The following is a 60,948-nucleotide window of genomic DNA, read 5'->3' as shown; positions in this document are numbered from 1 at the left end:
CAAGCCATGAACATTTTCTCTGGATTTACTGCAGAGTTAAAGCCTGGCAGCACTTTGTAGTTTGGCTTTCGCAGAGCAAAGGAGAATATTTCGAATAACTGGATCTTGTCAACATCACAGGAACTTTTTAATTGATAAGGTGATACTATTTACAAACCTGTCATGAGAGGTGAAGGTGCTAACTTATCACACCATTATTAAATGCTGTATTACTTTTGCATAATGTTTATATTTCAGCTTCTCTTGGTTTGTGTGCCTGCACATAATGTCTCAGGCTGGGAAGATGACATATTCCAGCTTTTATTTTCATATCTGGGAAGAGCAGTGAGGATAAATATGGGGTAAGTCTGGAAAGGGAAGGTGAAGGGTCTCTCTGGAAAAGCCAGCAATGGACCATGGCTGTTAGGACAAAAAGGATGTAAAGAAAGTGGATTCTGACTGGATCCATGAGCCCTGACCAAGCCAGTGGCCATCCCTGGCTACTGACTCTTCTGAGAGCCTTGCTCTCCAAATTAGGCACCACAATTAATGTGAAGGAGAAATCACTTGAGCGTGGTTTAATAGGAAACCAACATCATATTTTGGGACAAGGTTATAGAAATCCGTGCAATGCCAACACCTAAAGGAACTGTTTCTGCTGGGGAAATTGCAGGCATAAAAATCCCAGAATGCAGAAAATTTTGAGGGCAGGCTGGATTTTTCAGTCTGGATGTGTTACTATTTACCTTTGTTGTAAGCAGGCTTTGGTCCACAGTGCCTTGGGGCTGCTGAGCCCTGGGACTTGGCTGCCCACACAGCCCTGGGTCCATCCCAGCTGGACCACACGAGCCCCAGCCTTTCTGCTCCATCGCCTCTTTCCTGAATTCAAGTGTCTTGGTGGAACAGAACTCAGGAGATCACAATGTAGAAGGGAATAATTTGTATTCTCCTGATTGGCACTGCCTCAGATCTGCTTTGCTGATTTTTTGACCTCCTGGCCTGATGTCTGTTCTGTATTGCAGTTCTTGATGCAAGAGAGGGCTAAACTTGTATCTGTAGCTTGGACCTACATGGATAGAAGTGTTATCAACACACTGCCTTCAATGCTGATGGCATCTAAAGAAGTCCTGTAGGAAACAGTTGCTCCAGAGGCAAAGTCCTGTTTTTCAGGCTTCTTCAGATCTGCTGCCTTGGCATGGAGCCAGAACCAGGAAATCAAAGTGTTAATTGGGTGAGGGTGAATGATGTCTTCTCTTTCTCATTCAGCTGAGTTTCTGTGTTGAAACTGGTTGTTCTTGACTTCCTGTGGGTTGTCTGGTAGAGGGATGGGGACATAAGTTTCAGTTTGTCTTTTTCTGTGGCTTTTATGCAGGGACACCACCGGAAGGCTAGCTTGAATCCAGAGCGAAACCTGTGAAAGTGACAAAAGCAATTAGATGGTGAAATGATCTTTCTAATTGCGCAGGGAATGAACAAACTCATTACTTGGTTCTATCTGTGAGTGACTATGGAAATGAATATTCCTGCTGAAATCAAAGGAATGAGGTGAAAAGCTAAATGCATGAAAGCATGGAGGGAGGTGCACCAGGGGTTTCTGATCAGATTTCCTGATTTAAGTATTTTAAGTAAACATAAGATCAGTGAAATGGCAGGGAGTTTTGATGTGCTCAGTAGATGGTGCTGGCCGTGCTGGTAACTGCATTTGTGAGACACAGAAAATCTGAGGAAAATATATGCATTTACTCACTGAGAGCTTTAAAAAAAACCCAAAAAAACAAAAACCAACACCAAAATCCTATGATAACTAAATGAGGAAGCTGTCTGCTTTCTGAGAAGGGAGGGGGAGGACATGTTTGTGTGCTTCATGTTAAATACAGTTTGGGTGAATGGGCTGCAAAAATCTTCTTTTGCCAGCTCACTGCAGGGCGGTGTTTGACAAGCAAGTCTCGCAGCATCGCTCTGGAGTTGAACACCGGGCTGCTGCAGTCCAGTGTGCTGATAACCATTTGTTACCTTTGAAGCTCGCAGCGAGCCTGAGGAGGGAGGGCTGGGGAGGTTTTGGGTGCGGGATTTGGCACGGAGCTCCGCGGGCAGCCGGAGCAGCTCCCTGCGCTCTGCATCACGCAGAGCAAGAGGGACATCTCTTGGCACCATGGGGATGTGCTCCTCGCTGTGACACGTCCCGATGGCACCTTCACAGGCACCCCTGGGCTGCTCCAGCCTCCCACCCTGGGGCTGAGCCCAGGGCTGTGCTGGGGGTGCCCTGGGGAGAGCAGGAGGCTGAGCCAGCCCAGCATCGGCTCAGCAGATGCAGTGCAGGGATTGCAGAGCCCTCCCTTGGGAACAGGATGGTCTGCATGTGGAAATGGGTGTGCTGCTCCTGTGCCTGCTGCCTGTGCTTTATTCAGAGACAGAAAATGCTGCGGGCTGGGTTAACGGCTCAGAGGGCACCCATTAGCAGCACAGGGTAAGTTAAGTTGTCTCGTTGGCCTAAGGACTGCAGTTGAAAATCATAGCTGTTCTCACAGCCAAAGATCTGTGCTGTTTTCAGGCTGAGATTTTAGTTTTCTCTGTGCACACGTGCTCACACTGCCTCACCTCTGGTTCAGGCAGCAGTAGATGATGGGGTTGTACATTGTCGAGCTCATGGCAAGGAGGAACACTGCGAGATACACCTGCTGAATGTACTTCTGCTGGTAGATGTCTTCCTTGAAGCTCCCCAGGATGAAGTATATGTGATAGGGCAGCCAGCAGACAGCAAAAATGATCACCACCACCACCATTGTCTTCACAAACTGGGAAACCAAAACCAAGGGGTTATTCCTGGGCTCTGGGGGATTGGGCTTGTTGGGGGCAGTGGGAAGTGCTGGTGTCACTTTGAGCCTGGTTTGCCCTCTCAAAGTGCAGAGTATGGAATGTAGACCTGGACTGCTGTGGCAAAGAAACCAACCCTGGTGATGAAAACTGGGAACAGAGAGGGAGTGCCCTGGCCGTGGAAACTGGGACAGGGAGGGAGTGCCCTGGTGATGGGAACAGGGTGGGGGTAAAAGCAAACCTTTCCCAGAGCACCGAGTTCCTCTGCAGAGGAGCTGCTTGTAGCTGCACCTGGGAGGTGTGCAGGGAAAGGAGATTGCTTCTCTCACACTGGGACTGCTCCACCCTGTCCAGAGTTTCACCCTGGTTTATTCTATGTGGATTCTCTTCACTGTCTGAGGGCTGCTGGCAGCCAGCCTGCTGCTGTGAGCCTTTCTTCCTTGAAGGCTGGCTGGTGCACACAATCACCATTTTTTTCAAACTTGCAGGCTGCTGCCCTTTACCCCAGACCCGAAATATTTTGTTAACCTTTCAAACCCAATCCCACAAGATTTTGTATGGAACACCAGCTCCATTTTGGAACTGGAGCCAGCAGGGCTGGTGTGCTGGGGGCGATGAAGGTCAAGTTTCACTTCTGACCTTTTTTTTGGCATTAACTTGGTGTTGGTAGTGGACTCTGTTCAGGTGGTTGTCTGGAGCCGTGCTGCTCCACAGAGTAACTCCAATAATGCTGTATGCAACAAACATCACCACTAAAGGCAGCAAATAAATCAACACGATCACGGCAATGTGGTACCTGAAAGAGAAGAACAGGCAGTTTTTCACAGTCAGTGTGGCTCTTGGAGAGCTCTTGCACAAACTGTTTTTTGGATATGTATGCTGGCTCCTATTAGTGAAATCACAAAAAAGAAACTTTGCCTATAGTTTTTGTTACAGGCACTTCTGTCAATAGCAAAATATCATCTCTCTTGTGGTGTGATGAGGGGTCCTTGGGCTGAATTCCCTGCTCTTTCAAGACACAGTAACATCACTGATCTTTTAGCAGAGGGTTGCAGTCCAGGGCCGCCTGCACTGAGCTTTGCTATCCCCCTACAGCCAGGGGAGAGAGAGAGAGAGGGTGGTAAAAGTACAAGCCCTTAAATCACAGGTATGGGAAGGGAATAGTCCAGAAATTATAGAGTCACTTGATGAATGCAGCAGTGGCAACAGCGGAAAAAAGCCAGATCAGGGACTGTGAAAGGCATCTGGCTGCTAACAGGGTGCACAGAGATGCAGCCAGTGAGGAAGGGATGTTGCCTGTATTTGTGTAGCTGGCTGTTTTTGTTTGTGTGAGCACACACAGTTAATGTACCACCAACAGGCCACTCAGTCACTGCTCCAGCTGAAAGCACTGGCATCCATCCCCTTAGCTGCATTTTAACCTCAGCCCTTTCTACCTTTCCATGTCACCCCACAAACTTCTGCTGGTCCCTCATGCTGGGGGCTGATTAGTTTGAGCAATCACCATTTATGGGAAGGGAACAACCTGCTCAGTCCCTTACAGCAGCTGTCAAATTAACATAAACAGAGTGAAAAGTAGGATTAGGCAGGAGGGCTCTGGCACACGCTGCTGGCAGTGTCCCCAAAATGCTGGGGGGTGCAAATGGTCTTTCTCAGTCTGACAAGGCTCTGGGGTTATTCCTCACATGAGTGCTTTGCTCTTGAATGGGTGCTGGGGCCTGCAGTGGTGTTTGTTCTTTGGGGTGGCTGCAAATACCAGACTGGTGGCTGCATAAAGAAAAATATTATATTTGTGAGATGTGGCACATTTGTCCCTGCCTGTCTTCCACTTTTTCCTACTGTGCTCAGAGCAGTTCCTCTTTTGTAGGTCTGATGCTGTGTGTGGAGTGCAGCAAAGCCCTTTTAGGGTTCCCATCCAAGGGAGGATGGGAGCCTAAGTTTGAGCACATGTAAAAATAAACTTTTAGTCTTGTATCTTTGCTACTTTGCTGCAAAGTTAACCTGTCACCAGAAGAAAAATCCTCTGTGGTTTTCTTTACTCTGGTTAAATGTCTGTATCCTTTATAGCCAGTATTTTTCAGGCACTGGCAGTCAGTAGTGCATTGTTTGGGGTTTTTAAAATTATTATGATTTTTATTTTTTTATTTCCTTCTGTCATAATTATACACATCTTTCCTACAGAAAAGGATTTTCCTATGTTCTGAAGTCTAGAAATCTTGAAAGATGGGTTTATTCAACTGCAAAGGATTCAGAGGACACACAGTCAACACAGGAGCCCAGCTCTCAATTTTTTTTGTTGTTTTTCTTTGGGTTTCTTAGTATTTCTTTTCCTTGTTATTTGGACTAGTATATGAATGGCTACACATGGCTTTTAATGTTACAGGGACTTCTATAAGCAGCAAAATCTCATCTCTCTGGTGGTGTGATGAGGGGTCCTGGGGCTGCATTCCCTGCTCCTTCAAGACACAGTAACATCACTGATCTTTTAGCAGAGGGTTGCAGTCTCGCAGAGGACACACAAATCAATTAACAAAGTGCATTCAGAGGACACAGAGTCAACACAGGAACCCAGCTCTCTTTTTTTGTTGTTGTTTTTCTTTGGGTTTCTTAATATTTCTTTTCCTTGTTATTTGGACTAGTATATGAATGGCTGCACAAGGCTTTTTCTCCATGGCCTGTGCTGCAGGCATCTGTCCCAACAAAGCCATCACTCAGTAAGATTTCTGGGGAGCAATGTCTCCCACTTCCTTTCTAAGGGAGATACCAAAACCTGCAGGTCTGAGGCTGTTCAGGGAGAGAGAGCTGGTGAGTGATGGATTGTGGTCAGGGGCTGCTGCTCTCCAGCTGGAGATCCCAGAAAAAGGACCTGCCCTGCTATTGCCACACTCAGGACCAGCCTTTCCAGCCCACAGGGGCTTTGTCAGCATGCTGGGGAACTCATCTGAATCCTTTCCGTGCCATGGATGTGGGAGAGATAAACCTCATGCTCTTCATCTGAATGGAATAGTCACCAGTGACTCGGGTATTAGTGGCTATCTGTTCTCCCTCCTCCTCTATCCACAGGAGCCTGGCACACTGCTCCCCAAAAAGTACCAGAGGATACCAAAAAGGAGCCCCCAGGAGGGAGCTTCACCCAGCATGAGAGGCTTGAGCCTGATTTTACTCTTTGCTCTTGGGAACAACTGGCAACCACTGTCTGAACATGCTGCAGCTTGCCCAAAGTGACACAAAGGTCATGGAACTTGGCACACATTAGTGTGAAAATCAGTTAGTTTGGTAATAGCTGAGTTGAGGAGGCATCCAGCTGCCTGCCAGAGATGAAGACTGAGCAGGGAAAATGTCTCACATGCATGGAGCCTTCGCAGCGGGCTTTGGTTTGAAAAATTGTTTGCACTTTGTTAATTGATTTGTTCCTTTTCCTCATTTCTTCCATTGCTACTTTGTATAAATATGATTTGCTTGATTAATTTCTCAAAGGTGCATGGTGTGCTTTGATTAATGAGTAATCCCAGCAGATCCCCTGAATGCAGGGTATGGCCTATTTCATCTGTTTGAACAATCTTGCTTTCAAGCAGGAGGAAATCGCTGTGAGGCTCAGGAACCTTCAGGAGTGCAGATGTGTGCCCAGATAAATATGTCTATAAAACCTTAGGATGTTTGAAACATGCTGCTCTCAGGTTTTATTTTCCTTTTACCCCCACAAAGGGCAGCATAATTTTTAATTAATTATGTGGCTTCTCATCATTTAAGATACCCAGTTTCCTCCTTCCTGATGGAGGAATAAAATCCAGAATCTTTGAAACTAGGATTTACTGATTGTTTAGAGACTTTTTGCACTGGTTTCTCTTAAATTCCCCAAGCCCTGTATGAAGGGTTTCTGGATATTATAACCAGTTTTCAAAGCAGGGGAGGAGGGCAGGTTCAGGATTGCCCTGAACCACGATCACCTGGCAGCTTTTTCCACATCTGGATGGGCTGCCCCAGCCCCACCCTCCTGCTCTCTCCCCCAGCACTCTCCATATCCAGCAGTTTGGAAGTTATTTTCCTGGCTAACTTTAGCCTGAATTGGGAGCTTTGCCGTGTCTCTTACGCCAGCTGGTGCCTGGATCCAACATCATCAGGCCAGACCACGATGCATTTCAGGGTGCCGTTGTCCACGGTGATCTCGGCGTAGAAGCACTGCGGGAAGGCGAGCCCGAATGCCACCAGCCAGATGAGCCCAATGATGACTCTGGTGCTCCCAGCAGACAGCCGGGGCTTGAAGGGGTGAATGATGGCCACGTACCTGCAAGAAACGGGCGTAGTGCTTTCACAGGGAGATTGGCAATCTGTACAACAAACACAGCAAGTGTAAAACCTCACCAGGAGTGAGTGGGCTCTATTAATACAGACATTTTGACAGGTTCCAGGCTGTAAATAATAAGGAAATAAATCCTTTCTGGAGAGAATGATTGCAAGTCTTAGGGCAGAATATATTAAACCCACGTGGATGGATGCTTCTGGTGTGAGGAGGAAGCAGACTTTTATATCCTCTGCATACAGGCTTTGCAAGCATCCCCCTTAAGGAATCTTTCATAGAATCCCAGAATGGTTTGGGGTTGGAAGGCACCTTAAAGATTACCAAGTTCCAATCTCCAGCCATGGGCAGGACACCTTCCACTATCCCAGGCTGCTCCAAGTCCTGTCCAACCTGGCCTTGGACCCTTCCAGGGATGGGGCAGCCACAACTCCTCTAGACACCCTGTGCCAGAGCCCCACCTCCCTCACAGGGGAAGAATTTCTTCCCAATATCCCATCCAACCCTTCACTCCATCAGTGTGAAGCCATTCCCCCCGTCCCGCCACTCCAGGCCCTTATGAAAAGCATTCTTGCTCTTTTATTGAAGTTATTTTTGCCAGTGCCTTACCAAAAAAAGCCCAGCCAAGCATGCTTTTTCTTCCTAATTATGTCCATTTCTGATGCTTCATATTAGCACAAGAGCAGACTGGGCTTTTGAGTACCCTTTACCCTGATTTTTTCCCCACTGATTTTTAGCTGTGGAAAACTCCTGCTCTCTGCCTCTGTCTGTGCCTCTGTCTCTGCCACTTGTGCTTGCAGAGGAGGGAAGGGCTGACCCTTTCATCCCCACCTGCTCAGAGCCCTCAGGCACATCTGACTATTGGATTACTCATGAGCTCTCTGGTTTTAAGTTCCCTGTGTGGAAATGTTTGGTGTTGTAACAAGTACACAATAATTATGCATTTCTTGTCGTGGCTGTCCCTGTGCTTTGTCATAGTTGTAACAAAGGCAAAATAGAGTGGAAAATGCCCATTGCCTCCTGGTTTTCTTAGAAAAAATCTGACAAATTGTGCTGTCTCTTAGCCAGGCTGTTGGTAGGGAGCTCTGCCCAGCTGCTGCTGCAGGACAGGCAGCACAGTGAGCAATCCAGGGCTGCACAGCAGGGCCTTATTTAGCTATAAAATTTCCATGTCACCTCACTTTTCTTCAGATTTCCATAGGCAGTGCTCGAGTCTGCTCATTGAGGAATTCCCTAGTGGATATTCTCCAGAGTGTTTGCCCACAGAAGTGCCTGCAATGGTGAACTGTGGCCCTCAGTGAAGGGCAAGTCCTGGGAATAAATGATGCCAGCCACTGTGCTGTCAGTGCAGCCCGTGCTGCAGACATCAAAGGTGTTACAGGGCTGGCTGAAGCCTTTCCCACACTGCCAGGGGTGCACCCCTGAGGCAAGCTGTGATTTTGGGTGAGCTCCTGCAAGCTGGAAGATTTATCAAATCTGCTGAGATCTCCTGGCCCCTCTCATTGTGTGGCAGCACGGCCTTTGCCCCCCTGCTGCTCGTGCTCCTTGTGCCCTCTCTCAATGCCCCTGTGGCATCCCAGGATGCTGGGACTACAATCTTCCTCTGCTCCTCATGCATGTAGACAAAACAAGCTGAATTTTGGACCTTCTAGTGCACTTTCCAAGCAGGCCACAGGAGACTTTGCTAAGCAGAGAGTGAAACTTGAGCTGATCGATCAGGCTGATTTCTGCCTCCAGAGCTGCAGTGGGAACAGCTGCTCTGGGAATGGGGAGATGGAGTGATCCTAGACCCAGCAGTGAGCAATATCACCAGGGGCTTCTCCATGCCAGACAAAAGTGACTTAGAGCCATCACTTCTCAGCCTCCTTCCTTAAAATAAACCACTTCAGAAGATGTTTTTATAGAAGTTAAACACCGCAGCTGGAGTGGACACAAGTTCTCTTAACAATAAATGGAAGCGTCGAGTTTCCAGGAGACAGTCAGGATCTATTTTAAGGCTAACTAAAGAATAGCTAAATATGGTTTGCAGCGAGGTGCCAAGTTCTCTTTCTGATCTGTGCCATGTAACTAAAGAGATTTTGGCTATATAGGTGCTTTCACCAAAAATCCCTAAGGAACAAGAGTAGGAAGAAATGACAACAGGCTGAAACAGCTTTTAAAAAATATTCTTTGTCAGACAACATGTATAAAATAGCAGCTAACAACAAGCCTTGATTTACAGCCAAGAGCAGCAAAAGAGTATTTGAGTCTTAAAACTCAGCTGCCATTGATTCTGAATAGGGATTTGCTTTCATCTGGACAACTGCAGACTGACAAACACATCCCTCAGCCCTGTCCCCAGCTCCTGCACAGGTTTCAGCGGGCGTTACGCTTGAGAAAAGCCCTTTTCTCTCTCCCAGCCTGTTTATCCGGTGAGATTGGTGTGTGATTGCTTCCTGAGGCTGGGTGTGCCGGGCTGATCCCAGCTGCGACCCCGATGGCTCAGGCAGCAAAGCGTTTTGGATGGCTCCAGAGGGAGCTGCAAGAGCCCCGGTGGATACAGGAACCTGAAGGAAACTGCAAAGTCAGCAGCAGGGTTTGATAAAGGAGTGCTGGTATTTCACTCCTTTATAAAGGAGTGCTGGTATTTAATTCCTTTATAAAGGTGTGCTGGTATTCTGCCGGGTCAGGCTGCCCTAGAGAAATCCTTCACCCTGGGAAGGAAGGAAGGAAGGAAGGAAAATAACCTCCTCTGCCTCTTGCACACAGCATTGCCTTTAAGGGAGGGAAACTCCCACAGGCTTTTCGCCACTTTCTAGTAAAAAAGAGAAACAGCTTCATGCTATTTAACAATGAGCTGTAAACACAGTCAGACTCAGAAATTAAGGCTTAAGTAAAAGTGATTTGGCAGTTGGAAGTGAATTTTATGAAAATACCAAATTGCCCCAGAAGTCAAATGGTATCACTGTAATTACTTCCCTCCATCTCGGAATAATCAATTCTAATGAACCAGGGGAGCATACTCTGCCATTCCTAATCTAATTCCCATTATTTCTGATGGTTTGCTGGACTCACAGCAGGATTAGGGCTGCTGATAGTTTCAGCAGCCTGCAGCATATTCTCCTTTTTCCGGATATATCCATCTCATGGTTTAAAAAAAGAAACCCAACAAAGCCACATGAGAGTTTTCAGGATAACTGGGAAACAATTTATGATCAATAATGTGGGAACAACAAAAATACCAGCCACTTCCACTCGTTACAGATTCGGGTGTGATTCAGACCAGGGATAAAAAACCAGATCACCCCATAATTAGCATCAAACCCCAAAGTCTGGCACTCCTTACACTTTGCTGATAAGGCATCTGACAGAGTGGGGGCCAAACTATTGCAATGATTTTTTTTCAAGACTTACAGGGGATCTTTTTGGACCCCATCTTCTCCATTCACCTCTTACCTCTCTGCAGCCACGGCTGTCATGGAGTAAATGCTCACAAACACTGCAGTGATGGGGAACCAGTTCTGAAACCTGCAGAATTCCTCACCAAAGTACCAGACATTGTGGCTGGCATAGATAAAATTGAAGATGGTGTTGAAAGCGGACATCAGCAGGTCCGAAAGGGCCAAGTTCACGATGAAGTAATTGGTCGCCGTCCTCATCCTCCTGTGAGCCAGAATAATCCAGATGATGGTGGCGTTGCCAAGGATGGATGTGACAACGATGAAGGAGTAGGTGATGGCCCACAGAGCAATCCTCCAGCCTGGCTGGCTGAACTGGGTTGCCCCTGTCCAGTTGCCGCTGTCCTCCAGGGAGCCAGCCTGGGAAATGTTGCTGGCGTTAAAAACGGGAAACACGCCCATGGCTTTTCACTTCTTGCAAGTGCAGAAGAAAATCTTCTGGCATCTGCTCGTTTCCTTGCAGTGGATGCTGGTGTATGAATTTCCACGCATTTAACCAAGTGCTGTTAAAAGGACATCGGGATGAGCTGCCTCATGTCCTCTCCTCCTGTTTTCCAAGTGATGCAATGCAGTTCCAGCAGGAGATGAGCGATGCCAAGGGCCTCCTCCTTCTTCCCTGGCATTTTAACCTATGCTTGAAGAGAAAAAAAACTGAAGAACAACTCTCTTCTTCAAGTTTCTTTTTCCTCTATAAAAGGAAGGAAAAAAAGGGACAGGAAGATGTTTTCCAGGCAGCGGCAAGTGATGTTTTCCTTTAGATTACTTTTAGGGACAAGAGAAAATAAACAGAAGCCAAAAAACACTTCAGTCCAAGTAGAAATTCTTTGTCAGGGCAGCAGTTTTCTAAAGCACCAGGTGTCTGAACCCCCTGAACTGGGACTGAGGATGTTTGCTGTTCTTTCCCTGTGCAACTATTAAGCATGAGGCAGGAGCTCACTGGGATAAAATCTCAACAGGTTTTAAGGGCACTTTGAAAGGAGGTGGAGTCTCTTGCAGGGGAGTACTAAACAACCAATTTGACATCAAATGAAATGTGGCAAAGTGGTGCATGAAGCTTCCCCCTTGCTGCACTCAGTTAGTTTTGAACAACCTCTGCAATGGCCATGCTGCTCTGTCAGGATTTTACAGGCTTAGCGCAAGGGTAGTTACTTCTCCAGGTTTACCAGTCCTGAAATCCTCAAGTTTCCAGGACCCTGCCTGACTTCCCATGAGCTCTCACAACAAGAGAGAAATTATATTTGATGCAATTCAGTAAGATCTTTCCTTTTGGATGGCTGCATCCCCTTTCCCAGGGGAAACTTGGTGTAGGAACTTGGTGATCTCATGCACGCAGAAATTTTGGGTTCTTGTAGGAAGGAGGAACCCCTGAGGCTGCTCAGAGCACAGAGCTCCTGCTTGCTGTCAGCTTAAAGCAAAACAGAAGTGACACTCCAAGGCTGAGATATCCAAGAGTACCTGGCACCCATCCATGCCTGCTCAGCTGGGAGCTGAAGGGGTTTCAGGTATGGAAAGCTGCCTTCAGGATTCAGAGTGCTGGCATGGCAGTAGTTTTCCAGCTCCTGCAGCTTGTGCCAGGTTCTCCTGTAACAGGGCAGTGTTTATCAGCCCAGGATCCTTTGCACCAGCTCAGCCTGGAATCTTTCCTTGCTTCATTAATTTCTGGAGGCAGCCTTGAGTTAACCCATCACCTGAGCAACTCTTTCAAGCAGGTTTTCTCTGTTACAATATTGCCCAGGTGTTTCCTCCAAAGAAATCAACACCTGCAGCCCTGCATGTAATGTCTCCTCCTCTTCCCTGCAGGCAATCCCTCTCACTTCCCTCCCCACAAAGTGAAAAGGTACACTTGTGCACATCTTCCAGAGTGCATTGCAAAGTTCTTCCAGCTGCTTCTTCAAAGGCTTACACCTCATTAAACAGCTTAGGCACCTTCCACCTTCTGTACACAGTTCAGGAGGGCTGTTCATGACTTGCAATACCAATTCAACAGCTAATAGTGTTCTTCAATTTTTTTTTTAATATGCTGTCTGAAATCCCTGCAAATTTGAAGGAGAATAGGAACAAAACTTTCCACATTTCACCGGGAGTGCACTAAAGTGCTTTATCATTTAAAGTAGAATGGAAGCAAGTGCTTAGAAAAAGGGCTGCACTTATTGACCCTTCAGTGGGGAAGCTGTAACCTCCCTCGGCTGACTTTGAAGACATTCAGGGTGCTCAGGTTTCTTAGGAACCTCCTTGTGAACCATCTGCCCCAGTCCCTGATCTGTTACTCAGGTGATAATGGAAGAGCAGCCTTTGGTCAATATTTCATCGTACGAGTCAGGAGGGACTTGCCTTCCTGTATCCACACCCACTCCTTTTATTCCTTTCTGGTTGTGCATTGACAAGGTTATCATCCTGGAGCCTGGCCAGATTTAGTGTGTGCTATCAGCCTTTTGACCTGAAAACTGGAGCAAGCTTTGACACAGTCTGGCTCCAGATTCCTCAGGGAAGTCACATTTGCCTGAGACAGTGGGTAAAACCTGCCTCACCAGTGGTTTTGGAGTTACACCAGAGAAAGGGACTACCTGAGAGCAGGGGGTTTGGGTTTGGCTGGTTTCACTGTTGTTTTTATTATGGGCAGGACTCTCAAGGCCAAACGTTACTGTGCTGAATCACCAATCTCAGGTCTGAGCAAAGGGTGAGATGCAAACAAAAGCTGTGGGTCTGCAAGGTCAGGAAGGGTGATTGAGGGGTGTTTTGTGCTTTGGAAACATAATACAAGGTGATACAGGCAGTAGAGGCTTTAATTGTGTTGCAAGTTGGACTCTGCTTTTGGAGGAAGAACCTTTGTCCAGGGAGCAGCTCTGAGAGCAGGACATGAGGACCACGAGCATCCCCCTGGGTGGGGCAAAGTGCAGCTGCCCTGCAGCTTCCTCAGCCAGACCTGGGCTGGAAGGAAGCAGCAAAATTGCCTCTGGTAGCGCTGAAAAGCTTTGGGTCTTTCTGGCATGGTTTGGTGCAGGGCTAGCCGTAGTTCAATTCTTTCTGCAGAGCTCCTAAAGCCCTGGGGCAAATGCTCTGCAGTCCATGACTCTTGGTGTCTTCAGGACAACCCCTGGCAATGAGTGAGGAAATGTGGAAGTTACTGATCCTTAATATGAACAAAACCACTGCTAGTTGTGCTGCTGGATGGTGCCAGGAGCAGATGCTGTAATGAACAATCTGCCAGGCTCTTTGCTGGAAAACTGCAGCCCTGTGCTGCACTGGGCTCAGGGGGAGAGAACACAATTACAGTGGACCCTTAGGCAGCCTCGCAGCGCCTTCCCACGGCCGCATTTCTGTCCCGGCTGTTTCAGTGGCTATGGCAGAGGTGTCTGGGATTTGGAGCAGCCAGTGTCTGGGATCTGCCTGATTCCCGATGGAGCAGCCAGGTCTATTTCCCCTGCGGGGCTGCTCCCGACCGAGCGGCCGAGCACTGAAAATCCAGAGCGAGCAGCTACAGAGAGTAAATAAAATCCTCAGGCTGCCTGAAAGAGGCTTTGTCCTCCCAGCACGGAGTCAGAAGGGCCCTTGCTCTGCCCCCACAGCAATGTTTGCATCCCACCAGCCAGGGCCCTTGCTGCCGGCACAAAACGCAGAGCGCACAACGAGCGCGGTCCTCTGAGAGGGACACGCTGCAAGAAAGGGTCTGAAAAACAACACAGCAAATAGACAACACAGCAAATCAACAACACAGCAAATCTGATCTTCCCTTTTCCCAAACCCGCAGCTGCAGCAGAATAGCTGTGCGGAGACACGGCGAGCATCAGGAGCCTAAACCCAAGGGTCGGTTTGTCTGCTGAGACAGACAAAAGATAACCGAGATCTGTTTGCCGAGGGAATTGAAAAGAAAAAAACAAAAAAAAAGAAAAAAAAAAAAGAAAAAAAAAGAAAAAAAAGGCGAGGAGGAGGAAAGAAGAGAAAGAGGAAAGCCGCGGCTCTCCAGGCGAGGGAATTGAAAAAAAAAAAAAAAAAAGAAAAAAAAAAAAAGAAAAAAAAAAGAAAAAAAAGGCGAGGAGGAGGAAAGAAGAGAAAGAGGAAAGCCGCGGCTCTCCAGGCGCTCCCGCGTTTCGCGGTCGGTGCGTGCCGCTCCCGGGGCCGCTCCCGGGCCGGAAGCGCGGGCGGGCCCGCCCGGCGGGGCGGCCCCGGGCCGGGAAGGGGCGGAGGGCGGCAGGTGCCGCGGGAGGATGGCGGCGGGCGACCCGGAGCAGGCGCGCTACTGCGGGCGGCTCTCGTACCTGTGCCTCAAGCTCAGCCTCATCACCTACTCCACCACCTTCTGGGTGAGCGGGGCCCGCCGCCCTGCTGCCGGGGCTGGCTGGGTGGTTCCGTGGGTGTTTTCGTGGGTGTTTTCGTGGGTGTCGCACCCCGGGCCGTGGGTGCAGCGCCCCGTCCTCGCCCAGGCACCGGCAGACCGGTTTCGGCGGATGGGTTGGAAGTTTGGCGGGTGGAGATGCTCAGGTGCGTGTCGGAGGTGGGCGAGCAGAGCCCTTGCCCTGCAGTGTCACTCCTCGGTGTGTTGCGGTGGGTTTGTCCTGTGTGAGCCCCGCAGGGTTTGGAGCTGCAGGTGGGTGGGTGTTGCTCTCCTTGTCCCAGGTGATGGGTGCGGGCTGTGACCGCTGAGTTCTGACATGTGGTGAATCCCCAGCAGGCACCCCCCGGGCTGGAAGGAGCCCTTGGGGCCCTTTGCAAGTGCTCTTTGTAATCTTTGGGATTTTTAAAGGTGCTTTTTTCAGGTCCTGGGATACTGAGGAGATGCTGGCTTCAGGTGGTGCTGATGTCAGAGGTGCTCAGGCAGGGATTTTTCTGCCTGGCTTTTTCACTTGAAACGCTGCTTCAGTTCTAGTTTGGCTGGTCTGGTTTTGTCTGCCAAGGTTTTTACCAGTTGGGAGCATAAGGCTTTTGCTTTGCTGCATGGGAGAAGAGGCTCAGATCCACCGGGGTTGATAGTGAGTGTCAGATTCACCCTGTGATTTAATGAACGAAGACTGAAATGCAAAGTGTTTGGGTGTAATTCAGGCTTTTTGGGATCTCGGATATCTTTTGTCTGTCTTAGCAGACAAACCAACCCTTGGGTTTAGGCTCCTGATGCTCCCTGTGTTCCTGCACAGCTGTGAGTTTGGGAAAAGGGAAAATCAGATTTTTTGCTGTGTTGTCTATTTGCTGTGTTGTTTTTCAGACCCTTTCTTGCAGCACGTCCTTCGCAGGGACCGTGCTCGTTGTGCGCTCTGCGTTTTGTGCCGGCAGCAAGGGCCCTGGCTGGTGGGATGCAAACATTGCTGTGGGGGCAGAGCAAGGGCCCTTCTGACTCCGTGCTGGGAGGACAAAGCCTCTTTCAGGCAGCCTGAGGATTTTATTTACTCTCTGTAGCTGCTCGCTCTGGATTTTCAATGCTCTGCCCTCGTTTATAAACGAGAGCTTCCATTTGTTGGCCGGGGAGATGGTTTGCTGGGGGAGGATGGGGGCTGGCAGGGGGGAGGGCAGGATGGGGGATGGCAGGGGGTTGTTTTGGGAAGGAAGGGTGGGGGATGACAGGGGGTTGCTTTGGGAAGGCAGGATGGGGGATGGCAGGAGATTTTTGGGCAGCATCCTGCGGGCGCCGGGGCCGCGCCGTGCCAGGCGTGTGGGCTTCGCCCGCGGGATTTTCTTTTGTTGCAGCTTAGCCAAGCAGATCTCATCGGCTGTAAATGTCAGTTCCCTTCTCAGCACTCTTCTTCTTGCTGAGTTTGGTGGTTTGTTTTTTTTGTTTTTAATCAGTGTGAATGGAAGCAAAGCTTGGCTTGCTTGAATGTTGGGTGGTTCGTGGTGTTCTGCTGCTGCTTGGGGCTTTGTCCCGCTGGATGCTGAGTTCATTCGGTTCCCTCCTTGCTCTTGCAGTTCCTCTGGTACCTTCTGAGTGGTGAAGTCCCAGGTTTGAGTCCCCAGGATGGATTTAAACCCTCAGGAACTAAATACCAGTCTTCTCCAAAGCAGAAAGGAAATTAAAGCATTGCTGGGTGGGTCGGGGTGGGGGGGATATTTGCTGCAGGCCTTGTGGTCTTCCCCTGTCTCCCAGGGCTGTTTTAAAAACTGGCTGTCACTGTAACTTTCCCAGACACCTCTGGAAAAGGTGAGTGGGGCTGGAATGTAATCTGGGGTGAATGGGGCTGTAATGTAATTTTCTTGCCCAGCTGAAACAAAATCCAGCATTTTAAACAGAAGGTGCTATTGTTGAGCTTTATTTAGGAGAAGGAACTGTAAATACAGGGTTAAAGCTTCTGCTAATAAATAAATTCTTCTGCTTTCTCTTGGGAAAGCAGCTTCTGTGTGTGTGTGTGTGTGTGTAAAAGCCCCAGAGAAATCCCCTGGTGTTTGCTGGTGGATGCTCAGTCGCTGTGAGTCAGGGCAGTTGATTTTTCCTGTGTACACAGCTGGAATTGCCAAGCTGGGAGCTGCTGTGGGGGATGCAGGATGCAAACAGCCCCCGTGCCCTGGCAGGGGTTGTGTTCCCACCCCCAGGCACGACAAAGGAGAGCACAGGCAGGAGAAGAGACTGGGCTGGGCTGGCTGCTGGCTTAGCACATCTGCTTGCATGAGGAAATGGTGTTGGTTTGACCGTGTTAAAGGTGGAAAAGAATTTTATTAAATGCTTAAGAAAATAGAAGAGGGTGTGGGAGCACAAGTGGAAGTGAAAAGGGATGGGGATATGTGTATATGAAGATGCTATATGCATTTATGTATCTTAAGTTCTTAAAGCAGGAAGTATCTTGTATTTTACTTACAGGCACCTTTTAGTTAAAACCCCCCTGAAATTTAATGCTTTGATAAGAAAACTTTGATGAGAAAAAAGATTTCAGTAAAAAGTTCTAGTCCTGAAACAACACTCTTCTGAAATTCTGATAATCCCTATAAAACTTTTAATACCTGTGGTTTACATCCAGTGTTTCTTTCTTTACTTTTTAAACAAGGGATCTGCCAGGCAAGAGTTATTGCTGTTAATGGCACTTCAGTGTTTGCAGGAGAATCTGGTTTTGGGGCTGCTCTCAATTTGTTCTAATTTCAAGTTGCTTTTTAAATAGCTTCAGTGTATTTCCTTTTTGTGGGTGAACCCTTCTGAGAATTTTCTCTTTCAATGACAAACTGGTGGTATTCCCTACATACTGTCCTTTGGTGTCATTATTCATTTCCATAGAAAATCAAGAACTTCCAGTAAGTTGCTATTTATTTTAAGATATCCCATAATTAAAAAAGTATTTCAGCTGTTTGGCTCATGAACTCGTAACTCACATCGTGTGTCCCTCTAGCCCTTTGTGATATTCTGTGTCATATCCAAAATTAAGAAGTGAGATTAAAAATTAAGAAGTGTAATTAAGAAGCCCTGGTGTGCAGAGAGCAGACTCGTGTTTCCTGTGGAAATGTCAGGTCAGGAAAGGGGGGTGTTGTGTATCAGGTTGCCAGAATGATTGATTTGGGTCTGGTCTCTTCCCTGCTGATGTGTCTGGCTGTTGGAGTCGGCAGCAAAGTTTTTCCACTGCAATTTTTGTAATTAAGTATTGTGGGCTATTTTTAATTTTAATTAATTCAGCGTAATTCAAAGTGATTTGCAGCACACCATAGTTTTAATATCAAATTATTTAGACTTAACTAATTATTTTGACTGAAATAACTTTACCTTGTTAAATGAAATATGTCCCATCCTATTTCACTTGTCAGCTTTATCTGGTAGTTGCTCAAGGAAGTGATATAATTTCAAACTTGGTTGTTTGTTTTTTTCTTTTAGTTTTTAATCTGGTGCCTTTCTCCTGCTGGCAGCAGGAGTGGAGGTATAGGAATTATCTGACTGTATTTACTGAGCCCAAATACAGCAGGAGTTGATATGAAGGGACAGGTAGGCTGTTTGCAGACCAGCCTGGGTTATGTTAGAGGCACACATATATTTCTGTGTATTGGTACACACAGAGGGAAGGACAGACAGACACACAGAGGAGGGCCATTAATGCCATGGCAGTTGCTCATATATGTAATGTATGTGATCTCAGATGGGTAATAAATTACATTTCAGCCAGTGATGTATGTTTTGATTAGTTTAACTTCCAGAATGCTAAAACATGATGAAATATATTTTTGAAGTGAACAGGCTTCATATTTTTTTCCAACTCAGCTCTTTTCCTGCTTTAGTCTTTGAGGGTTTTTTTAATTTTTTGTTTTATCCAAACTTCTGCTTTGGATGTTTCATTGTTTATAATGAATCCTGAAGTGAGCAGTGACAGGTTCCTGTGTACTCACAGCCTGTCATCTCCGTGTTTACTGGCAGAAACAATAACTTGTTATTTGTGTTAAATAATCTGTTTTTCTTCCAGGTGATTGGAGCCCTCGTCCTCGCCGTTGGGATTTATGCAGAAATTGAAAGACAGAAGTACAAAACTCTAGAAAGTGCCTTTCTAGCCCCAGCAATTATTTTAATACTTTTGGGCATTGTAATGTTCCTGGTATCCTTTGTGGGTGTACTGGCTTCTCTGAGAGACAATTTATGCCTTCTGCAAGCAGTAAGTGTTGGAATTCTTATTCCTAGTTTCTAAGGCTTGTTGCTTTTGCTTTCCACTGTCCTCTGAATTCACATCCAGAACCATGTCTGCACTGAAAAATATTTTAACGGGGTTACTTTTAAAAAAGTTTCAATTAAACCTGAATTTAGTGGCTCGCTCCCTCAGGGAGCAGCAGCACTGGGTCTTGCCAGCGACAGGACCAGTGAGGCTCTGAGCCCAGTGCTGGGGAGAGGAGCTTCCCAGCAGTTCAGGTGGTGTGGAAAATAAGCAGGAATATGAGTTATTATCAGCAGTGTGTTTCTTGTGCAGACTCAGCTGCTGACGTGCTGGTTGATGCTGGGTTTCAGCCCAGAGGAAGCAGCTCCAGGGAGCAGCCCTGGCTCAGTGGCCAGGCTCTGTCTGTCCTCCCTGGGCAGTGCAGTGCAGAGGGGAGATGGAGAAATGTGTGTTCAGAGCCAGACCTGGAGCTTGGCCTTTGGGAGAAGGGCCCTGAGGGTGACATGAAAGGCACAAGGTTTTTGCCCCCAGTGTCTCTGAAAAGGTGAATTTTAAGGAAAATTCCTGTGGTTGCAGATGGAAGCTGCATGTGTGACTAATTAAAATTAAAGTGTGCAAACTTCATTTCCACCTGCACAGAATCACACAGAGTTTGGGCTGGAGGGGACCTTTAAAGGCCACCTGGTGTGACCCCCTTGCCATGAGCAGGGTCACCTTCCACCAGATTGCTCAAAACCCAGCCCAGCCTTGTCACATCAGTGCAGTCTAAAAAAATGCTAAATTCATGGTTTGTTATGGAGAGCAAGACCAGAAATGGTCTTGGATTTTGAAATTGTACTGGAATTTCACTGAGAGCCCCTCCTCAGGCTTCTTCCCCGAGTGTGGTGGGGTGTCAGATGCCAGGAGCATTTTCTGTTCCCATCCTGGTAGCAAACCCAGCTGGGTTTGGAACAAAGCAAGTCCCTGATGCCAGCTTCCCAGGCTGATTCCAGATTGAGCAGGAGAAAAGATACCTGTCTGGTGAATTCCTGACACTGAGCACACAGAAGTTAAAGCAGCTCTCAGGGGAGAGCATTACGGATTATTTTCAGACAAGGGATGTTAAAACTTCGCTCCTGATGAGGTTCATTGTTACACAGCAGACCTAAATTCACTCAACACCCGTCTTTTATGCCTGAAGGGTTGAAAAAAAACATTTCATGTACTGGCATGCAGCAGCTCTCTCACAGTGCAATGGATTTTTTCACGTTTTTCACATTTTGCACAGGCTTTGCTGGGCAGTCATGGGTGCACACGTGTTTGTGTGTGAGTGCACTTGTGAGCACGTGTATATACACAGGCAAATAAATGTGGGAAGCAACACGTTAAAAGCTACTAAGCCTGGAATTTTGCTTTGATTTAGCACTGGCAGTGTAGAAGAAGGTGGTTTGGATTGTCTTAAGGTGTGCTGCTTTACCCACTAATTGAAAGCTAACGGGTAAGTACTGGCTTTGTAGCAAGCATAAAACCTGTGGTGTGGTTTGAAGCAGCCCATCAATGTGCTTCTCTGGGGTGCTTGGTGTGGAAAGGAGTGTCTTGGCAGGATAATTTCATCTAATGGTTTTGAGTCCGTTCAGAGCAGAAAAGTAATGTTCTTGCCAACTGGGCAAAACCCAGAATAATTTAAGTGAGGAAAAAAGGCTTTCTCGTGACATTGGCAGTTCCATAATTTTATATTTTCCTTTAAAATGCCACGCTGAAAGCCAAGTCTGTTGGCAATTGAATGCTAGCCTTAAAGGAACTAATTGAAAGAGTAATTGGTGCTGTGTCTAATGAGTCATTTGCACTTGTTTCCCTGCAGTTCATGTACATCCTTGGTATCTGCCTGCTGATCGAGCTGACAGGGGGAGTGGTGGCCCTGATCTTCAGGAACCAGGTGAGCTGCTTGCTCCAGGTGTTGGCAGGGTTGAGCTCTGCTAAATGACAGCTGCTCACGCTGAGCACTCCTTGACAGGGCTCTGCAGACAGATCCAGGCTTTTCAGGGCTCAGCCATGGGGCTTGCCACCCTTCTGGAGGTGAATTCCAGGTTAAGGAGCTTGGGGGAAATCTGGTGGCTACAAATGTGCAATGCAGGCAAAATGAGTTTCCAGCTCTTGGTGGATGACAAAATGCTTTCTTCTGTTTTGCCATCTGGGTCTGACTGCTGATTTGGGACGTTTCCAGGCAGATTTGGAGGCTGTTGTTTTTTAATGGCCCAAATGTTTTGCCTCAGTTAAAGGACAGCTCTTCCCTGCCCACATCCATAAGCAACATAATAAATTTATGTAGGAGACTCCATCACTGACAAGCATCCTATAACTGTATTAAACCCTTGATTTTTTCTGCACAGAAAGCAGCAGACTATTTTATTCAGTTAGAAATGCTTTAAAACAAAAATGTATTCACTATGGCAAGTACTGGATGCCTATGCTTTGATTTATAGCAGGAGAGCTACACTTAGGGACAGCTTTCTTCCCTTATTTTTCGAGGTTAGTGGAGAAGTTTGGGTTGGTGTGGGGAGAACAAGAATGTATTTATGGAAGCTTAGTGTAGTAGCCTCTCTTTGAGGCCTGTTTGTTTTGCATGTGATGTGCATTTTGCCCACTTCTTTCTCTACTTCCTTTTCAAACCTCTAGAGTCTAAATGAGGTTGGACCAGTTAGGAGGGTTCTGTATTATTTCTCATCACTGATATGATAATCCTTTTTGTTCTGGTTAGTTATGGGTGTTGCAGTTTGTAATACTGAGGAGATGAGTGGGTGTATTTCAGGTTTTCTGACGTGTAAGGCTTTAACTTTGTCCATTTCAGCAGCTGGATTGAAAGGAAAGTTGTTACATTCTGGTAGTGATTAGTCCCTGGTTTTGCTGTTTGCTGTGCTGAGATTGTGCTGGATCTTGAAAACTAAATACTCTTTTTTTTTTCCCTTTTCTCTCATCTTCTGAACTTTAAAAAGACTTTGTTGATTTAATTTTAGTATGCCATGCTGAGGAGACACCATTTTATTTCCGCTGTCGCCACACTGCCACATTTCTCAAAACAACCCCTGTAAAACATACAAACACACCTTTTTTTCCACTCCATGTGGAGTAAAGCCCTCTATCTGGCAATTATGGACTCTTTGGAAAATCAAATTAATGGAAAATGCGTGGAAAATGAAATTCCTGGACGGTGGTGACGCAGTCAAGTCTTGTTGCTCGGGGTGTGGTGCAGCCCATGGTGCCAAGATGCAGCAGCCAGCCCCACTGCTCTGTCACCCAGGAGATGTGGGGGTCCCCAGGGACAGAGATCCTGGGATATCCATGTCCCAGGGCTGATGCTGAGAGGTGTCTCACTGCTGGAACTTGCCAGCCCAAAGCCAGCAGTGAGGCTGCTTCCCTAGAGGAGAGCAGATGATTGGTCCCTGTGCTAAAATTTGTTTGTAACAAGTGTTTTGGTTTTTTTCTTTAAAAAAAAAAGGAAAAAAAGCCTTTTCTTTTGTGCTCGTCAGTTACACTTATCACTTTAATCTGCTTTTCTAATTCTGTTCCAGCCCATGTGCCCATTGTGCAACCCATGAATCTTGTTTTCCTTCTGCTTTCTAGACAATCAAATTTTTGAATGATAACATTAGAAGAGGAATTGAGAATTACTATGACGATTTAGACTTCAAGAACATCATGGATTCTGTTCAAAAGCAGGTTTGTTGTTTTTTGGTTTTTTTTTCCCTTGGACTAACTCAGCAACAGCTTTGAGTTTTTCCAGTGGTGTGACAATCAAGCTGGTACTCATGAGGGGGATGAGATCTTGTGTGTCATCTCTTATGGTGTTGCTGCTGAGGTCAGGGCTCATCCAGCACTCCAGCTGGCATTTAAAACCCTCTTTTAAATGCAGAGAGAGAGGGCCAAAATGCAGCTTTTGCCTTGGCAGGTGCAATTCAAATGCTCGAGGTCAGATCCTACAGAGCTGTGGGTTTCTAGTGGCCCCACAGCTGGATTGGGATGAATTCAGCCTGAATTGCAGCCATGATCCTACAGAGCTGTGGGTTTCTAGTGGCCCCACAGCTGGATTGGGATGAATTCAGCCTGAATTGCAGCCATGATCCTACAGAGCTGTGGGTTTTTTGTGGTCCCAGAGCTGGACTGAGGTGAATTCAGCCTGAATTGCAGCCATGATCCTACAGAGCTGTGGGTTTATAGTGGCCTCAGAGTTGTAGTGAGGTGAATTCAGCCTGAATTCCAGCCATGATGCTACAGAGCTGTGGGTTTCTAGTGGCCCCACAGCTGGACTGGGATGAATTCAGCCTGAATTCCAGCCATGGCCTGGCACTCATTGCTTCTGCTGGCTGGTGCAGGAGGTTGAGGAGCATCTTGCTAACAGGAGGCATTGGATAAAGAGAAAAAATAGAGGTGGCATTTAGGCTGCCACATCTTGGGCCCTTGTGTGGCTGCTCCAGGGCATGCACAGAGTCTTTAACAAGGTGGTTATTGGAGGGAAATAGCACTGGAAGAATATCTACCTGTAATTAAAATTCAGAAACTGTGGTGAGCCCAGCTGGGCATTACTTAATGGCATGTGGAGTTGACTCACAGCCTTTTTTTTTTTTTTTTTAAATAAGGCTGATCTGTTGAAATGTTTATTGGGTTATTGAAGAGTTCTGCCATGCAGCTCAGAGGCTGTGGAAGAAGCAAAAAGTGTTCAGCAATGTGATGTCAGGGCCTATGTGATGTCTGTGACCATGCCAAGTAATGGTTATTAAAAAAATTGACTTAGGAAGTGATCCATATATTCTAGGACATCGTTATGGAGATGGCAGCCTGCTTTGAAAAACAAAGTTAGCATGGAAAGTCTGTCAGAAGCAGACCATCCTGAGGAAATTCTGTCATTAGACTTCATAATGCTTTAAATTTTCCATGCACTGCCCAGAACTCTGGCTACATACACATTAGGGATTAAATGAGCTCCTCCTTTCCTCTTCGTTTAAATTATAAAGGGAATATTTATATTAAGTCAGTGTAAACTCAGAGTATTTGTTTGCCAGCTTTCAGTTCTTCTAAATTACACCCACAATGTTTTGGTGAGGTTTATTTATGCCTTAGAGCAACGTTTTTGTTTTTTAGATCCAGTTGGAAATGTGGTTGTAACCCTTAAAACAACTGCAGAGGTAGATTACAGGTCAGGATAGAGTCAGTGTGAAAGCACTGCTTAATGATGTCCAGAGCTGGAAAGATAATTTTTCAGCTCAGAAAAGATGGGAGGTGGAACTTGGCACTGAATACTTTGCTCTGGCACCCTGGGTTACAGTTCAGTGGGTGACAGAGGAGTATTACCTTTATCTTTAATTCTTTTTAGTTGTATTTATCATGTACATTCATACATGCCGTGCTGATAAAATGACAGAATTTTTTTGGTAGCTCAGACTTTTTAAAATTGTTTTATTCTTTCTTTGTTTTCTACTTATTCAAAGAGTTTAAGGAACAAATTTCCTTTTCCTTTTAGAGTCATAGAACCATTTTGGTTGGAGAAGACCTTAAAGATCATTGAGTTTTGTGTCTTTTTTATTATTTTTTTTTTCTCTCCAGTTCAAGTGCTGTGGTGGGGAAGATTATAGAGATTGGTCCCAGAACGTGTACCACAACTGTGCAGCTCCAGGACCTCTGGCTTGTGGGGTGCCCTACACTTGCTGCATCAGGAATAAGGTAAGTCCTGGCATCACTGGTGCTCACTCAAAAACCTGATTTTAGGAAGTCTGGGGTAAGAAGTGAAGGAAAATAGGTCCTTTCCTTCCCTAATGTGTAGATCTGTGGGTCTTGACAGCTTGAGAGGGAGGAAATAAAGGATGAGGTGTGTTGGCTGTGGTCCATTTTACTGGCCCACTTCCCAGCCCCAGAAGGGATGTTGGGAGCTCCACTGATCTCGTGCTCACCCGAACCAGAGCTGCTTAAAACTCAGTTTTGCTGCTGTTTTCCCCAGGGTGTGCTGCTCCAGCTTTGCCAGGACGCCTGGGACCTGATGGTTTCTGTGGGTGGGGGTCAGAGTGGTGTGTTCCACTGCTGTGTGAATTAAAAAGCACACCTTGTCATCCCCAGAATAATCCAAAAATGTGACCTCAGGGTGAGGGCATGCTTGTGGGCACAGGTCTGCCCCAGCCTATCCTTGAAAACTGTAAAATCCTGGAAGGACTGGAGTCTGAAGCAGTTTCTCAGTCTGTGATGAACTGGTCCTAACTGGACCTAACAGCACTGGGAGCAGGCATTGCTTTAAATGCAAATATGTTTTAATTAATTCTGTAATGCACTGCTCTTCATTTGAGGGATGCATGTAATGCTGAATTTGATAAAGAGCTATTCCTCAACTCCTCCAGTACAGGCAGTCCCTGCCTCACTGGGGTTTGGTCTCCAGTCTGATCCTGAGATAAAGAAATTGGCTGTGTGTAAGGGCAGAGCTCGTGGTGGATATCCTGCTGCTGCCTGGTTGGGGCTGCCCTTCCAACATCTGCCTTGAGCATGGCTGTTTAATTAATTAAAATTTTAAAAAAAAGGGAAAATAGATGCATCAGTTGTGTCAGTAATCCTGCTAGGTGTTGCTGAGAAATGTGTATCACAGGAGGGTGTTTGTTACCTGTGCACACACGTTTTTCCTGTGTGGGAATGGGTCTGTTTAAACCTGTGATGAGCTTTGATTTATTCTCAGAAACCAAAGGTGAGCAGCCATGCTTTGGGTCTTAGCTGTTTGAGAGTAAGAACCTGCAGCTGGATGGAGCAGAACAACTCGGGATTTTGCCTTCAGGAAAGGGAAGGCACTGGAATAAAAACTTCTCCAGGGAAAAACAGGGAGTGTATTCACAGACAGCTGGGGAAGGGAGGATTAGGCTGCTTGTATCCCATGAAGTGTTAAGCTCAGGGGAGTTAAAGGAGGGCAGGGAGAAGCCCCAGCTGGGAGTGTGGCTCCTGCAGTGGTGGGGCTGGTGGCTCTGAGCAGGAGATGCTGCTGCTGAGCCGTGTGTGGTGCAGCACAGGAGCACCAGCACCAGGGCTGTGCACGGCTGCCTCGGGAAAAAACAACCAGGAGATGCATCAATCTTACTGTGTTTGACAAATCCTTCCAAATACAGGCTGGTTTCTGTCCTGGAGAGCTGCAGATATGGTTTGTGATTACTCATTGGCTTTGTAGTCATGGAAAACTCCAGCTAATGTTGGTGCCTGGATTCTGATCCTCTGTAAAAGCCTTCTGCTAACACCAGCCAGCTCGTACTGGGGGGGCTCTGAAGGAGCTGTGTTCATGTCAAATCATTTATTAAAGACTTACACTAGTGGAGCAGATAGAAATTAGTCCCAAATGCCTACAATCCTCTGTTTCCAATGCATTTATCTCCCCTGCTCATGCCACAACGTCCTGTTAGCAAATTCTGTGTTTGAGGTTAAAGGATGGGACTGCCCTCCTTGTGGTCATATATTTTGGGAGTGACCACGTGTCAGTCAGTCAGGCTTTAGCCATTCTGGGAACATGAAATCACTCACAGCCAACACAACACGCTGGTGGCTCATGCTGGGATTGACCTCCAAGTGGATTTATTACCTGTGGCTGGCAGATGGGTACCCCACACAGTTTCCCAACAGCCCTGTGGAATGGTCCAAGCTTTTTCTTCTAGGAATGTGCTGAGCCTTGTTTGTCAGACAGTTGTGTGTTCAAGGTGAGAGCACAGCTTTTGCGGGGCTTAAAAATTTCTTGTTTTCCTCCATGTCTTTGGCTTTGTTTTCTGCCTCTTTTGATGCCAGTGGGTTTTTACATTGAATGATTTTCATTTGCATGATTTTCAGGTCAGCATTTTCAGGTTGGCTTTTCCAGGCTTTCCAGGTAGAACCTTGGAACCCACAGAAGGCATTATATGGCTACAGAAAATGTAGAAAATTACTAAATCTGTGGTGAATGCAAGCACTCAGTCTCTTTTGAATATATGAGTTTTATATTAATGTGTATAATGGTATTGCATGAATATTGTAATGAATTTAAGTGTTGTAAACAGCATTCATAGTATTGGAAGTTATTTGAAACTGAAGATATTTCTGAGCTTAAATTTGTCATCATCTTGGCACGAAGGCCATGTTAACCCCTGGTTTTAGTAATAAGGTGAGTTAAGTTATTAAGGCTTTAAAAGGAAATCCAGCTGTTCATTCTGTGGAAACAGCTGTGTCCCACAGCTCTGTCACAGCTCACATTGGTTGCTGTTGCCACCCTGCTTTTGTTGGATAGGAATGGCTCAAATGTCTCATGACACACTGACAATACTCATTGCTCTAAAATCCTGTGGAGCTCTAACTAAATCTGACACTGGGGCTGCTGGGATAAACTGCTGTTGGGCTGGGAAATAACCCTGTCATTGCTTTTACTCTGGGTGAGCACAGAGTAAAAATAATATTTCTGTGATTTTAGTGTCCTGCTGCAGTTCATGTTTGTTGTTTTCTTTTCAGACAGACATTATCAACACTATGTGTGGATACAAAACCATTGACCAAGAGGTAATGTAGCCAGTGCCCACCCTGGCATGGCAGAGAGTTGTGCTTCTTTTTTGTCTCTGTTATAAAAGTGTTTTTTGTGTGCTTTAATCTGCCAGGCAGTTAAAGTGGCAATTAAAATGTTGGTTGTTTTTTTTTTCCCCTGGAATAATTTCCATATATGGGAAAAAAACTCATCTTGTTTGATTTTTGTGTCTTCCCTTCTTTTCATTTCCTTCGATCCTGTTTGTTGACAACTTCCCCATGCTAATTGCACAATTAATGCACAAAAAGCTGCTTTCAAAATTTGAAGCAGTGACTTGAGTTGGGGAAAGCTTTTAGTACTTAAAAGCCACAGTTTCTTACTGAGTAAAATTGGCTTTAATGAAAGCCATATGGGAAAAAACTCATCTTGTTTGATTTTTGTGTCTTCCCTTCTTTTCATTTCCTTCGATACTGTTTGTTGACAACTTCCCCATGCTAATTGCACAATTAATGCACAAAAAGCTGCTTTCAAAATTTGAAGCAGTGACTTGAGTTGGGGAAAGCTTTTAGTACTTAAAAGCCACAGTTTCTTACTGAGTAAAATTGGCATTGATGAAAGCCACCTACCTTAGCTGTTTTTAAGTATTTTATATCCCAGGAGTGGGTGTTTTATTTTTAAGCCTGTGGTAGCACACCTGGAGGAGCAGTGGGACCTCCCTGGTTGTGTGGCTGCCTTCTCCTCCCTCCAGGAGTGGGATGGAGCCTCCTCCTTCAGCCTGGCCTTTTGGGAGCAGCCCCAGTGACTCCAGAGGAGCCTGCCAGCTCAGGGCAGTAATTGCAGAGTGATTAAGAAGGGGAACCGGTAATTGGATCTGCCCTGAGTTCTCCACTCCTGGCCTTGGAGTGCTGGGAGGAGGCAGGGTGGGGGGCTGGTCTGGAAAAGCTCCTCTCCCCAGCTCCTTTGAGGCACTTGGAGCACAATGCCAGCCTGGGTTGTTGGTTTTTGGGATTACGGGTTATCTCTATGTACAACTTGTCTCCATTCAGGTTCACTGATTTGTGGCTTAATCACCTGAAGGCTGCAGCAGGCTCTGACACGGAGCACTTCAGCTTATGCTTAACTTCACCCCATTCATCTGCTCAGGACCCTCTGCAGCCTCAAGTGCTTTTATATTATGGGTTGGGGTCAGGGAGCAGCACAGCTTGCAGGACTGAATCCGAAATCCTCTTGTTCCTGTCCTTTTTGGGGTCTTTTTGCAAAGCACTTGGTCCACAATTTGTGTTTTTCCACTGCTGTATTTTCAGCTTGGGAGCAGAGATGAAAGCTAAAGAGAGACTTCTCTGCTTTCCAAGTGGTCTTAAATGAGAATGGGGTGCATTTCTTGTTGAGAAATAGCTGCAACAAACAGGTTTAGGACAATGAAATAACTTATTTGGGTGTAGAATGACTTGTAAAAAATAGAGTAATTTGTTGAGGTGTGGAGCAGCTTAACAAGAGGTGGAAGAGTTACTGATGAGGTTTGTTAAACTCAGTGGGTTTAAAGAGGTGGGAAGGCAAACCACATCTGCCTCCCTGATTTTTGAGGTGCCACGTGTGTCTCACAGCAGTGGAGCTGCCTGTTGAACCCTTCCTCTGCTGTTTTGCAGCGCTTGAGCGTTCAGCACGTTATCTACGTCCGAGGGTGCACCAATGCTGTGCTCATTTGGTTTTTGGACAACTACAGCATCATGGCTGGTGTGCTGCTTGGCATACTGCTGCCCCAGGTAAGAGAGCATTCACTGTGAGGGGGAACATCTGGTTTGTCGGCATGTGAAATCCCACTGGGCCATAATCATGGTTTTCTTTTTGGATTTAATGTGACTGGTAAGCTGGGGTGGCATTCTGGCATTTGAATCAAAGATCTCATTTGCCAATATGTGTAATCGTGGTTTTCTTTTTGGATTTAATGTGACTGGTAAGCTGGGGTGGTATTCTGGCATTTTAATAAAACATCTCTTTTGCCAGTATGTGAAATCCCATTGGACCATAATCATGATTTTCTTTCCGAATTGAATGTGACTGGTAAGCTAAGGTGGCATTTGAATCAAAGATCTCATTTGCCAGTATGTGTAATCATGGTTTTCTTTTTGGATTGAATGGAACTGGTAAGCTGGGGTGGCATTCTTTAGTGGCATCACTGTTGCAGGGTTTGGTGGGGCAGTTTGCTCTTGCTTGGGGTTTTGTGTTGAGTCCTCCTGAAGCCCCAGTGAGGCAGGCTGCCTGTGCTGCCCGCTGGGGCTGCCCTTGCCCGTTGCCTTGGCAGTTCCTGGGCGTGCTGCTGACGCTGCTCTACGTGACCCGGGTGGAGGACATCATCTCGGAGCACAAGCTGGGCCAGAGCCTCTTCGGGGACGCGCGCCGCGGCGCTGAGCCAGACTTCTCGGCGGCCGGCTGCTGCATGTGCTACCCGGGCTGAGCCTGCAGCCCAAGCCCTGCCAGGCCAGGCCATCCCAGCTGCTCTGGGGCTGCTGCAGACCCGGGGGGTGCTGAAGCAGCCAGCAGCCGGCGGTGGGTGCGAGCCAGGATGCACCGAAGGCGCCCCACGCGGGGCTGCGGGACATTAAATTGCTCCTGAGTGATTGCTGGGAGATAACACAGCCACAAAAAAACTGGAGAAGATCCGATCTCCATTCCTAGGAAGTGTCTTCGCGTCTCTGGATGTGGTATTTAAGTGTTTGTGCTTCTCCAGCTGTATTTTCCTACTCTTTCCAGAGAGATTTCTTACTGATCCACATGGTGAATATGAAGCCTGTGTTTAACAGTGGGGTTTTTTATGCTAATCATGATGAATTTACTGACAATAATGGATGTGATGCTGATCGCTTTCATTGCTCAGTCTTCTGTGCCTTTCAATAACGGGGCAAATGCCAGTGTCAAATCAGTCAGGTAATGCTCAATCTATTTTTTAATGCAGTTTATTACTGTGTGGCTTTTGTATGAACTTACAGGATGTTTAAGTCTTGGATGTACTGTATTTTTCCCCTTTAGTAAATTAACTAGGTGATTTATGACTTTATATTTTTTTGGAGTTCTGTATGTCAAGATGTTTCTAAAATTTACTGTCGAAATAAAACCAATGAGTCGTTTTTTTCTTAAAAAACCCAAAAAATACATGGGTTTTCTTTCATTATTTTTATTTTCTTATATAAGTTAAGGCTGTCCCTCAAATGCTGTATCAAAAGGTAGAAGTAGCAGGAGCTGTGATTCTGTGCTGCCTGCCTGTGGTTTTGGAGAGTCACTGAACATCTGTGCCTCCCTTGCTTCTCTTAGTCCACCATGAGCTCTGGGGTTTTTGTTGGTGTTCCTTTGTCCTGAGCATTTCTGTGCAGTCTCTGCAGCCCCAGACAGGCCTGCAGGCAAAATGCAAAACCTAATTATCATTAATATTTCAATTAAACCAAAGTCAGGATGAGAATAAAGCAGGTTTATATCCTGAATATAAATCTCTTCTTTTCCAAACACTCCACTAAGAAAAACAGGGCACCATCTGATATTATTCTCTCCTTGCTGCTTTTAAGAAAAAATTCTTGTCCTGGACATTTTTTTCCTGCTTTCTTCAAAACTCAGCATTTGCTGCTTAACTCTCTGCCTTCACCAAGAATTTCTGAGCAAACTTTGTGTGTTTCCAAGAGCTGAAAAAGGACTCCTGCAGTTCTTGGGTGCTGCTGATGGTTTCTAGGGACAGAGATCCCAGTGCAGCAGGGGCAGTGGGAGGTCCACAGCACGCTCTAGCGTTGGGCCCTGCACATGGCCACTGCTTAGATATTTAATTGCTCCTTTTCACCCAAATTCTCCTGCTCTCTGTCTTGAATAACGCGTTCTGGTAAGTAAAGAAGCAAGGTGTGTTTGAAGGGTGGGTTTGTGTACAAGGAGAGGGAGGATGGAGCTGACTGCTGGGGAAGGATGGGAAAATGAAAGCTGGAGTTGGTTTGTAGCAGGGAATGGGCTGGGAAGGTGGGAATGACAAAGGCAGTTCTCCTTTGGTGACAAAAGTAAATTGATTTTTAAAAATAAACGTAAATGTGGGGGTGGTGTGAAATATGAGATAGCCCAGAAACCAGGAGGTGGCACAAGTGTGGTTAAACTTCAGGAGGTTTAAATGAAATGGGGAGAGAATTTTGGGACACGAGAGAGCAATTATCCCTTATGAAGAAAATTTGTAGGCTGTACTGAATTTTCAGCCATCCCCAGTGTTTGAATGGTGTCAACCTGACAATCACAAAGTAAACCCTGTGTGATTTTGTTTAATAAATGATTGATTCAGAAACTACTCACCCTTCCCATTCCCTAGGATCTGAGGAAATTAACTTTGTTTCACAAGCCAAGGTGACTGGAGGGAGGAATGATGCCTTTTGGGAGGTGGCTGGAGGAGAGAGATGCAGCAATTCTCTGCTCAGCTGCCTTCTCCAGAGAGCCGATGAGAAAATTGTCTTCAGATGGGTGAAGAATGCTGATCTAATTTAATCCCTGTTCTCCTGGCAGGAGCAGCCCAGCTGTGGCTGCTGCTCACAGAGGCATCCTTAACCTGATTTAAGAAAATGCTCCTTGAAAGCCTGAGACAACTCCAGAAAATCCCAGAACTGTGGATTATTCTGTGTGTGCAATTTTAAAGCGTTCTGTCAGCTGTGAGCTGCCAGTGGCTCATGCTCCTTGCGTTCCTGCTTTCCATCAGGGTTCAGAAAAAGAGATTCACCTCTCTGTTCCGTGAGGCCACAGAGGCACAGCACCTGGGTGAGCCGGGTGCCCGGCTGGAGCACTGTGCACAGGATCCAAAAATGATAAATAAATCAATACTAATCAATAAAAATCTTTAATTAGCAGGGATCCGGAGGGGAAATGGCGAGCAGGTCTCCCTCTGGTGGCACGGATACCGCAGGGCACTCACTGAATCCCTGCTCGCTGGGAATGAAATCCCTGCATCCACAGGGCACAGGGTTTGTTCAGTGGCTCTTTCCCCTGCTCTGCTTCGAGAAGCTCCTTTGTGCAGGCACAGCTTCCAAGGAAATCCTTCGAGAGGAATCCCTTCCTCGGCAGGGATTGTCATCTGTTCAGGATACAGCTGCTGCTTACAGCTTCATTCCTCAGAGGTGGGATGAGCTGATTGCCCCCTGATGGGGAAAAATAGCAGTGTTAAGATGTATTTAGCTAGAAGCTGGTTTGTAGATTTGTGCTCCTAAAGCTCCTTTGCTAGGGCTTCCCAGCATTCATGACTTTTCTGCACCAGCGGATGATTCAAAGGTTCTTGTGTGGGTTCAGGAATTGAAATGATGTGGTGGGTGTTGAGCTGCAGAGGGCAGGTGCTGCCCCTTGCTGGGCCAGGGAAATCATCTCCACCAGGAACCCCAGCGGCACAGAAGCTGCTTGGGGTCTGCATCCTCCTTTCATGCCTGTGCCTGCTGGGGAGAGGGAGAGGGCAGCACCTTCCCCTGTGCTGGGAGAGCAGTGCTGCTGTTTGTTTGTCAAACTGCACCCAGGGCTGCTCAGAACTGACTCAGCTCCACCTGGGTTTGCGCTGGGCATGGAGGAACTGCTTGGGTTTGGGTTCAGCTGCTGCCCTGAAGTGTCTCTGCAGCTCTAAGGGATAAATCTGCCCCGCAGCAGCACTCGGAGCCCTCGGCAAAGGCGGCTGTTAAATGTCCCTAGGAAAGTGGGAGGCCCCAGCAGCTCCAACCTCCTCCTTTGCAGGAGGTACCTTTCTTTTCTTTTTTTTTCTTTTTTTTTCTTTTTTCTGTAGGAAGTTTTGTCCTTGATGAAGAGCTGGAAGCTGCTGTGCTGGAAGGGAGAAGAGGGGAACCAACCTGCCTGGGATGTGCACACCAGGACAAAGCCACCTCATCCTCCTGGCACTGGGGACTGCTTTTCTATCCCAACCCCACCACAGTGCTCAGCCCTGCTCGGAGATTCAGCAGCAGGGTTCTGGGATGGGGGGTTTTGCCTGGGGAAGCACAAGGAGCTCCTGGCTCCTGTTCCCAGGATGCTGGAGCAAAGCAGAGCAGCGCTGCCCCCTCCAGCTCGAGGCTGCACCTTCCTGGGTGCAATAAACACAGCAGGGTTTGGAGGGTGCTGGGGAAAACCTGCTGGCTGCAGGGCAAGAGCCAGGGGCAATGGAGCCCTCTGAGGTCCCTGGAGCTACATGCAGGCCCTGGCAAAGCTGGGGAACATTGGTTCTTGGAGAAGTCTGTGTGCAGGGCTTGGAAGTGTCTGTGGTTTTCACAAACATTACTGGGTTTTGCTGACTGGGGCAGCTGCCTCTCCCTCTCTTTCCCAGCAGGGGTGTTGTGCTCCCTCAGGCCCCATGCAGCACACTCCTTTGCTGGGATGGGGAAGTGCAAATTCTCAGTGCTGGTTGCTGGGAAAGGTGGAGCAGAGGTGCAAACTGTGCCTGGAGCTTGGCTGGATGTGCTGGGGAACAAGGTCCTCTGGAGAAATGGCCAAATCCATGGTGGAAGGGGAGGAGATGTAGATAAGGAACCTCTGTGTGAGTTCTGAAAGCCCTTCTCTCCTGATCACAGGAGTACAGAGCCTGCAGGAAGTGTCCCTCAACCCCAGGCTGTTGCTCAGGCAGAAGTGGTCCATCCCCTGATGGTCTCCAGCTTCCCATCATTTGGTATTTGCTAAAAGAGTGTTAGTTCTCCAGGAAAGGCAGGTGAAATATCCACACTCCATCTCTGGGCTAAGCTCACTTCCCAGCCAGCTGTTAGCTTATTTCCATACAAAATTTATCTGTGCTGCTGAAAGCACCTGATGCACCCGAGGGAACGAGGTCTCTGGGGATGATGAGATCTCTGGGGAATGAGGTCTCTGGGGAATGAGATCTCTGGGGATGAGGTGTCTGGGGAATGAGGTCTCTAGGAATGAGGTCTTTAGGGATGAGGTCTCTAGGGAATGAGATCTCTGGGGATGAAATCTCTGGGAATGAGGTCTCTAGGGAATGAGGTCTCTAGGGAATGAAACCTCTGGGGATGAGGTCTCTAGGGATGAGGTCTCTGGGGATGAGATCTTTAGGGATGAGGTGTCTAGGGAATGAGATCTCTAGAGATGAGGTGTCTGGGGAATGAGGTCTCTGGGGATGAGGTCTCTAGGGATGGGGTCTCTGGGAATGAGATCTTTAGAGATGAGGTCTCTAAGGAATGAAATCTCAAGGGATGAGGTCTCTGGGGATGAGGTCTCTAGGGAATGAGATCTCTAGGGAATGAAATATCTAGGGATGAGGTCCCTAGGGATGATATCTCTAGGAAATGAGGTCTCTGGGGATGAGGTCTCTGGGGAATGAAATCTCTAGGGAATGAGGTCTCTAGGTAATGAGATCTCCAGGGATGAGGTCTCTAGGGATGAGGTCTCCAGGGATGCTGTCTGTGTCTGTACACGTGTGTGCCTTGGGGTCACCCCCAGCCCCATCCCCAGAACAGAGACAGCACCGGGCTGGCTGGGATGTGCTGTTAGAGCCTCCCAAGACAAACAGTCCCCTTGCCCAGCAGTGGAAGGAGCACCCCACCTGCAGCACCCCTGTCACTCCTCATGCTGCTCTCCCAGCCCTGGCACCCTGTGAACGGGGCAGGATGTGGCCCTGCCACCCCCAGCCCGGTGACAGCAGCAGGGCACGCCAGCCCCCCACCCCAATTATAGTTGGGTGTCGCAAAGGACATTGAAAAGCAAGGAGGAGAGCTGTGAAGAGGGTCATTTTAGTGGCTCTTTCTCTCTTCTTTTTTTTTCCCCCCCGAGAAGGAAGTTAGAAAAGCAGAGCCCTCAAAGCCGCATTGAAAGGGTGACAGAGACGGGATAAAGCGTAAGACTGAGGGAAGGAATCTCAGAGCACTCGCCACGGTGTTTTAATGATCTGTTAACAATTGCCCCTTTCAGGGGAGAACATATGGTAGATGGTTTGCTTTTTTTTTTTTTTAAAAAAAAAAAGGACAAAAAAAGAAAAAAAGAAATTACTTCAGAAACTTAAATGATGGTGGAAAATGGTGGGGATTGCGGTGAAGAGCTGGGGGAGGGAGGTGTAGCCCCCGGACTGAGGGGATGTCAGATGAGGGGAGGGTGTCAGATAATGTACCCTGAGCACGGGGGCTTTGCTGGAGCCAGAGACCCCAAAAAACGCCGGGACCTGCTGGGGGGGACGGGGGCTGGTTGCCTGCCGGTGAAGGAAAACGATGAGGGCGCTGCTAAAACCCGGGAATGCTGAGACCCTTGAGGACACGGGCTGGAGCATCCCTGCCCCCAGCCCAGTGAAGCCCAGCTGCGCGGGCAGGGCTGGCGCTGCTCCCCTCCCTGCAGCTGGGGCAGCTGGTGACAATGCTCTGGCTGCGCGCAGGTGGCCTCTGCTCCGAGCTCTCCCTGCCATTACCTGCCCTGAGATCATCGCCGTCCTCCCACTGCAGCCTGCTGGCACGAGTTTAGGTTGTGGCTCACCGAAATCACACACACAGGCTGCTGGGGGCTTGTCTTGCTGCAGCCAAACTGCTGGATTACAGCTGGGTGGAAACACACAATTTAAAAAAAATAAATGTTGCAAATACATGATTTTTAATTGAGCTACAGGAGCTGGGTGCTCGCTTTACAGAGGGCTGGCAGGAGGGGCTGTGCTGCTTGTGGGCTCCCCAGGTCTGTTGTACACCTGGGCTTGGGGAAGCAGATGGTCCCATCTGGATGCACAACCCTCTCCCACTCAGCACCGCGGTGCTGCAGGACAGGAGCAGGCTCCAATTCAAAGGTTGGGAATTTGGCAGATGGAGCCCAGTGCTGCACGAGGGGCTGGGAGTGCAGATGGGCAGGAATGGCTGGGGAGCTGCAGTGGGGCACCGTGCCTGCCTGGCAGGGACAGCCGTGCAGGATGTGCCGGAGGAGAGGTGTGAGGTGTGGGGAAGGGAGCGAGGGAATGGGAAACTAGCAAGGGATGGTGCTTCCCGAGGCTGAAAGAAGGATGAAGATGGGAAGGGACCAGGCTGGTCAGGGAGGGGATGGGGTCATTTACCGGAGTGTGGGTGTGGCTGGGGTTGTGTGGGGCTACAAGCACATTAAACCCTGTGGGGCAGTCATGGCAGCACTGCAGGGATGTGGATGGCACAGCCGGGAATGGCGATGGGAGGAGCATGAGCCGCTTAGGGCGTGAGGCCAGTGGGGAAATATCCACAGCACAGGTTTGAGTCACATCCCTCTGGCAGACTGAGCAGTGAGCCCTGCACCACACAGGGCACATCTCTCTGTGGCGGCAGCGACCTGCCACCAAATTCAGTTGCAAAGAAAGGGTTAAACACAACCCCCCTCCCCTTTCCCCATCTTGCTCTGTCTCATGTTGAGGGCTTCGATGAATCTCTGTAGAGGGCTGGGTGGTGTGTGAGTCCATCAGGGCACCTCTGCCCTTTTTTCGCATTGGACAGGGTATTTCCTTTCAAACTACCGATTTTTAGCGACTTTTTTGCTTCCCAAAAGCTCTGGTGGATTCTGGTGTGTTCAAAGTCTGACTGGTGGAGACACTAAACCAAGAGAGGAAAGCACACCCTAAATAATTTTTGGAGGCCATTAAGGACCATGTGTCTGTTTGATGGGCACCTGTGCAGTGAGAAATTTCAGGGAGAGCCCATATGACCAGCTTGCTGTGCTTCTAACCCCATCATGCATTAAAATGCCAGAAGTCATCTTTTTATCCTTATGGGAATGAAGAGCTGGCCAGGAAGGTGGCAGCCTGAGCTCAGCATAGCCATGGTCTGTAATTATTCACTGGTGGCCAAAGGAGAGTTGATACAGACGAGTACTGAAGCCTCGAGTCTGTCTTGCCCAACTGGTGGCTGCCAAATTGACCATTGCCAGCTGGTGAAGACTGAGTGCTGCTGGATTCTGTCAGAGCTCACCAAAACTTGGTGTAAAGCTTAAAGAACTTGGAAAACCTAAGTGAGGGAGATGTGTAACCCACCCTGTCTGCCCAGGCTGGCAACAGGGTGGAGGAGAAACCCTCTTTTCTGGCAGGTGAGACAGGCAAATGGGGAGGGGAGCAAGCCTGGCAGAGCTGGGAATGACAGGAGGAGACTGACTCCCAGAGGAGTGAGGACCATCCTTCTCTGCCTGGGTAGATGCTTGGATGGTTGAATAAATACTTTAAGGTAACAGGTTTCACAGGACCCACCTGCAGGCATCACAGACTGACCCTCGTGTACTCAGCATTTGTTTCCTGCCTTTCCTCTCCATGGTATTTCTCTTCCTTTCCTCTCTCCTATCCAGAGATAATCCAGGTTTTTTCTCTGCTAAAGACTGTTGCATTCTGATCCAGAATGTCTCAGAACAGCTGTATGTCCTCGCAGTCTTATGAAGCCAGCTCCTGTGTGGCTGTTTTGAGGGCACATAAGCATGGAGAAAGGTTTACCGTGGAGTGGGATTGCACACTGAAAACTTGGGTTTTCCATCAGGGCTTCTCCTCTTCTGGTGAAGTGACAGCATCCTTCATCCCAGTGCTTATTTATCCTTGTGCACAATCGGAGAGTTATAGAATGATTTGGATGCAAGGAATATTAAAGGTCATCTAGCTCCACTCCCTGCTGCCATGGGCAGGGATGCTGCTCACTAGCCCAGGCTGCTCCAAGCCCTGTCCAGCTTGGCTTTGGACACTTCCAGGGATGGGGCAGCCCCAGCTTCTCTGGGCAACCTGTGCCAGGTCCTCAGCTCCCTCATGGTGAAGAATTCCTTCCCAGTATCCCATCTGTCCCTGCCCTCTTTCAGTCTGAAGCCGTTGTACCCCCCCTGTCCTGTCACTCCGTGCCCGTTGTCCCAAGTCCCTCTCCAGTTCTCTTGGAGCCCCTTTAGGCACTGGAAGGGGCTCTAAGGTCCCCCCAGAGCCTTTCCTTCTCCAAGCTGGACACTGCCAGCCCTCTCAGGCTGTCTCATAGCAGAGGCCCTCCCAGCCCTTGAAGCATTTTCGTGGCCCCAAGGGACATTTTGATGTGTGATAACAAATGTGTGGTCACATCGGCTCGCTCGGGAGCTTCCACCCCTCAGCTGCCCATTGAGCGGACAGACCGTGCTCTGTGGTGTCCAGGTCAGCGCTCAGGAGGTACAGAACGAGCTCCCGAGGCGGTTCTTTCCGTCCCGGCGGGCATTCCTGGCCCCTGCCCGTGGCCGGCTCCCTCCCGGGGCCGCGCCCGCCCGTGCGCTCCCTGGAGCGGCTCCGGGGGACGCGCTCCGGCCGCCTCTCGCCGGGGCTCGCCTTTCCTCTCCACACTGGTTTTTAATATATATACACATTTCTTTTTGCGCCCCTTCACCTCCCACTCTTGTAGGAAAAGGAGGGAGGAAGGGAGAAATATTGTTTGAATTCACAAAGCGGGGCATCTGGCGCACCTTGCGCCTGGCATCTGTGCTCCTTGTGTCCCGAGCAGCGCGCTCGCCCCGGGCCGAGGGGCAGGAGGGGCCGGCGTGCATCTGTTGGGCGCCACAATAAAGTCACAAAACAGCGGCGCGGGCCCGGCCCCGCCGCGCTGCCCTCTCAAAGGGGGACGCGGGGCTCGCAGGTATTATGCGCCGGCTAGGTAGGGCCGGGCCGGCAGCTGCTCCGCCGACCCGCCCGACATATGGCAGCGCAAATCACGGCACCTCCTGGGCAGCCCGGCCCGAGGGAGCGGGGGAAGGACGACGGGGAGGCCCCCGGGGCAGGTGCCTCTGCCGTGCGCCCGCCGCCGCCACCGCCGCGGCACCGGCCCGGCCGGAGCGCACCGGCGGCTCCGGGATGGGCGGCGGGCGCGGAGCGGCCGGCGACCCCCGAGCCCTGGGGTCACCCCCAGGATCGAGAGGGGGCTCAGCCTTGTGTGCCCTCCCCTCTCCCGAGCAAACAGCCCCCGGGGGGCGGGCGGGCGGGCTGCGGCCGAGCCTCGGCTCGCCAAACGTTCCCGACGCCTGGCAGGCGAGGGATGCGCCGGGGCCGCTCTGGTTACCATATGTTTTCAATAAAATAAGGCAAATAGGGCCGGGAGATAGGGATTGCAGTAAACCTGTTATAAAGCAGCATAAAGCAGGCCAATGTAAACGGCAGCAGGGCCCCTCCTGGAAGGGCCGTTGGGTGCCAGCTCCGCACCGGGCGGCCCGGCCAGGTGTGAGCGGGAGCCCGCAGCGGTGCCCCCGCAGGTTTTTATCACGTTCGTGGTAATATGGTGCTTGTTATGCTAACTATGAGTAAACATCCCCGGCCGGGCTTTGTGGCGACGGGAGGGAGTTATCGGAAAGTGGCAGTGGGAAGGTGATTTAACAATAAAGTTGTCTTGTTTGCCAGCAGGTGATGTCTGCCCCCAGCCCCATGATTAATGCTTCCCAAAGTACTCCACTTTACAATCTCTTGTAATTATTTATTAAACGAAATCTATTTATTATTATTTTAGCAAACAGCGGTACCAGGTGGGGCTTTCTTTTCCTCTTCAGCTTTTGTTTGAAGGACGTTTGAAGTGGGCAGTCTGAGGCTTGGAAACTCGCTCGCCAGATTTTTTTGTCATCCAATTGCACAGGCACAAAAAAAAAAAACCCAACCCCGCCGGGCCCTTCCTATTCATCCTCCGCTGCCCTCCGAGCCGCCCCTCGAGAAGGGGCGCCCGAGCCGCCGCGGTGGCCGGCCCCCCTCGGCATCCTCCCCCGCCGCTCCGGCCGCTCCCGGCGCGGAGAGCCCCGACCGCGCTCCGCGGCGCCGCTTTGGTGAAGGAGAGGGGGGACTCCGGCCCCGCCGGGGCTGCGCCCTCCCCGCGGCCCTGCCCGCACCCCCGGGGGCGGCGTGCCGTGCAGGGGGAGCCCGGCTCCACTGCTCCCGGTCCCTCGCCCTCCGCCGGGGAAAGGTGTCCCGGGCCCGGACGCTCCCCGCCGCCCGCCGCAGCCGGTGCGCAAAAGTGCCCGGCTCGTTTTGCGCACCGAGCTCCCGCGGCAGCGCCGCTGCCCCCGCGCCCCGCGCCGGGCCCGCGGGGCGGGGGCGGCCTCGGGCCCTCGGGGGGCCCTTCCCCCGCAGGATCCAGCCTCTGTTTCCCTTGTGGGAGCAAAGTCACTACGCCAGTGGGGGCTGGAGAAGGGCGTTCGGTGCCCTCCGGTGCTGGCGCTTGCCGCCCTCGCCGGTCGGTGCGCGGGGGGCGCGGGGATGCTCCCGGCGCTGCAGGGGCGAGGAGAAGGGTGACGGGAGGCGGCTGGAACATCGGAGGGGATGTTCCGGGAGTGCCCCGCGGCGCCGGAGCAGCGGAAAGGGGTTGTGGCTGTGCCGAGGGGAGCGGAGGGGAATGGTGCCAGCTGGACCCTCACGTCTGGCACCGGGTGAGACACCGCCTGGCCCGGCAGGGCGTTCCCGGCCACTCCGGGGGGCCGGGGTTTCCCCGCGTTACGCAGCCGAGTGCTGGGGAGCCCTCTGTCCCCGCTGAGCCCCTGCACCCCGCCCCGACCCCCACTGTACCCCGGAGAGCGCGGCCGCCCCGGCCGTGGTGCAGCCCCCCGCACGGGCCCGGCCCGGGGGTCCCGAACCAGGGAGGGCTGGCCGGGGGGTCCCGGCACGGCTCGGCGTGGAAGCCAGCGAGGTCTCCCGTGGCGTGGCCGGGGCAGCGGGCGGTGCCGGAGCCGGCACGCTCCCGTCGGGCTGATAAGATAAAAGCGTGCCAAGGGGTGGGTGCGGGCGGGGGGGCGCACACGCCGCCCGGCCGGGAAATCCCCATTGTCTGCCGGCCCTATATATAGGGGCTTAACGGCAGTCGTGTGCCGGCAGCACAAGCTCTCCTGCCCGCACTCGAGGGACCGCGGGGAGCGCCGCGGAGCGCGCAGCCAGAGCCGCCCTTGTGCCCCCGGGCTCAGCGCACACAGCCGCGGGGGACAGGGCTCTGCCGGGCCGGCCCACGCGGGGTTGGCTTCTCAGGATGGCCCCGCAGAGCGACCGCTCTCCGGACGAAGGGCAGCCGTATTTCGGAGGCGCAGAGGACCCGTCCTCGGCGGCCGGCGGGGTCTCCGCGGGCAGCCGGGGCGCCTCGCCGGCCCGCACCGCCCTGGCCCCGCGGGACGCGGCGGCCCGCAGGAAGGGGAAGGGGCGGCGGGGCCGCGGCAAGGCGCGCAACGAGGGCTTGCTCAGCAAGCAGAAGAGGAGCCGGCGCATGAAGGCGAACGACCGGGAGAGAAACCGCATGCACCACCTCAACTCCGCCCTGGACGCCCTCCGCAGCGTCCTGCCCACCTTCCCCGACGACGCCAAGCTCACCAAGATCGAGACGCTCCGCTTCGCCCACAACTACATTTGGGCGCTCACACAGAGCCTCCGCCTGGCCGAGCAGAACCTGCCCGAGCCCCCCGCGCCGCCGCCGCCCCCCGCCGCCGCCTCCCCCGGGCCCTGGGACTCGCCCTGCCCCGCGGCCCCGCCGCCCGCCGCCCTGCGCCGCGGCCCCGCCGCCTTCCCCGCCTTCCTCTAAGCCGCAGCCCGGCCAATGTCCCCCCGAGGTGGCTTCACAGAGCCGGCAGAGCGGGGGGGGCGGCGGGACCCTCGCTGCCCCCTCCCCGCCCCGTCCCGCTCCGCTGGAAAGCGCAAAAACAAAAACAGATCACAGTTTTGTACTCGTTAACGGTAAATTATATTAATTTGTCGCTATCGGTATTTATTGATTATATTTCGTAACAAATATGTATTTTGTATATAAGAGTATTTTCAGCAGCGGTGGTCCAGCTGTCTGTACCCGCAGCTATATTTTGGGTTTTCTGAAGAAAAAGAAGAGGGAAAAATAAAGCGTGTCGCGGCCAGACCTGTGCGACGCCGTGTTTTTATCCCCGAGGTCTCTCCGGGAGTTCCAAAATCGCGCGCACCAGCGCCGGGCAGGGCAGCGCCGGCCCCGCGGGGGCTCCCTCGGTGCGGGGCCGCTCCCTTGCGGGGCCGGAGCGGCGATGGAGAGCGGAGCAGCGTGTGCCCGTCGAGGCCCAGGCTCGGATTCAAACCGGCCTCTCTCTGCAGGTGCCTTTTCCCGCAGAGCTGTGGCCGCTCCCGTCCCCAGGTGAGGCGAGCCCGGCTGCGGGGCTGTGTTAAGGACACGGCGCTCCAGCACCTGGAGCAGCGCTGGTGCCCGGGGCAGCATCGCCTCTGGCCGACCCCGGGGTGGGTTTAGCCGGGGCACGGGGGCAGCAGTCGGAGCGTGAAGCCCTGAGCGGGGCGGGGGGAGCGTCAGGCCAGCTACCAGCAGCAGGAGATGGGAAAGACGCTACCATTGCTGCCACGGCGAGAGGAGAACCCGCATGAATTCCGTCAGCGCTTGCCGGCCCTCTCCTGCCGGGGCTCAATTTGTAGCTGGTAGATTTACGGCCAGGCCGCCTCCCCGCCCCGCGCTGCCCCGGCGGGGCGGCCGCCGCCAGACAAAGCGGCTGCGGGGCCAAAAGCCCATTGTGATGCTAATTGTTCTCAGCCAAGCCCGCTTGCCCGCGGCAAAGAGACGCTATTGAGGCAATTTGTAGAACAAAAGAAATTTGGGTGCTGGAAATAAAGCCGCACGCACAAACAACTCTGTCCCCACCACCACGCAACCACAACTTCCCCTTCCCGCACCGCAGCGACAGCGGCGGAACCGCACCGGGTGCGGCAGCCCGGGGTGCTCGTCCCGCCCATGGGGGAGCAACAACAGGGAGCTCCTTCTTCCCCCCGTCCCCTTCCTGCCCTCTCCGGGCCGTGGGCCGGGCTGGAGGGGGCGGCCCCATGGCTGGGGAGGGCAGGGTGCCGGTGGGTGCCGCTGGGTGCCGGTGGGTGCCGGTGGGTGCCGGTGGGTGCCGGTGGGTGCCGGTGGGTGCCGGTGGGTGCCCCGGCCCGCAGCAGCCCCGGCCCGCCCGGCGCCGCGGGCTCTGGCCATGGTGCTGAAGGCGCTCCGGGGCACGGCGCGGTTGTCCCCCGGACGGTGAGCAGGAGCCCTTCCCGATGTGTCTCTCCCGGGAGCTGCTGGGGTGCTGTCCACTCAGGTGGGCTGTGGGGACAGGGGGAGGCCGGCATGGCCCTGGTGCTAAACCACACACTGCAGACCAGAAAACACACGGGGCCCGGTGGATTTTGGAGAAGCAGTGGCCTCTTACTCCTGCACTTGATCCAGCCTCCCTCAACAAACTGTCCCAGGAGAGGAGCTGCAGGTGTCCCACACACCCGGAGAAGGGAGCAAGGGCACCACGGTGCCAGTGCTGACAGGCAAGGTGAGCAGATCTCACTTTCTACTTGAGCTTTTTTTGGAGATCTGCACTTTCTGCCGCCTCCTGGGACCCTCCCATCTATGCAGAGCCCCCCTCGTTTTCCTGTTCACTGAAACACCCACATTGCTGGAGAAACGCAGGCCGTGGGACATGGCTGGGGGCTCGGAAAAGGCCGTGTGCTCCTTCCTATCTCTGTGTGTACCCTTATAGCCCTGAACGTGATCTATCTGTGTCGTAGATCAGATAGGCAGAATGAAAGACCTAATAGTATTCGTGCCCCTTCCCCCCCTTCCTGGCTGAATTGTGTATTGTTTTCCTACTCTAACAGTCTGCAAAGTGCTCCAAGGCCTCTGTGTGTGGCCACAGGCGAAACACCGTCATTATTTGGGTGATAAAATCATTAAATGTTTTCCCTGCTAGTGCGGCTCCACTCCGATATCTCCCTATCACGTTGCCCTCACTATCTGCATGTACCGTGGGGCTGAGGAGGATCACAACACACTCACTTACCAGCAAAAGTAGCATTTTTACAAAAAATGGCAAAAGAGAGCTCAGGATGGACATTCAGGATGGACACGGGCAAGAAAAGGAGCAAGAAGAGCACCACAGTCCAGTGAAGAACAGGTATTACAAAAGTTCACAAAGGCATCTGTACTGCTGTATTTTCAGAAAGGGGTCACTAGAGTGGGTTTTACTGCATTGCTGATTCTTTTTTTCTGGAGACTTAGGATGCTTCTGGTCTTCCAGCCATGGGGCTGTAGGTTGGGGGTGGATGGAAGGGGAGGGGGGCCAGATTTACTACCTCTAGAGAACTAGTGACTTCTTTAGGGGCTTGAATGCATTTTTTTTTCTTTGCCTCCACATTATTAGGTTAATCATTGCTTGAACTGGTTGCTATGGTTTTAGCAAACCCATGGAAACTTGATAATGAAGACTGAAAGACTCCTTTTCCATTTATCTTTTCTCTATGTTTAGTGCATGATGGTCTCATTTCTCTTGACGGGGCTGTCCCAGTGCCAGTGCCCGGCTTTTATAACCACGGCTGCTGCCATGGCCTCCGGACTTTTTGATGTGGGGGAAACAGGTGGCTGCTGGGACCGTGGCTGCTTCAGGGGCTCAGGCTTGTGCCCTCACATACTTGCAGGCAACAGGATGAAAACCAGCTTAAGCCGGGATCTGCCACGTTTGCTTGCTGAAATCCCACGCCAGGTGAACTCAGCTTTTATTTTTGCAGCCAGGGAAGGATGCTTCACTACGACCTGATGTTTTCATGCCCTCGGTATTCAGTTTTAGGTCTCCTTCCGTTTAGACAAGACAGTCTAAACCTCAATTTGGCTCGATGATTTTAAAGGTCTTTTCCAACGTTAACAATTCTCCAGTTCTATGATTTTTTGAATATGTGATATTATCACTTATTACTGAAATAAGGAGATTTTACACCTGTATAGCTCTGAACATTCCCTCTCCTCTGTGGCTTTACAGGTATTCAGCAAACTGGCTGTGGAGTCTCCTACAACTGTCTCCCCAATGCTCTGTTCTAGTCAAGGTTAAAATGGGGGGGTTGAGGATAACAAACAGCTGAAAACAGAGGCTATAAATTATTTGCACGGCTCAGAGAGGCCAGGCTCATTGTCAGGGCCAGGGAAGGGGAAACACCCAGGTCCTTCCCTCAGCAAGACTCATCCCCCTCCTCCTCGCTCCTGGTCATCTCCCTCGCGTCTGAAGGCTGGCAAGAAAACGAAGGTGATTCCCATAATGCCAGGGCAATTCCTTTGACCTCAGGCCTCCACTCCGTGCTCTGAAGAAGGCTTTAAGTGAGTTGCTTCCTGCCCTCTGACACTGCGGGCAGGTTCCGAGGAGGAGGAGGCTGCAAAGCGCTGCCCGTCCCCTCCACGCCACCGGGAGCCAGGGGGGCTCCTGCCAGCGAAGCAGAGCCTCTCGCCTCTCCCGAGGGTCCCCCAGGAGCGCTCCCGTGCCGGGCCGTGGCAGGATGCTCGCCGGCGGCTGCGCTGCCCGCACGTTTCGCTGCAGCCGTGCTTGCCGGCGGAGAAAAGGCGAAGAATCGGGATTCTTTCACATGATCAGCCTTCAAAAGTCTGCCTTTCCCCCCCTCCTCCCGGCTATAATGACAATCCAAAGAGTTCCTGATAGGGTTTTAAAAGATGCTTATTCATTCACCGTCCACCAAGCATGAAAATCCAGCTCATTTGTTCATTTGTAGCCATTCTTCGCCCAAACGACCCCACAGGGGCTGAAGCCTGTTGCCGAAAACTTGTCACTCACACTTTTAACTTCTTTTTGTTGTACTTCTCTTTATTTCATTCTTCTGGGTCCCCACCTCCGCCACCACCCCACCCTCTCCTCCGGTCACAAAGGCAAGTCTGGGAAGCTCTTTAAAGCCGCAGTGCCCCCTTTTAAAAATCAATACAAAAAAAAAAAAAAAAAAAAAAGCAATGGCTGAAAGGAGATCCCAAGTTTGTGTAAGGAAGGGGGAAACTCCATCCCGTCTGCACAGCATAGAAGGGGAGAGCAGGAGGGGGTGTGGTACTGGGTGCCAGTTCCCCTAAGGCACCTTAAGCCTTGCCTGGGCTCCATGTGGCACCCTCACCAAAAGAGATGGGCCTTTCTGTGCCAAGGGAAACATAACCCGAGGGTTTAAGGGGCTTTTAAGGAGAGGCCAAAGGCATTGCCCAAGCAGTGAGCTTCCTGACGTGACAGCCTTGCTTTCCAACAGGACTGCTCTGCTGCCCTTCGCGAGCCGTGGGCTTCACAGCGCACATGGAAAGGGCAATCAGTGTGCACTGACATGCTGAGCTGGGCTAGACTGTGCTAACTAATCCCTGGGCAGCTGCTGTGTGCTTGTGAATCCAGGCCCTTGGCTGGCTAGCTGGACTCTGCTCAGCTTAGTGGTTTAGTGATGCTCTTCCTTCCTGTGGCAGGAGGCGTGAGAACACCCCCAGCATCCTTCTCCACTCCTGGACACAGTTCCCTTTGCTGGGTTTTATGGCAAGAGCTCAGTGTTGCCTTTGCTTGGGTCACTCTACCTCCCATTCTCTTACCTGGAACGTGCCTAGAAAACCTGTGCTGGGACAAGCAGGAGTGTGAATTTTCTCACTAGGAACTTCCTGCCCCTGTGAGCTCCATGCATCCCTGTAGTGGTGTTTGCTGGGCCAAGGGTGAGAGCAGGATGCTGGTGATGAGACATTTGGGATCACCTCAGCCACCCCATCATGCCTGGGGATTCTGTCTGGTCAAAGCATGGGGCTTCTCTCCCTTCTGTGTGAGGGACAAACAAGTTCTGTGCTTAATGGTCCCCACTGCATTTAACCCTTGAAGCCAGGGGTTGTGCAGCTGCAGCCATGAAGAATCGCTGCCTTTTGTTTTCATTTCAGCCAGAGCTGTGAGGCTTTACCTCATTTTCCTGGGGCCTCAGATGTGATTTTGCCTGGACTTTGTGCAGCTCTGCCTGGAGCTGGCCCCGGCATGGGGAATCACATCTCCAGCTTCAGCCTAAAGGTTGTGGACGAAATGTGGGCTGCTGGCCCAGGTTCAGTTTGTTACTTCAGATGGAAACTGCAGGGAAATCATCTCTCCCCTCCTTCCCACCCCGTGCTCACAAGTGGAGCTCATTTCCTCTCCTCCTCAAGCCACCACATCCTCAGTCCACAGCACACAAATCTCAAAAAGTTTGCCACCAGGGCAGGGGCAACAGCACGAGCTGAAGGGGAAAAGAGAAACCTCTCCCTGTCATCTCCCAGGTACCAATCCATCATCTCCAGGTGCCGGGCACCAGGGCCCAAGCCCTGCTGCTCTCTCCCTGGCCAGGTTGTTTCAGGCACAGGGGACAGGGGGAAGATTAATGGGGCAGGTGCTGGTGCCCAGAGCTGGCTTTTGCCCTGATAAGGTGGGAGCTGAGATAGCGCTGGGTCAATACTCGGCGGTGGCCACCTGGAGTGTGGCTGGAGCCACCTGAGGGGTCTTTCCCGTGCCCCCCCCAGCCCAGTTGTGTCCTGGGGCAGACACAGCTGCTGTACCTCAGCACAGCTCCCCGCTGGTGCTGCTGGAGAGCCCCTGCTCCCGGATGGACCCCGGGCCTCCCCCAGCCATCTGTTCCCACTGCCTGCTCCCACCCATCGGCTCTCTCCACACAGCCCAGCCCTGGGGCAAAGCCAAGGTTTCAGCCTCCCCCACCGTTAATAATTCCCGAGGGATCGCAGCGTTCCCATTTATCACCCTTCCTCCAAACCCCAGCTGTTATTTATGTCTGTGCCCCCCTTGCCTTTCCCAGTGCTCTGCCATGCCCTGGCTGCACCCCGTGCTGCCCCAACACCCCCACATTTTGGCAGGGGAGGGGTTTGCATGTGTGCGGGTGCCACCATCAATCCTCCCCCCTAGAGGCACCCGAGCTCGGAGATGAATGGTGCTGCATGCATTCAAACAGTGCAAAAGGCACCTGTTGCTGGAAAAACAGTGCAAAAGGAACCTGTTGCTGGAAAAACTACAACCCAGGTTATCCAAAACCTTTTGTGCTTTGAAAATGCTGCTGTACATCAGGTAATAATCCCTGATGTGGTTCATTCCCGCCTGCTCCTGGAGCTTGGTTTTGTTGACCGTTTGGTGGTGGGTGGGTGCCGTGGGAGGAGTCTGCCAAATTTTATTAATATTTTCTTTGAGGAGCAGCACGCTTCTGGCTGCAGGCTACTTACCCCTGCCCTTGGAATCTGTAGCTGGGAGGAAATGTCCCTGCCTTGCCCAGCTCACTTGGGGCACTTTATCTCAGTGACCTGGGAGACTGACAGATGGGACCTAGGGGTGCAAATAGCAACGCTATAAAACCATTTTTTGAGTGCACTTGCAGTATGGCCTCTGCACTATCACGGGAGGAATCTTTTGGAGCGTTTTCTTGTTTTCCCATGGTCTGTCCCCGCTCGCTTGTGGGACGCTGTGCCGCCCCGGCTGCCCCACGCCGGGCTGCACGGCCGATTAGGGACCCTCTTTGTCACCTAATTGGATTTTTCTCCCCTTGTTAGCCCGCAATGAAAATGTCACGGGCTGCAGGGAGGTGCCCATTCATCTCGAATGGAATTCGGTCCCCTCTGGGGCGAGCCGCGCCGCTATTCACCCCGCAGCAGGCAGCTGCCGCGGCCCGGGGGATGCAGCCGGGTGCCTGGCACAGGGGAGGATGCCCGTGCTCGGCCGGACACGGGGAAGATCGGGGTCTGGCAGCCCCGGGCTCTCCCTCCAGGAGGTTCTGTCCCTGTGCATGGCCGTGCCTTGCCAGGAGGTGGTGCTGGGATCCCGCGCCCTTGGCCTTGGCCGGACACGGACCAGGGCGCCGGGCTCTGGGCACGCTGCCTTCTTCAGGGGGGTCGGGGGAGGCGATGCTGGGTCCTGGCAGGAGAACAAGGAGCCCTCCGCAAGATCCCGATGGATCAGCTGTGGTTCAGACCGGGAAAGGCCCTTCCCCGGAGCAGCATGCCTCACAGAGGGACAGACCACAATTTCTGCCTGCAGAGCAGTATTCTGGGGAGGTTTTTCCGTCCCCTGTTGCTCTGACATTGCCTAAGCTCGCTCGTGAACCCCCAAACCCCGCTGCCATCAGGAGAAGGTGATGCCTTAAGTTTTAGCTCTCTTATTTTTAAGATTCTGTACAAATGCAGCAGACGATGCTGCAGCCAGCATTTGTTAGGGACGCCTTCTGAGCTGAGCATGAGGAGTTTCCCGCACTCCGGGTTGTTGCAGGGTGTTTCACAAACGGCAATTACAGAGCTGCCAGCACCCCAAACGCGGGGGCAGCTGCTCTGTAAACGCAGTTCTCAGGTCTGGGCCAGCAGGCGCTGCGGAGCACCGAAGGGATGTGCAAGGGATGGGAAAAGGGCTCTGCCCCGGGTGAGCCCAGCCACGCACGGGCTACGCAACTGCCCCCGGTATGAGATGCTAAATAAGAAAGAGCAGGGCTTTTTTTGAACGCACCGTATGACTAGAGAAGGTGGAATTATTTGTGGCAAACAATGGCGTTGATAACTTTTTCCGTTCCTCGCTTTCCTGCGAGTAAACATCTATTCTTACTTTTATAAAAGCCTCCAGCAGCCAGGATTGTTTCTGTCCTGACTGGATGCCTCCCAGCCGGGGAAAGAGCTTTCCTGTTGCCTGCCCAAATTCCTCCTCAGTGATCTGCTAAAGCCCAGAACGCCTTTGCTTTTCTATGAACCACGCTTGCACCCGAAAACCTCTGTGACCTAAACTTAGCAGAAAGCAGATGAAAGAGCTCTGGGGCTCCCCAGGGAGAATTAATGATCTGCAAGCAGACAGATACTCACAAAATGGTTTTCTTTCTTGCTCTTCCCCCCTCTCTGCTGTTGACATATATATTTGGAGAGACACTTGGAAAAATGTACCCCTGGGTGAATGGTCCCCAGGAGAGATTTGGGATTTTGCAGGGGTTCACCAGTGCTCAAAGCAGGCGATGGATGTGGAGGAGAAGGAGGAGGAGAGGGGGTCTGTGGGAACATTGGGAAGGAAAGGCCATTAATTTCCTTACTCAAATCACTTCTGCTGATGCTGCCTGGGAACTGGGATCCTCAAACCCCCCCTATGGACAAGCAAAGCCAAGTGATGTAGGTGAGCTCTCCACTGCCTTGGCTCACAGCATGATTGTGTCACTGGCCAAGCTGTGAAGCCAGGGCTCCTGCTCCAAGATATTTTTATTGCCTGGGAACCAGGCTGAGGAAAGGTGTGGCTTGTTATTTTTTTTTTTCCTTCCCTATCTTTATTTGACCAAATCCAGGACAACTCAGGGGATGGCTTACATTTTGGAGCAGTGCAATGGGCCCTGCTTTGCAGACAGCTCCAGACAGTTCCCAGGGCCACAGAGATGCTGCTCACAGTCCTCCTTCCCCCAGACTGTAATTTTTCACATGCCTCGATGGTGTTAAAAAGGAATGCATCAGGTTCCCTGAGCAGAGGGTGGGGGAGCCCTGGGGAGCCCTGGCTTCCCAGCCCCTGCAGGAAGGAGTGGCTGCTGGCCACCCAAAACGGGCTGGTGCGTCACAGCCAGAGGTTTCTTGGCACACGCTGGGAGCCCCCGAATGTGCTGCAGGACAATACGTCAAGAGGGTGAAAAAAAGCCAACAATATCTCAGGAAGCAGCCCAGGACACTGCAGGGAAGAAGCCTGATTTAGAGCATTTCCTGGCCTGACGGTCCGTGCCATGGCATGGCTGTTCTCTCCAGACTCGTCCCTAGATAGTTTGCAGCTCCCCAAATGTTTCTTCATCTACTTATTTGTCAGTTATTTTATGTTTCATCAACTGAGTTTTTGCATTTGTACTACTCCCAAGCAGGCTGGCCCAGGCAAAAACAAGATCTGCTGGTGGTGCATGGAGAAACCTCAGGAGGGGTCTGAGGGGGGAAAATGTGCATTTCTTACAGCACTGACCAGTTTTGCCTCCTGTGGCCTGAGTTTGAGCCCTGACAGTGCTTGCCACCTCTCCTTCCCCGACTCCTGGCCTTGGTGTGGGCATTCCCATGGGAGGACGGCGTGTCTGTGTGTCTGTCCCCTCTGCCACTGGCACTGCTGCTGCTCTGTGCTCATCCCGCTGTAACATCCACACTGCTGGCCCTGGTAAGGCCCCAGCAACGACCTGGCTTTGCTGCAGAAGGGGGGATTTGCAGAAAGCAAATTAAAAATCCAAGCAGCTGGGAGAGCAAGGGGCTGCACTGCCTTCCCCACTGCTCCCCCTGTACTTTTCACCCCAGCAAGGTCAGCCCTGTAAAACACAGACGGGGGAACCCTGTGGCTTCTTGATTACTGCTGCTGGAACCCCTCCCAGGATAATCTCACCAGTGGAAACAGAGTTTGGTAGAAGCAGGGTTGGGGAGCTGTGTTTTTGCTATAGGGCATTTGGAGCAAAGCCCTGCTTTCACCCCCAGAACCCTCCAAGAAACCTCTGCCCTGTAGGACACATTGGAAGGGCATTAGCCAGGTATGGACTGATGCAGCACTTTCATATTCCTAGAAGCCAGATTGTTTTCCTAGTTATTTTTATGTCTTTATATATACAGACAAGATTTTGAAATAATTTATTTTCAAAAAAAGCCTCATCTCTCCATAGCCAAACTGCACGACCTCTCAGTACAACCTGATGGGTGTACTTCAACCATCAAGGCACAGAAATATACTTTTGGTTTAATATTAGTATCAAAATAGAAATTAAAGAACCCTTTCTCAACACTTGTTACTCTTTACATGGCTCTAATGACTTCATTAAATCCAGTCAGCATTTTCTAAGTAGTTTTTTTTTCTTACTTTTCAGCTGAAAAGCTTTTTTCACCTGGACTAAGCGGCCATGCTTTTGCTCTGTGTGGGTCTGGGGGTTTATACAGGCTCTGACAAGCCACTGAGCTGGGTTCTGGGGGCAAGCAGCCCATGGCAGGCTGTCCCAAACCTCTGCTAAGGGCTGCCCACCTCACCTCTGGGTCTGTGCAGAGGGGTTTCTCCCTGTCCCCAAAAGGCTGAGAAATGCTTATTGGACAGCCAGAGCTTTTCCTGCCTCAGCAAGATGGAACTGAAGCTCCTTTTCCGTGGCAGGGATGTGTCTGGAGAGACCTTGTGCATTCCAGTAATTCCCCCCAATTCCTCTAATTTCCCTCCCCTTCCGCTTTCTCCAACTCTGCTCTGCTGTGCATGATGACGAAAGGTATTTTAACTCCTGAAGGAAAAACAGACCACAGAAACCAAAGTCTCTTTTCAGAGCTTCTGGGAATCGGAGGGGCTGGGGGCTCATAAACCCGGGGTTCCAAAGTGCAGTGGGGGCAAACAGGGGCCCATTGATGGCGAGGAGCAGCCGAGGGGGGCAGGAACAGGCCGGGCTTTGTCACAGCTGCCACAGCCGGGCCGGCGGCAGGGGTGGCTTTGGCGACGCTGGCATGTGCCACACCCGGCTGGCACCGGGGATTCCTGAGGCAGGGAGCGCAGCCAGAGCTGTCCCTGGGCTGCAGGCTGGGCTCAGGCCCGAGCTGAGCTTTATGGGCTGGCAGGGCCAGTCAGGAGCTTTGTGCCCTGAGCCCTGCCAGAGAGCACGGCAGGCTCTGCACAGCAAGGGGACTTTGGGCCTGGATTTGGGGTGCAGGCTCTGCAGAACAAAGGTGACTTTGGGCCTTGATTTGGGGTGAAGACTCTGCATTAAAAGGGTGACTTTGGGCCTTGATTTGGGGTGAAGGCTCTGCACAGCAAGGAGATTTTGGGCTTTGCTTTGGGGTGAAGGCTCTGCAGAACAAGGGTGACTTTGGGCTTTGCTTTGGGGTGAAGGCTCTGCAGAACAAGGGGATTTTGGGCTATGCTTCAGGAATGGGCAAAGAAAGTCTGTGAGCACTAATCCTGCACTGGTCCCACCTGTCCAGAGGGGCTGGGTGTAGGATTACCCAGGGCACAGTGAAACAGTGCAAGGGCTATGCACAGCTTAGGGGCAGACAGATCTGTGAGACCCCCAAGGATGAGCCCCAGCAGGGACAGGACCCCTGGGATAGTTATTAGTTTTGTCAAGCCTTGAGGGCATTATTTTGCATTAATGATGCCTTGTGAAGGCTGACCTAGAACAGAGACTAGACAGAGCTAAAGAATAAAGTAGGAATTTATTAGGAGCCCTCAATGGATCCACCTTGGGCAGCACAAGAGCCCAGCCAGGGCTGCACCCAAGAGGAACCAAAATGGACACCCGGTCACAGGGTCTCTCACTTTTATAAGTTCTGCTCCGTTTGCATATTGGAGTTAATTGCCCAGTTATAGATTTAGCCCATGCAGTCCCATCCTGCTTATTTTTCTCTCTTCAGTCCAGCTGTTTCTGCTCTTGGGCCTGAGATCTGGATCATTTGTCCTTGGTGCCCAGCTAGAGAAGGAATTGTTTTGTCTCCCTGCTTGTGCAGAGAGCTCACCATCCCCTAATAAAAAGCCCAGACCCACACACTAAAGCAGCACAGAATCTGAAAAACATAAAAGCTAAAACCTGAGGCATCTTAATGACCCTGAGCAGCCTCATCTGGAGCCTCCCCACCCCCATGGGCTGGCTCTATTTAAGCCCAACGTGGGGTTGTTACTCTTTTTCCCATCCTCCAGGCTGGGTAGAAGGGTGCAAATGTGGGGACAGAGCTGAGCTCCTGCTCCATGCAGGTAGGCCAGCTGCTACACTGAAGGTCTGTTTCACAGGTCCCTCTGTGTCCTACACCTGGCTGTTCTGAATACCCCTTCCTGGATTGTTGGTGCACATCTGATGGAGCAACAGCTTTTTGGTAGGAAGAGGCTGGGTGGGGAAAATTCATCACAGTGTGGAGAAGGAGAGCATTTCACCAGCAGATGTGTTTTTGGGAAAGGTGAGCTGTGCCCTGTGTGGGGGTGTGAGCAGGTGGGACTGTTTGGCTGCATCTTTGTCTTGGTTTGAAAAGACAGGTATCTGCTAAGGAAGGCAGGAGCCTTCCTTGAAATGGATAATGCAAACCTCCTCTTTCCAAATTATTGTAATTTTGAAATTAAGGTGTTCTCAGGTAAAGATATGGGACTTTGAATAACAGTTCTTTAATAGGAAAATTAAAAATACAAATGTAATAGTACAAAAAAGAAAGAAAACAAACTATTCACAGAGTCAAAATATGGCCTGACACTGTTAGTCAGGGTGTTAGTAGCAGTCTAATTAGGCAGTGGCTGTTGTCTTCTTAGAGTGACAGCTGTAATTCTGTTGAAGTAATAATTTTGTAGAAGGGTATGGTTTTCCTCTAAAAGTCTGGTAGTAATGTAGATAAGTTTAACCTTCTTCTGGAAATCTAGTAAAGAAAACAGCTGCTTTTCTGGAAATCTAGTAGGAAAAGGATGTTTTAGTGCTCTAAATCTCAGATTATATCTAAATAAAAATGCTTAGCTCCTCCCCCTGAATAGAGCATCTCACCATAAGGTGATGTAATTTTATCAGTCATGCAGTGATGCTCAGTAGCCTGTTAAAAGAAGATATTTCCCACAAAGATCATTAGTTTGTAGAAGAGATAAAGAAAACTGCTTAATTAACACAAAATATGTCCCACTTCTAATAAATAACAAATAGAATGCACACTCCTAGGGAAATCTTTCAACTCAAGACAATCTTTCTCCTCCCACTCCTGGCTGTGCCTGTGCAGGCAAACCTTGGTGGTGAGGACACAAGGTCCAGGCTTGCAGGAGAATGGCTTTGTCTCTGCTGGCCTGGCTCAGGGAGGGTGCAGGGAGGTGGGGGGAAAGTGGCTCTTTTATCCATTCCCTGCCATCTGCAGAAATACCCAGGAGAGGGTTCCAACTTTTTCTTCCATTTCCAGTCTGCCCCTGTGGGTGCTGCCTGATGGGTGAGGAGCTCTGCTTTGGAAGCAGAATGTGAAGGTAAACTAAGGTAACATCATGGCAGCTGGGTCAGCATGATGATTCTTAAGTTGCTAAATAACCACAGGTCATGATATCCCGCTTAATGTAAGAGATTTACAGCACACTGGTTCTTATAACTGCCTTTCCAGAGCTTCCCTCTCCACCTCTGCTTCCCAAGCAAATCCATTCCCATATTTGCAAGGCCACACCCCAGACAGTGCATATATGGGAATGGGTTTGCTTGGGAAAAATGTTTTGTGCAATTGAGAGCCCCATGGGGTGTTTATTTTACTTCATTTTTAAGCTTTTAGGTCATTATATTTTTCTATATTTTTTGGGTTTTTTTTGAAATTTGGCATCGGCATTGGCCAGGGAACATTGCCTGGCCATGCTTTGCAAGGCTGAGTGTGTCTCTCCTGGCACGGGGCTGCTTTCTACAGTGATGCTGGACAAATCTGTTGAGCAGAAGGTGGTAGAGGAGGAATTAACTTTAAAAACATACAGACAACGCACAGGCAAAATATTCCTCTCTAATGCAGCACCTGGGACTTGAGCAAATGGCAATAACAGAGCGGTGGGGCTGCGTGGGATGCATGGCTGGCCTGGGCTGAAGGCAGCAAGGGTCCAGCCAAACACAGGCAGGGCTGAGGAGTTCCTGGCAGCCACTGAGGAAATGTTGAGAGTTTTTAAACATTGTTATTTTTGCCACTGTGTCTCTGTTTTACTGATAGCTCTCCCTGCCTGGGTACCTTGGGTCTGTGCTCCCCTGTGGCTGAGCTGGATGTAAGGATTTCACGAGTAAATGCTTGATTTATGGACTTTGAAAAAAATTCTCTCCACATATTGCATTAAAATATAGATAGATATTATTATAAAATATATATACAAGTTTACAAAAAATTATATTAAATAGATTAAAATGTATTTAAAAATATACATTTCTTTGGTAGCAAGCAGGGAACCTCAGGGGCTGCTCTATGATGTGCTCACTACCAGCAAAGCCCATCTGCTGAAGAGGCTTGGGGCAAAATTACCTGTTAACACATGGATGTGCAAACCCCCAGCTTGCAGGCAGGCTCAGCCCCTGCCACACTGGCAGCACCCACCGGGGACAGTGACTCGAGTGGCATTTGGGTCCAGTGACAAGGATGGGAATGCAGGAGCTGCTCTGGTGAGGGGCAGGTGCAGGGAAGAAGCACCATATGTTAAACAGCCCGCAGGAACCTTTCAATCCCCCGTTGTAAAAATCCCCCATCTTTCTCCCTGTATTTAATGCATCTTTGTATGGACACTAATTCCTCAAGCATCCACGCCAGGGTTGACTTTTAGTGTGTTTGTGCAGGCAGGCTGCCAGCAGCGGTTCCTACAAGGCTCCTGAGCTTTGCCATTTGTTAGGGCAGCCGTAAATCACAGCGCCCCTTTGGGCAAGGCTCTTCCTGACAAAACGGCGGAGACGAGCAAAAGAGAGAAAAGACCACGACAAAACGCAAAGGGTTTGTTTACACCGGGGAAGAGAAACTGTCCTGAATGAAGCAGATGGGGGACAATGAGGGAAAACTCCATCTCCACTCCCCCCATCTCCCCTCTTTGTTGGGCAATGGCTGAAAGGGGAAACAGTCTGAGGTTGATACTGCTGGCTGAGGAAGGTGATGGGGAAAGCCCAGCTGGCCACGTCAGTCAGGGAGACACTTGTGAGATGCCCAGGTCTTGGAAGGCTCAGAGTAAATTGGAGCTTTGGTACTAGTGGGATTATAACCCTAAAATCCCTTGTCCCAAGCCCCTTTGGTTACTTTTGTCCCCCTGCACTATATTTTGTGGACATGTGACACCCCTGCCCCCCACACCCCCACTTGGCAGCTGGCTGTGGTTTTGAGTGAAAAGATGATTTAGGGAGGAAACAACTCAATATTATCAAATGGGGAGACCTCACCCCAAAACAGCCACTTCTGTGGCAGCACCTCCATCCCAGTGTGGGCTGCAGCCCTTCCTCCTGTGCCTACCCCCAGCCCTGCTGCAGCATGAGTATTTATTTATCCCTGCCAGCTTCCTGTCTTCCCTCTTTTCCCCAGTTTATTTATGGCTGTTGCCTTTCAGCTCCCAGCCAGTGCAGCCTGAACTTGGCCATTATGTGTGGCTCGTTGCAGAGGCCATCAATCTGCGGGGCCAGCACGCAGCCTGATGGACTTGCCTCATCATCATCAATTTTCCCCATCGTGCTGGTGCATCCCTTTGGATCTGGGGCAGCTGCTCATGTGGCCCTGGTGGCCTCTGCACTCGCAGCCCTGGACACCCGCTTCATCCTCACAGAAGCCTTTTGTCCTGGCATGCTCACAGCCATCAGGTGGGCCTGCAGAGTCCATACATTCAAGCAGGGCTTGAGGTGGCTTCAAAGAGGTGACAGGAATGCATTGCACAGAAGAAAGTACATTATTTTGCTCCAAATAAGTACTGTGGAGTCCTGCTTAGCCAGCCTGGCATTTAAGTTCTTTAAGTTTAAACTCCTAAATTTTCTATATTCATTGGGCAGCACAGTTTTGCCTGTGCTATATCCTGGGTGCAGGCAGAGGTGGGCTCTGCTGCCTTTGTAGATGACCTCCTCAAGAGGCTGCTGAGCTGCAGCTGCTGCCTTTCTTGGCCCTGGGAAGGCTCCCAAGGTGTTTTGTCCATCTTGCTGTGTGTGGCTGCTCTTTGCACCTTGCTCTGTGAGGAGCTGGGGTAAGAGAGTGGCACTGCTTCAACAGCAAGTGGCAAAGCTCCCCCTTGTTTCAGACTGATGTCAGGACAATTATGTGGGTACCACCAGCTGCAGGGGTCTGCTTTGGAGGGGAAGCAAGAGGCACTGGTGAGCTCTGCCTGCTCAGTGCCAGCAGTGCAGTAGCCCTGGATTGTGCTTTTGAGAGCTGCAAATCTCCCAGAGGAACAGCTCAGGCTGCAGGGAGATGACATGCAGCTGAGTGTCTAACACCTCCCTGAACTGTCCCAACCATCTCTTCCTGCTGGGGCATGAAAGCAGCTGAAATGAGAAGGTAATTCTTAGTGACTTGCATGGTTTCATCCTGATTAATCCTGAATAATCCTGATTAATCCTGAATAGGGAAATGGAGCCCCCCCAGCTTTGTCCAGCAACAGATACCCCCACCACATGTGTAGGAGGGGAGTGGAGGAGGCAACTGGAAATAAGGCACTGTTCAGTTAAAAAAAAACACCCAAAATCAGGAGATCTGCTCCAGGTCTGGTGGGTGCACATGTCTGGGGCTGAGAAATGCTTTTTTGTGGCTGGATGTTGACGCAAACAGAGCAGCTTTGCTCTGTGTGGGTGCCACTGCCCCACCTCTCCTGAGGAGTGGTTTTTTAGGATGTTGACGCAAACAGAGCAGCTTTGCTCTGTGTGGGTGCCACTGGCCCACCTCTCCTGAGGAGTGGTTTTTGGGGAAGCCAGCGAGGTGCCTGGTGTCTTTTGCCAGAGTGATCACAAGTTTTTGGGCTAAAGCAATGCAGGGCTGACCACTGGTCAGGTAGGAGCACTGCAGGAGGATACTTTAATTGGAAGCACAGGTCAAAGTCCCTGGCGGGATGCCGAGAGCAGCTTCTGGGATGTCGACTCCTGCCAGCCTGAGAGTGTTACCGTGGCTCTGCTGCTGCCTTGTGGTGGGTGATGCTGGGCTGTCACCGTCTGACCCCTGGGGAGGAGCAAAAGCGCAGGCTGGGGCTCACTCAGCTGCTTTGTGTTGCTGCCTCACTGGAAAAGAACCGTGCGGCTGCAGTGAGCGAGCGGCCGGTGACATCTCTCCTTCCCGGGGGTATTTTTAGGGGTGGCACTTAGACCTGGCACACGTACAAGCAGCTGGGAAATGCGTGGCATTTCCTCTTCCTGACAGGCAATCCGGGAGGCTGGATGATGCCTGTAGTCCTGCTGTGCCTGCTGCCCGCAGGTGACGGCTATGGAGAGCAGGGGCACTGACAGAATGTCACCCTGGCCCTGCTGCCCAGGGGCTTTGGCAAGGCTGGTGCTTGCAGGTCTGGCTGAAATAGAGGCAGGGTGTTACATGGTGCAATGCCTCTGTGCAACTAAAACACTGCTGGTTCCCAGTGTGGGCTGGTGCTTCAAATCACCAAAACACTGCAGTGTGCACAAGGAGCTTTTCCAGGGGCAACTTCAGCTGCTGTGATGGGGATTTCTGCTGTTGGGCTGGTGTGGGCTGAGAGTGCAGAGCCTGGGCTGGCTTTGTGCACGCTGTTGAGCCTGACATCTTCTGCTGCCATCACAGCTTGAGAGGGAATAGCAGTTTGGCCCCTTGCTGGTGCTTCTGCCCAATGTGCTTGCTGTGAGAAGAAAAGTGTGACCTGTGGTCTTGCCCTTACCCATCTCCCCACCTCTCCTTCCCGCCTCCTCTCTCCCTTCACCTGGAAAAAAAATCCACCATTGGAGACCCATCTGGAGAAGTCTTTTAGGAGGGGAAGCCCATAAATTTCCCTCTGGCTCCCCTGACCTTTGCTTTCCCAAGGGAGGTGTGTGGAGGGAGAGGAAGCATTTTCCCCATGGCAGTGACACAGCGGACAGGGGTCCCCCCTTGCTGAGCCAGATGTTAGAGAGATCTGCATACCCAGGCTGTTGGGGTGGAAAGGTGCCCTGAGCTTTGCCTTGAAGTCAAGGAGAAGGATGTTGGTAGGTGGGCTACAAAAGCTTTGCTGTGTTGGGGGAAATGGAACCCCCCAGCTCTGTCCAGCAACAGATACCCCCACCACATGTGCAGGAGGGGAGCGGAGGAGGCAAACTTGATCTTGGTATTTCCATTCCATACATTACGAAGTGCATGGCTGTTCTGAAGGCCTGTGAGGCTCGGAAGCACAATTCCCTGGAGCCTGGCGGGGAGGAAAGTGCAGCCCTTTGTCAGGGCTGGCTGTCACAGCCGCCTGGCCCACGGCACACGCGTTTGGGTTTCGGTGCAGACACTCCCCGCGGCGTACCTGGGCCCGGCTGAACAATACCTGCTTTCTTCCCTGCACCCTGAGAGGGGCTGCCCTGCTTCCAGAGGGGAGATTTATGAGGTGCTCGGCTGCAGGGGACTCTGACATTGATCTCCCCTGCTTGGGAAGAAAGGGAAGGAAAAGGGCTCATTTTCAGTACAGTAGTTGTCGCAGTGGCACCTGGATTTATCCTGCTCTGGAGTAATACACTGTGGTGCAGCACTGGTAATGTCTCTACCCATAAAGGCTGGGTTTCAAAGCTTTGGTTTCTAGCAGTGAAGTATTAATGCTAAATCAATTATCCAAGGTTTCCTGTGTCCTTCCTGTGAAAACCAGGCAAGTTGAATCCAGGTGCTTCCACTGAATTCTGCTGCCCAGCTCACTACTGCCCAGGCCAGGCAGGCTCGAGGCACTGGGCTATGACACTGTTAATCCTAATGCCACCCTTCATCTGTGCTAAGGAAAAGTGAGTGTTGGCCAGCCAGCTGTGAGCCTGAAGGTAGCACCTGGTGCTCTCCCTTGATGTGTTTTTGTCTGGACAGGTCTGGGAGGTGTCCCCAAACACAACCCAAGTCGTGGCACTGCTGATCTGCTCGGTGAGAGCACTTGACTCTTGTTTCAGCTGACTTCAGGCTAAAAAACTACTGGTGTCTTCCAGTTGTGCCTTAATTTTCCCTTGGGAAGGTCTGGGTCAGGTTTATTTCAGGTTAGATGGCGACACCCTGCCTGGGACCCCTCCTGGGCCATGCTTCTGTTCTGGTTCCCTGGAGGGTGCTGTGGCTCTGCTCTGGTTTGAAAAGGGTTTTTCCTTGGAGATTCCTCAAGGAAATGTGCCAACCATCCTCCTTCTAAGGAAGAAGCTGGGTAGCTTTC

At 50.6% G+C, this 60,948-nt stretch overlaps 2 protein-coding genes across 6 annotated transcripts; one reads left to right on the top strand and one right to left on the bottom strand.

Annotated features, from left to right (window-relative positions):
- Positions 1–2,501: 2,501 nt before the first annotated feature.
- TACR2 (tachykinin receptor 2) lies at positions 2,502–11,400 on the bottom strand. Its single transcript, XM_039696164.1, has 4 exons — positions 10,526–11,400; positions 6,884–7,078; positions 3,433–3,589; positions 2,502–2,774 (listed from the first exon to the last, which is right to left on the bottom strand). The coding sequence occupies exons 1-4, from the start codon at positions 10,927–10,929 to the stop codon at positions 2,574–2,576; spliced, it is 957 nt and encodes a 318-aa protein (XP_039552098.1). The 5' UTR covers positions 10,930–11,400; the 3' UTR covers positions 2,502–2,573.
- Positions 11,401–14,583: 3,183 nt separating this feature from the next.
- Positions 14,584–30,931, top strand: TSPAN15 (tetraspanin 15). Of its 5 annotated transcripts, XM_039696171.1 has the most exons (9): positions 14,584–14,828; positions 18,885–19,070; positions 20,908–20,982; positions 22,668–22,763; positions 24,645–24,761; positions 27,534–27,581; positions 29,190–29,306; positions 29,548–29,604; positions 29,846–29,981. In XM_039696171.1, exons 1-8 carry the CDS (start codon positions 14,733–14,735, stop codon positions 29,593–29,595), a joined length of 783 nt encoding a protein of 260 aa, XP_039552105.1. In that variant the 5' UTR covers positions 14,584–14,732; the 3' UTR covers positions 29,596–29,604; positions 29,846–29,981. The 5 variants fall into 5 exon arrangements, with proteins under 5 accessions (XP_039552105.1, XP_039552104.1, XP_039552099.1 ...); XM_039696170.1 differs by having other exon boundaries at positions 29,548–29,982; XM_039696165.1 differs by lacking the exon at positions 29,548–29,604 and having other exon boundaries at positions 14,607–14,828; positions 29,846–30,927.
- The last annotated feature ends 30,017 nt before the right edge of the window (positions 30,932–60,948 follow it).

The sequence above is a fragment of the Passer montanus genome, unplaced genomic scaffold (genome assembly GCF_014805655.1).
Source record: "Passer montanus isolate IOZ18808 unplaced genomic scaffold, ASM1480565v1 scaffold96, whole genome shotgun sequence".
Classification (NCBI taxonomy): Eukaryota; Metazoa; Chordata; class Aves; order Passeriformes; family Passeridae; genus Passer; species Passer montanus.
The sequence above is the reverse complement of the archived record's forward strand: the minus strand, read 5'-3'. Positions and strand labels throughout refer to the sequence as shown.

Coding starts and splice junctions, on each gene's coding strand:
- TSPAN15 (XM_039696165.1), top strand. CDS start 14,733: ATGGCGGCGGGCGACCCGGAGCAGGCGCGCTACTGCGGGCGGCTCTCG. Junction 14,829..18,884: donor CCTACTCCACCACCTTCTGG/GTGAGCGGGGCC, acceptor TTTTTCTTCCAG/GTGATTGGAGCCCTCGTCCT. Junction 27,582..29,189: donor ACAAAACCATTGACCAAGAG/GTAATGTAGCCA, acceptor GCTGTTTTGCAG/CGCTTGAGCGTTCAGCACGT.
- TACR2 (XM_039696164.1), bottom strand. CDS start 10,929: ATGGGCGTGTTTCCCGTTTTTAACGCCAGCAACATTTCCCAGGCTGGC. Junction 7,079..10,525: donor ACAGCCGTGGCTGCAGAGAG/GTAAGAGGTGAA, acceptor CGTTTCTTGCAG/GTACGTGGCCATCATTCACC. Junction 2,775..3,432: donor AAGTTAATGCCAAAAAAAAG/GTCAGAAGTGAA, acceptor TTGGTTTCCCAG/TTTGTGAAGACAATGGTGGT.